We start from the raw sequence: 69853 nt of genomic DNA on the forward strand, positions 1-69853 counted from the left end.
CCTGCCCTTCCTCCTCCTCCTCCTCCTCCTCCTCCCCTGGGCGGGCCCGGGGGGGTCTCAGGGGTCTCCCCCCCCCAATTCCCCGTTGGAGGGGGCGGCTCTTCCTCCTTTGGTTCTTTATTTTGGGGGGGGGCTGGGCTGACCCATCTCTGTTTTTGGGGGGGGCTGGGCTGACCCATCTCTGTTTTTGGGGGGGGCTGGGCTGACCCATCTCTGTTTTGGGGGGGGGCTGGGCTGACCCATCTCTGGTTTTTTTTGGGGGGGGGGGGCTGGGCTGACCCATCTCTGTTTTTTTGGGGGGGGGGGCTGGGCTGACCCATCTCTGTTTTTGGGGGGGGGGGCTGGGCTGACCCATCTCTGTTTTTTTTGGGGGGGCTGGGCTGACCCATCTCTGTGTTTTTGGGGGGGGGGGCTGGGCTGATCCATCTCTGTTTTTGGGGGGGGGGGCTGGACTGATCCATCTCTGTTTTTTGGGGGGGGGCTGGGCTGACCCATCTCTGTTTTTGGGGGGGGGCTGGGCTGACCCATCTCTGGTTTTTTTTTTGGGGGGGGGGGCGGTCGCACCCACCTTGCTGATGGGAGGGGGGGGCACGGACGGAACCATCTCGGAGAGGGGGGGGTTGTGGGGGGGTGGGGGGCGGTTTTTGGGGGGGCCCCGCCCCCCGCGCCCGCCCAAGGACGTTTAAAGGACCGAACGGGGCCGCCGCTCGCAGCTCCCGGAGCCGCCGCGACCCCCGGAGCGACCCCCGGGACCCCCCCCGGGCCCCCCCCGAGCCCTCGGGGCCGTGCGGGGCCCCCCCCGCCGCCCCCCGCCCCAATTTCCCCCCCTCGGCGACGCGATGGTGACGGTAGGAACGGGGGGATGGCGATGGCGGGGACCCCCACCCAAATTTTCCATCCCTTCATCCCCAAACCCCCTCCCCAAATTCCCACCCCCCCCTCCCCTTTTTCTCCTCCTGTCCCCCCCCCCCCCCACCTTGGGGACAGCGCGTCACACGCGTGTGGCACCTGCGGGGACAGCGCGTGCGAGGGAGGGGCGGGGACCCCTCCCCAGTCCTGCATTTGGGGTGGGGGTCACACACGACACGTGTGGCGCTGTCCCCGCTGTCGCCTCCCCCCCCCCAGGACCGTGGCTGGTGGCCCCGGGTGTCCCCATCGCGCGGTGACAAAGGGCCATTGTCACCCACCCGCTGCTGGGGAGGGGGGGAGGGGCGGGGGCGCTGCCGCACAATGGGGGGATTGTCCCCAATTGTCACCCCCGCCCCGCCATGGCCCCACCCGGGCTGTCACTGTCCGTGTCGCTGTCCCTCCGTGCGGTGGCTCCGCCCCCCGCTGTCCCCGCGTCCCGGCGTGTCCCTGTCCCCTCCCCGTCCTCGCCAAGTCGCTGTCCCCGCTGTCCCCAAATGCTGCTGTCACTGTCCCCTCATTGTCCGTCCCCATGTCCCCGCTGTCCCTGTCCCCTCACTGTCCCCACGCCCCGACAGTGACGCCCTGTGACACCCCCTGTCCCCTCACTGTCACTGTCCCCTCCCCGTCCTCACCAAGTCGCTGTCCCCGCTGTCCCACTGCTGTCCCCATGATGCTGCTGTCATTGTCCCCTCTCTGTCTGTCCCCTCACTGTCCCCACAGTGACCCCCCTGTGACACCCTCGTCCCCTCACTGTCACCATGTCCCCTCACTGTCCCCGTCCCCTCACTGTCCCCCCTGTGAACCCCTGTCCCCATGTCCCCGCTGTCCCTGTCCCCTCACCATCCCCACAGTGACTCCCCTGTGACACACCCTGTCCCCTCACTGTCCCCATGTCCCCACAGTGACCCCCTGTGACACCCCTGTGACACCCCCTGTCCCCGTCCCTGTCCCTGTCCCCATGTCCCTCAATGTTCCCATGTCCCCGCTGTCTCTGTCCCCTCACTGTCCCCGCAGTGACCCCCCTGTCCCCTCACTGTTCCTGTCCTCTCACTGTCCCCTCCCTGTCCCCACGTCCCCACAGTGAGCCCCCTGTGACACCCTCTGTCCCCCCCCTGTTCCTGCTCCCTCTCTGTCTCTGTCCCCTCCCTGTCCCCACAGTCACCCCCCTGTCCCCTCACTGTCCCTGTCCCCATGTCCCCTCAGTGTCCCCTCTCTGTCTGTCCCCTCAGTGTCCCCACGTCCCCACTGTCTCTGTCCCCTCACCACCCCCATAATCCCGTTGTCCCTGTCCCCATGTCCTCACTGTCTCTGTCCCCTCACTGTCCCTGTCCCCATGTCTCTGCTGTCCCTGTCCCCTCACTGTCCCCACAGTGACCCCCTGTGACACCCCCTGTCCCCATCCCTGTCCTCATGTCCCTGCTGTCCCTGTCCCCTCACTATCCCTGCAGTGACACCCCCGTCCCCGTCCCTGTCCCCTCACTGTCCCCAAGTCCCTGTCCCCCCCGTCCTCTCCCTGTCCCCTCACTGTCCCCATGTCCCCCTGTGACACCCCTGTCCCCTCACTGTCCCCATGTCCCCACAGTGATCCCCTGTCCCCCCTGTGACCCCCCTGTCCCCTCCCTGTCCCGCCTGTGACCCCCCTGTCCCCTCCCTGTCCCCCCTGTGACCCCGCTGTCCCCTCACTGTCCCCTCACTGTCCCTGTCCCCATGTCCCCGCTGTCCCTGTCCCCTCCCTGTGACCCCGCTGTGACCCCGCTGTCCCTGTCCCCTCTGTGACCCCGCTGTGACCCCGCTGTCCCCTCAGCAGATCCTCAGCTCGGTGGAGTCGCAGGCTCCCAGCCCCGCGGGGCCCTCGGGCTGTGGCCCTGTCCCTGTCGCTGTCCCCTCACTGTCCCCATGTCCCCATGTCCCCATGTCCCCACAGTGACCCCCCTGTGACCCCGCTGTCCCTGTGACCCCGCTGTGACCCCCCTGTCCCCCCAGCAGATCCTCAGCTCGGTGGAGTCGCAGGCTCCCAGCCCCGCGGGGCCCTCGGGCTGTGGCCCTGTCCCTGTCCCCATGTCCCCATGTCCCCATGTCCCCACAGTGACCCCCCTGTGACCCCGCTGTGACCCCGCTGTCCCCATGACCCCGCTGTGACCCCGCTGTCCCCATGTCCCCCCTGTGACCCCGCTGTCCCCTCAGCAGATCCTCAGCTCGGTGGAGTCGCAGGCTCCCAGCCCCGCGGGGCCCTCGGCCTGTGGCCCTGTCCCCGTCGCTGTCCCCGTGGTGGCCGTGCCAGGCCCGGGGGTGGCGGCAGCGCTGCCCAACGGGGCCCCCCCGGGTCCCCCCCCGGTGACAGATGACAGCAAAACCAACCTGATCGTCAACTACCTGCCGCAGTCCATGAGCCAGGAGGAGCTGAGGAGCCTCTTCGGGAGCCTCGGCGACATCGAGTCCTGCAAGCTCGTCAGGGACAAGGTCACCGGTACACGGGACAAAGGGGACAGCAGGGACAGCGGGGACAGGGGGGACACGAGGGGACAGGGCACCGGTACACGGGGACAGCGGGGACAGGGGGGACACGAGAGGACAGCGGGGACAGCGGGGACAGGGCACGGGGACAGTGGGGACGGGGGGGACAGCGGGGACAGCGGGGACAGGGCACGGGGACACACAGGGACAGCGGGGACAGGGCACGGGGACAGCAGGGACAGCGGGGACAGGGCATGGGGACAGCAGGGACAGCGGGGACAGCGAGGACAGTGGGGACAGGGGGGACACGAGGGGACAGCGGGGACAGTGGGGACAGGTCACCGGTACATGGGGACAGTGGGGACAGTGGGGACAGTGGGGACAGTGGGGACAGGGCACCGGTACACGGGACAGCGGGGACACGGGGACAGCGGGGACACGAGGGGACAGCGGGGACAGGGGGGACACGAGGGGACAGCGGGGACAGGGCACGGGGACAGCGGGGACAGCGGGGACACGAGGGGACAGGGCACGGGGACACAGGGGACAGTGGGGACAGTGGGGACAGGGCACCGGTACACAGGGGACAGTGGGGACATGAGGGGACACGAGGGGACAGGGCACGGGGGATGTGAGGTGTGGGACACACAGGGGACAGGGACATGGAGGGTGGGACATGGGGAGAGGGGACATGAGGACACAGGGGACAGGGATGGCTGTGACCAGGGACAAGGACAATTGGTGTCCCCTCAGTGCCACCATGAGCAGTGTCCCTGTCCCCACACAAATCCACGGGGACACAGGGCACGAGGACAGGGCACGGGGACACAGGGGACAGAGGGGACAGGGCACGGGGACACACAGGTGGCACCTGTGGGGGATGTGAGGTGTGGGACACACAGGGGACACGGGGAGAGGGGACACGGGGAGCTGTGGGGACAGGGATGGGACAGTAGGGACAGGGATGGGCTGTGACCAGGGACAGGGACAGTTTGGTGTCCCCTCAGTGCCACCATGACCAAGGTGTCCCTGTCCCCACAAGTCCATGGGGACACAGGGGACAGGGATGGGACACAGGGGACATGAGGACACAGGGGACAGGGATGGCTGTGACCAGGGACAGGGACAGTTTGGTGTCCCCTCACTGCCACCATGAGCAGTGTCCCTGTCCCCACATTGTCCCCACATGTTCATGGGGACACAGGGGACAGGAATGGGACACAGGGGACAGGGATGGCTGTGACCAAGGACAGGGACAGTTTGGTGTCCCCTCAGTGCCACCATGAGCAGTGTGGCTGTCCCCACACAAATCCATGGGGACACAGGGGACAGGGACCTGCTGGAGGGATGGACGTGGATTTTGGGGACAGAATGGGGACAGGGATGTGACACAGGGGACAGGGATGGGACACAGGGGACAGGGATGGGCTGTGACCAGGGACAAGGACAACTGGTGTCCCCTCAGTGCCACCATGACCACGGTGTCCCTGTCCCTACACAAATCCATGGGGACAGAGGGGACACTGGTGGGATGGATGTGGATTTTGGGGACAGGGTGGGGACAGGGATGTGACCCAGGGGACAGGGCCACCCCCACCCTGGTGACAGTGCCATGCTGCCCCAGGACAGAGCCTGGGTTATGGATTTGTCAACTACGTGGAGGCCGGGGACGCCGACAGGGCCATCGGGGCCCTCAACGGCCTCAAGCTGCAGACCAAGACCATCAAGGTGCCCTGGGGACACGGGGGTGGCACCTGGGGACAAGGGGTGGCACCTGGGGACACAGGGGTGCCACCTGGGGGGGTTCTGGGGACATTGGGGTGGCACCTGAGAGCTTCTGGGGACAGGGGGGTGGCACCTGGGGGCTTCTGGGGACATGGAGGTGGCACCTGGGGACATGGGGGTGGCACCTGGGGGGCTTATGGGGACAGGGGGAGCTTGTGGATCATTTTGGGGACACTGTGTGAAATAATTTTGGGAGTTGTGGGATAACTTTGGGGACACTGGGTGGGATCACTTTGGGAGCTGTGGGATCATTTGAGGACACTGTGTGGTGGAGGGGACACTGTGTGGGATCACTTTGGGAGCCCTGTGTGAAATCATTTTGGGGACACTGTGTGGGATCATTTTGGGGGCCCTCTGTGGTGGAGAGGACACTGTGTGGGATCATTTTGGGGACACTGTGTGGGATCATTTTGGAGACATTGTGAAATCATTTTGGGAGTTTTGGGATCATTTTGGGGGCCTTGTGAGGGATAATTTTGGGACTTGTGGGGTCACTTTGGGAGCTGTGGGATCATTCTGGGAGTTGTGGGATCATTTTTGGGGGCACTCTGTGGGATCACTTTGGGGGCTCTGTGTGAAATCATTTTGGGGGCTCTGTATGGGATCACTTTGGGAGTTGTGGGATCACTTTGGAGACACTGTGTGGGATTACTTTGGGAGCTGTGGGATCATGTGGGGAATTGTGGGATCATTCTGTGGCTCTGTGTGGTGTAGGGGACACTGTGTGGGATCACTTTGGGGTCACTGTGTGGTGGAGGGGACACTGTCTGGGATCATTCTGGGGGCCCTGTGTGGGATCATTTTGGGAGTTGTGGGATCACTTTGGGAGTTGTGGCATCATTTTGGGGGCCCTGTGTGGTGGAGGGGACACTGTGAAATCATTTTGGGGACACTGTGTGGGATCATTTTGAGAACATTGTGAAATAATTTTGGGAGCAGTGGGATCATTCTCTGGCCCTGTGTGGAATCACTTTGGGAGTTGTGGGATTATTCTGGGGCACTGTGTGAAATGATTTTGGGGACACTGTGTGGGATCACTTTGGGAGTTGTGGGATCATTCTGGGGTCACTGTGTGGTGGAGGGGACACTGTGAAATCATTTTGGGGGCCCTGGGTGGGATCACTTTGGGAGTTGTGGGATCACTTGGGGACACTGTGTGGGATCATTTGGGGAGTTGTGGGATCACTTTGGGAGTTGTCGGATCATTTTGGGGACACTGTGTGGAATCACTTTGGGGACATTGTGAAATTCTTTTGGAAGTTGTTGGATCATTTTGGGGGCCCTGGGTGGGATCACTTTGGGAGTTGTGGGATCACTTTGTGGGGCTCTGTGTGGGATCACTTTGGGGACACCGGGTGGTGTAGGGGACACTGTGTGGGGTCACTTTGGGGAGTCATGGAATCATTTTGAGGGCACTGTGCGGTGTAGGGGACACTGTGTGGGATCACTTTGGGGACATTGTGTGAAATCATTTTGGGAGTTGTGGGATTATTTTGAGAGCTGTGGGATCATTTTGTGGACACTGTGTGGTGGAGGGGACACTGTGTGAGATAATTTTGGGAGTTGTGGGATTATTTTGGGGGCCCTGTGTGGGATCATTCTGGGGACATTGTGAAATTCTTTTGGGAGTTGTTGGATCATTCTGTGGCCCTCTGTGGTGGAGAGGACACTGTGTGGGATCATTTTGGGGACACTGTGTGAAATCATTTTGGGGACATTGTGAAATCATTTTGGGAGTTTTGGGATCATTTTGGGGGCCTTGTGAGGGATAATTTTGGGAGTTGTGGGATCACTTTGGGGGCCCTGTGTGGTGAAGGGGACACTGGGTGGGATCATTTTGGGAGTTGTGAAATCATTTTGGGGACACTGGGTGGGATCACTTTGGGAGTTGTGGGATCACTTGGGGACACTGTGTGGTGTAGGGGACACAGTGTGGGATCATTAGAGGACACTGTGGTGTAGGGGACACTCTGTGCTGTCTGGAACCCCCCTGGGCTGTCTGGAACCCCCTGGGCTGTCCCCCCCTGTCCCCCCCCGGCTCTCCCCAGCCCTCACCTGTCCCCAGGTGTCGTACGCCCGGCCCAGCTCGGCCTCCATCCGCGACGCCAACCTGTACGTGAGCGGGCTGCCGCGCGCCATGGGCCAGCAGGAGATGGAGCAGCTCTTCTCGCAGTACGGCCGAATCATCACCTCCCGCATCCTGGTGGACCAGGTCACAGGTGAGTCTGGGTGTGTGCTCAGGTGTGCCAGGTGTGTGCCCAGGTGTGTGCTCAGGTGTGCCCAGGTGTGTGCCCAGGTGTGCCCAGGTGTGCTCAGGTGTGTGAGGGTGTGTCTGTATGTGCCCAGGTGTGCCCAGGTGTGCCCAGGTGTGCCCAGGTGTGTTCAGGTGTGTGCTCAGGTGTGTGCTCAGGTGTGCCCAGGTGTGTGCCCAGGTGTGCCCAGCTGTGCTCAGGTGTGCCCAGGTGTGTGCTCAGGTGTGTGCCCAGGTGTGTGCTCAGGTGTGCCCAGGTGTGCTCAGGTGTGCCCAGGTGTGTGCTCAGGTGTGTGTTCAGGTGTGCCCAGGTGTGTGCTCAGGTGTGTGTCCAGGTGTGGCCAGGTGTGCTCAGGTGTGTCTGGGTGTGCCCAGGTGTGCTCAGGTGTGTTCAGGTGTGTTCAGGTGTGTCTGGGTGTGCCCAGGTGTGTTCAGGTGTGCCCAGGTGTGCCCAGCTGTGCTCACCTGGGAGGGCGGGGTGTTCACTGGGGTGGGAGGGCTGAGAGTCTTGGGGATTCTGGGGGTGATGGGAGAATGGTGGGGGGTGCTGGGGGGGTCCTGGGAATGAGGTCTAGGAGGGTCTGGGGGGTTCTGGGAATGAGTCTGGGGGTTTCTGGGGGGTCCTGGGAATGACATCTAAGGGATTCTGGGGGGCGGGACATTCCTGGGGATGGGAGCCATGGGGGGTTCTGGGGGTGAGATATCCTGGGAATGAGTCCTGAGGGGCTCTGGGAATGAGTCTGGGGGGTTCTGCGGGTTCCTGGGAATGAGGTCTAAGGGGTTCTGGGGGTGGGACATCCCTGGGAATGAGTCCTGGGGGGTTCTGGGAATGAGTCTGGGGCCTCTGGGGGGCTCTGGGGGGTTCTGGGAATGAGTCTGGGGGGCTCTCGGAGGGTGGGACATTCCTGGGAATGAGTCTGGGGGGCTCTTGGGGGGTGTGGGGGGTTCTGGGAATTAGTCTCAGGGTCTCTGGGGGGGTGGGACATCCCTGGGAATGAGTCCTGGGGTTTTCTGGGGGGTGGGACATCTCTAGGGATGGGAGCCATGGGGTTTTCTGGGGGGTGGGACACCTCTGGGAATGAGTCTGGGGGATGGGATATCCTGGGAATGAGTCCTGAGGGGCTCTGGGGGGTCCTGGGAATGAGTCCTGGGGGGCTCTGGGGGGTTTTTGGGGGTTTCTGGGTGTAGGACCCCCTTGTGGGGGTCACCCATCCCTCCCTTTAGGCTCTGTGGGTGCACAGGATCCCCCCCCGTGGGGTGGGCAGGGCCGTGTCCCTGATCCCCGCCCCCCCTGCCCAGGTGTGTCCCGGGGGGTGCACAGGGACCCCCTGAGGGGGTGAGGGGGACAGGGGGCATTCCCTGATCCCCGCCCCCCTGCCCAGGTGTGTCCCGGGGGGTGCACAGGGACCCCATGAGGGGGCTGCACGGGCAGGGGGCGTGTCCCTGATCCCGGCCCCCCCTGCCCAGGTGTGTCCCGGGGGTGCACAGGGATTTCCCCCGTGGGGTGGGCAGGGCCGTGTCCCTGATCCCCGCCCCCCCTGCCCAGGTGTGTCCCGGGGGTGCACAGGGATTTCCCCCGTGGGGTGGGCAGGGCCGTGTCCCTGATCCCCGCCCCCCCTGCCCAGGTGTGTCCCGGGGGTGCACAGGGATTTTCCCCGTGGGGTGGGCAGGGCCGTGTCCCTGATCCCCGCCCCACCTGCCCAGGTGTGTCCCGGGGGGTGCACAGGGACCCCCTGAGGGGGCTGCACGGGCAGGGGCCGTGTCCCTGATCCCCGCCCCCCCTGCCCAGGTGTGTCCCGGGGGGTGCACAGGGACCCCCTGAGGTGGACAGGGGCCGTGTCCCTGATCCCTGCCCCACCTGCCCAGGTGTGTCCCGGGGGGTGCACAGGGACCCCCTGAGGGGGTGAGGGGGACAGGGGCCGTGTCCCTGATCCCCGCCCCACCTGCCCAGGTGTGTCCCGTGGGGTGCACAGGGACCCCCTGAGTGGGTGAGGGGGGCACGGGCCGTGTCCCTGATCCCTGCCCCACCTGCCCAGGTGTGTCCCGGGGGGTCGGGTTTATCCGCTTCGACAAGCGCGTGGAGGCCGAGGAGGCCGTGCGGGGGCTGCACGGGCAGAAACCCCTCGGGGCAGCCGAGCCCATCACGGTGAAATTCGCCAACACCCCCGGGCAGAAATCGGGGGGGGCCCTGCTGAGCCTCTGCCCCGGAGCCCGGCGCTACGGGACCCTGCACCCGCCCCCGCAGCGATTCCGGTGAGGGACGGGGGTCCTGGGGGGTCCTGGGCTGGGGAGGGGTCCTGGGGGGTGGGGAGGGAATGGGAGTGGGGGTCTGGAGGGGTGGAAAAGCGCTGGGGACGGGGGGATGTCCTGGGGGGGGCTGGGAGGGGTGGGGAATTCATGGGAATGGGGGGTAGGGGTCTAGAGGGGGCTGGGGATGGGGTCCTGGGGGTGGGGAGGGGGATGAGGAATCCCTGGGAATGGGAGGCAAGGAGGTCCCTAGGAATGGGGGGGCAGGGGTCTTGAGGGGGCTGGGAATGGGGGTCAGGGGTCTTGAAGGGGCTGGGAATGGAGGGCAGGGGTCTTGAGGGGGCTGGGAATGGAGGGCAGGGGTCTTGAGGGGGCTGGGGGGCTGAGAATGGGGTCCTGGGGGGCTTGGGGGTGATGAGGAATTCCTGGGAATGGGGGCAAGGAGGTCCCTGGGAATGGGGGGTAAGGGTCTTGAGGGGGCTGGGGGTCCTGGGGGGTCCATGGGAATGGGGGCAGGGGTCTTGAGGGAGCTGGAGACTGAGAATGGGGGTCCTGGGGGACTGGGGGTCTGGGAGGTCCAGGGGAATGGGGGTCAGGGGTCTTGAGGGAGCTGGGGGGCTGGGAATGGGGTCCTGGGGGGGCTGAAGGGGGATGAGGAATCCCTGGGAATGGGGGCCAGGGGTCTGGAGGGAGCTGGGGATGGGGTCCTGGGGGGTCTGGGAGGTCCCTGGGAATGGGGGTCAGGGGTCTTGAGGAGGCTGGGCATGGGGGTCCTGGGGGCTCTGGGGGGCTAGGAGCTCCCTGGGAATGAGGGTGAGGGGTCTTGAGGGGTCTGGGGGGCTGAGAATGGGGGTGCTGGGGGGTATGGGAGGTCCCTAGGAATGGGGGCCAGGGGTCTTGAGGGGGCCGGGAATGGGGGTCCTGGGGAGTGATGAGGAATTCCTGGGAATGGGGGCCAGGGGTCTTGAGGGGTCTGGGGGGCTGGGCCTGGGAGTCCTGGGGGGTTGGAGGGGTGGGAAGTCCCTAGGAATGGGGGGCAGGGGTCTTGAGGGGGCTGAGAATGGGGGTCCTGGGGGGTCTGAGGGGCTGGGGATGGGGGTCCTGGAGGGGCTGGGACCCCTGGGAACAGAGGCACTGGGGGTCCCAGCACGCTCCGAGGAAGGGACCAGAAACCCCCAAGGCTCCCGGGGGTCCTCAGAGGGGTCCTCAGAGGGCGGATTTGGGGCTGTGGGCACAGGTGTAGGACCCCCCTGGGAGCAGGGACACCCCCATGCCAACACCCCCTTGTCCCCTCCAGCCTCGACAACCTGCTGAACGTGGCGTACGGCGTGAAAAGGTAACACCCCCCAAACCCCCTCCCCAAATGCCACCCCCAGCCCAGGGGAGGGGACCCCCAGGAGCTCCCCAGTGACCCCAGGCCAGCCCCTTGTCGCTGCTGCCCAGGTTCTCCCCGCTGGCCATCGAGGCGGTGCCGGCGCTGGCCGGGGTGGGCTTGGGGACGCCTGGCGCGGGTTGGTGCATCTTCGTCTACAACCTGGCCCCGGAGGCGGACGAGAGCGTCCTGTGGCAGCTCTTCGGGCCCTTCGGCGCCGTCACCAACGTCAAGGTGATCCGGGACTTCGCCACCAACAAGTGCAAAGGGTTTGGTTTTGTCACCATGACCAACTACGAGGAGGCGGCCGTGGCCATCGCCAGCCTCAACGGGTATCGCCTGGGAGAGCGCGTGCTCCAGGTGTCCTTCAAGACCACCAAGCAGCACAAGGCGTGAGGGTCTGGAGATGGTTGGGGAGGGGGTGGCTGATGGGGGGTGGTGGGGGGTGTGAGGTGAGTGTGGAGGGGGGTGGGGAGGCTCAGGGAGCCCCCAGTGAGCGCCTCGAGGATTTTCCCCAAACCAAGGGCATCAAACACGTCCTGGAGATCTCAAGGAGCGCTGTGGAGAACCCAAATTTAGGCAGCAAGGACATCCTGGGTGTCCAGGATGGAGGGAATCACACCTGGAGACCACCCAAGGGGACACCCCCCAACTCCTGAGCCCCCCATGAGCACCATGGAGACCTCAAGGATTCCCCCATGAGCACCTTGAGGATTCTTCCCCACCCCAAGAGCATCAAACACGTCCTGGAGATCTCAAGGAGCGCCATGGAGAGCAAGGAGAACCCAAATTTAGGCACCAAGGACATCCTGAGTGTCCAGAGAGCCCCCAAGGGGACACTCCCCAACTTCTGAGCCCCCCACGATCACCACGGAGACCTCAAGGATTTCCCCTGCCAAGAGCATCAAACACGTCCTGGAGATCTCAAGGAGCGCCGTGGAGAACCCAGATTTAGGCACCAAGGACATCCTGGGTGTCCAGGATGGAAGGAATCACACCTGGAGACCCCTCCCCAAGGGGACACACCCCAACTTCTGAGCCCTCCGTGAGCGCCTCAAGGATTCTTCCCCACCCCAAGAGCATCAAACACGTCCTGGAGATCTCAAGGTGCCCCAGATGAGCGCCGTGGAGAGCAAGGAGAACCCAAATTTAGGCACCAAGGACATCCTGAGTGTCCAGAGACCCCCCCAAGGGTTCATCTCCCACCCCCTGAGCACCATGGAGACCTCAAGGATTCCCCCGTGAGCATCTTGAGGATTTTCCCCACCCCAAGAGCATCAAACACGTCCTGGAGACATCAAGGTTCCCCAGATGAGCTCCATGGAGAGCAAGGAGAACCCAAATTTAGGTACCAAGGACATCCTGGGTGTCCAGGATGGAGAGAAACGCACCTGGAGACCCCTCCCCAAGGGGACACCCCCACCTCCTGAGCCCCCCGTGATCACCCCTCAAGGATTCCCCCCTCCATGAGCACCTTGAGGATTTTCCCCACCCCAAGAGCATCAAACACGTCCTGGAGATCTCAAGGTTCCCCAGATGAGCGCCATGGAGAACCCAAATTTAGGCATCAAGGACATCCTGGGTGTTCAGGATGGAGGGAATCACACCTGGAGACCCCTCCCCAAGGGGACACCCCCACCTCCTGAGCCCCCCGTGAGCACCATGGAGACCTCAAGGATTCCCCCGTGAGCATCTTGAGGATTTTCCCCACCCCAAGAGCATCAAACACGTCCTGGAGATCTCAAGGTTCCCCAGATGAGCGCCATGGAGAGCAAGGAGAACCCAAATTTAGGCAGCAAGGACATCCTGAGTGTCCAGGGACCCCCCCACAAGGGGACACTCCCCAACTTCTGAGCACTATGGAGACCTCGAGGATTTCCTCCCACCATGAGCACCTCAAGGATTTTCCCCACCCCAAGAGCATCAAACACGTCCTGGAGATCTCAAGGAGTGCCGTGGAGAACCCAAATTTAGGCACCAAGGACATCCTGAGTGTCCAGAGACCCCTCCAAGGGTTCACTCCCCACCCCCTGAGCACCACAGAGACCTCGAGGATTTCCCCCCACCATGAGCACCTTGAGGATTTTCCCCACCCCAAGAGCATCAAACACGCCCTGGAGATCTCAAGGTGCCCCAGATGAGCGCCATGGAGAGCAAGGAGAACCCAAATTTAGGCACCAAGGACATCCTGGGTGTCCAGGATGGAAGGAATCACACCTGGAGGCCACCCAAGGGGACACACCCCACCCCCTGAGCCCACCATGAGCGCCTCGAGGATTCCCCCCACACACCAAGAGCATCAAACACATCCTGGAGATCTCAAGGTGCCCCAGATGAGCACCATGGAGAACCCAAATTTAGGCACCAAGGACATCCTGGGATGGAGGGAATCACATCTGGAGACCCCTCCCCAAGGGGACACCCCCCACCCCCTGAGCACCACGGAGACCTCGAGGATTTCCCCCCACCCCAAGAGCATCAAACACGTCCTGGAGATCTCAAGGTGCCCCAGATGAGCGCCATGGAGAGCAAGGAGAACCCAAATTTAGGCAGCAAGGACATCCTGGGTGTCCAGAGACCCCCCCAGGGGACACCCCCATCCCCTGAGCACCTGGAGACCTCGAGGATTTCCCCCCACCATGAGCACCTCAAGGATTTCCCCACCCCAAGAGCATCAAACACGTCCTGGAGACATCAAGGAGCGCCGTGGAGAACCCAAATTTAGGCATCAAGGACATCCTGGGTGTTCAGGATAGAGGGAAACACACCTGGAGACCCCTCCAAGGGACACTCCCCAACTCCTGAGCCCCCCACGATCACCACGGAGACCTCGAGGATTCCCCCATGAGCACTTCGAGGATTCCCCCCACACCAAGAGCATCAAACACGCCCTGGAGATCTCAAGGTGCCCCAGATGAGCGCCATGGAGAGCAAGGAGAACCCAAATTTAGGCACCAAGGACATCCTGGGTGTTCAGGATGGAGAGAAACACACCTGGAGACCCCTCCCCAAGGGGACACCCCTCACCCCATGAGCCCTCCGTGAGCACCTCGAGGATTCTTCCCCACCCCAAGAGCATCAAAAACGTCCTGGAGACATCAAGGAGCGCCGTGGAGAACCCAAATTTAGGCACCAAGGACATCCTGGGTGTCCAGAGAGCCCCCAAGGGGACACTCCCCAACTTCTGAGCCCCTCACGATCACCACGGAGACCTCAAGGATTTCCCCCGCCAAGAGCATCAAACACGTCCTGGAGATCTCAAGGAGCGCCATGGAGAGCAAGGAGAACCCAAATTTAGGCACCAAGGACATCCTGGGATGGAGAGAGCCACACCTGGAGACCCCTCCCCAAGGGGACACCCCTCACCCCCATGAGCACCTCAAGGATTTTCCCCACCCCAAGAGCATCAAACACGTCCTGGAGATCTCAAGGAGCGCCATGGAGAACCCAAATTTAGGCACCAAGGAGATCCTGGGTGTCCAGAGACCCCCCAAGGGGACACCCCCCACCCCATGAGCACCATGGAAACCTTGAGGATTCCTCCCTCACCCCAAGAGCATCAAACACGTCCTGGAGATCTCAAGGTGCCCCAGATGAGCGCCATGGAGAGCAAGGAGAACCCAAATTTAGGCACCAAGGACATCCTGGGTGTCCAGAGACCCCCCCACAAGGGGACACCCCCCAACTCCTGAGCCCCATCGAGGATTTCCCCCCACCATGAGCGCCTCGAGGATTTTCCCCACCCCAAGAACATCAAACACGTCCTGGAGACATCAAGGTTCCCCAGATGAGCGCCATGGAGAACCCAAATTTAGGCACCAAGGACATCCTGGGTGTCCAGAGACCCTTCAAAGGGACACACCCCACCCCATGAGCACCATGGAAACCTCGAGGATTTCCCCCTGCCATGAGCACCTTGAGGATTTTCCCCACACCAAGAGCATCAAACACGTCCTGGAGATCTCAAGGAGCGCCGTGGAGAACCCAAATTTCGGCACCAAGGACATCCTGGGTGTCCAGAGACCCCCCTGAGGGGACACTCCCCAACTTCTGAGCCCCATGGAGACCTCGAGGATTTCCCCCTGCCATGAGCACCTCGAGGATTTTCCCCCACCCCAAGAGCATCAAACACACCTTGGAGATCTCAAGGTTCCCCAGATGAGCACCATGGAGAACCCAAATTTAGGCACCAAGGACATCCTGGGTGTTCAGGATGGAGGGAATCACACCTGGAGACCCCTCCCCAAGGGGACACCCCCCACACCTGGAGACCCCTCCCCAAGGGGACACCCCCACCCCATGAGCACCGTGGAGACCCCAGACCCCCCCTCCACGGCCACTGAGGACACACCCCGGACACTTGGACACCTGGACACCCTCACCTGGGCATGCTGAGGACTCCTCCAGGTGCTCCAGGGCACTGGAGAGCCTGGAGACCCCTCCCCAGCACACTGTGGACACACCTGGGACCCCCCCAGGGACCCCAGACCCCACCACTCCGGCGGTGGCCGGACCACCTGGAGCGGTGCCCCCCCCTCACCTGATCCAGGTGTGTCCAGGTGGGGACTGTGCCCCTCCCTCACCTGATCCAGATGTGTCCAGGTGGGGGCTGTGCCCCTCCCTCACCTGATCCAGGTGTGTCCAGGTGGGGGCTGTGCCCCCCCCTCACCTGATCCAGGTGTGTCCAGGTGGGAGCTGTGCCCTTCCCTCATCTGATCCAGATGTGTGCAGGTGGGAGCTGTGCCCCTCCCTCACCTGATCCAGGTGTGTCCAGGTGGGGGCTGTGCCCTTCCCTCACCTGATCCAGATGTGTCCAGCTGGGAGCTGTGCCCTTCCCTCATCTGATCCAGATGTGTGCAGGTGGGAGCTGTGCCCTTCCCTCACCTGATCCAGGTGTGTCCAGGTGGGGGCTGTGCCCCTCCCTCAGCTGATCCAGGTGTGTCCAGGTGGGGGCTGTGCCCCCCAATTCCCTCCATCCAGGACTCAGGGGAGGGGGCAGGGGGCGTCTTCTCGCTCTCTCCTTCTTTCCATGTTTTTTTTTTTCCTTAATTTTCTGGGGGAGGAATTTTTTGGGGGAAGAAAGAACAAAAATAAGGATTAATTAATCATGTGTTTAATTAGATGTGTTGCCCGTTGTCAGGTAAGGAGGGGCGTGGTGGCGCCTCAGGAGCCACGGACCCAAATCCATCTATTTTTATAGCAGAATATTAAAAATATCCCCCCCAAAACCCCCCAAAATCGCCTTTGCAGAGGGGGTGAGAGCCTCTTTTGTGCTCCCCAAGTTCCTCAGAAGCAGCTTGTGAACCCCAAGAGTGATCAAGGCAAGTTTTGGGGGGTTTAAAATTCCAGGGATTCCTCTGGTACCCCCAAAACTGGGAGGGAGGGGAGGTGTCTTGCCACACTTCCCCCCCCTCCCTTCCCAAATTCTCCAAAATGGGCATTTTTTGCCCCAAATTGCTCCACTTGCTGGAGCTTTGGCCACTTGGAGCCTCCTGTCCAAATAAAAAAAAAAAAAAAAGGGCGGAACCCCACCTCAAAAACCCTGAGTTCCCCCGTACTCCTCATCATTGTTCTTCTTCTTAATTATTCTTAATTATTCTTAATTATTATTGATGTTGCTATTATTATTATTGTTATTATTATTATTATTGTTATTATTATTATTATTGCAATTCTTATTTATTTTCCCTTCGCCGTCGGGATAATTTCTCACTTTTCAGTGATTTATTTCCAATTTATTTCCTATTCTTCCCTGCTTTTCCCTAATCCTGGTACTCCCTCTTTTTCCCCTTCCCCAAATCCACCCCAGCTCCTGGTTTTTTTGTGTCGTGCCTGTGTGAAGCTTCTTGTAGTTTTAATTATTATTAATATAAATATTTAGGAGCGACCCCGTGTCCAGATCCGCCATCACCCTCCCCCAAACTCTGACCCCCACCCCCTCTTCCAGCAATGGAATTTTGGGGAGGGGGGCCAGGGGACCCCCAATTCTGTAGCAATAAGGGGTCCCCACCTCAGCCCCGGCCCGTTTTTGGGGGGCCCAAATTAGGGGACAAAAAAAGGTGCCCGGGGACCCCCCCTGCGGCACCGCGGGACCCCTCGGAGGGCACCGGGACTGCCCCGGCCCTCAGCCCTGGACTCGACTCTTTGTATTTTTCATGGAAAAATTAAAAAAAAAAAAAACAATTAAAAAAAAAATTTAAAAGGCAGAATTGTGTCTGTGGTTTTGGTGCGTCCAGCAGGGCCTGGATGGCTGAGGGACTCTCGGCCTTTTCTCCTCATGTTTTCTCAATCCTTTTCCACTCACCTTTTCTCAATCCTTTTCCCCTCACGTTTTCCTGCTCTTTTTTCCCTCATGTTTCCCACTCTTTTTCCTTTTTCCCTTCACATTTCCCACTCTTTTTCCCCTCACGTTTTCCTGCTTTTCCCCCTCACATTTCCTTCCATTTTTCCCCTCACGTTTTCCCGCTCTTTTTCCCCTCAGGTTTTCCCGCTCTTTTTCCCCCTCACATTTCCCTGCCCCTTTTCCCTCTCACATTTTCCAGATCTTTTCCCCTTATTTTCCTGCCTTTTCCCTCTCACATTTCCCACCCTTTTCCCCCTCACCTTTTCCCACTCTTTTCCCCTCATTTTCCTGCCTTTTTCCCCTCACGTTTTCCTGCTTTTCTCCCCTCATCTTTCCCGCTCTTTTTCCCCCTCACGTTTTCCCGCTCTTTTCCCCTCAGGTTTCCCCATTTTCCCCTCACATTTTCCCGATCTTTTCCCCTCATTTTACACCCTTTTCCCCCCTCACGTTTTCCCACTCTTTTCCCTCATTTTCCTGCCTTTTCCTCCTCACGTTTTCCTGCTTTTCCCCCTCACATTTCCTACCATTTTTCCCCTCACGTTTCCCTGCTCTTTTTGCCCCCCTCACATTTCCCTGCCCTTTTCCCCCTCACATTTTCCTGCTCTTTTCCACTCATTTTCCTGCCTTTTCCCCCTCACGTTTTCCCGCTCTTTTCCCCTCATGTTTCCCCATTTTCCCCTCACATTTTCCCGATCTTTTCCCCTTATTTTCCTGCCTTTTCCCCCTCACATTTCCCACCCTTTTCCCCCTCACGTTTTCCCACTCTTTTCCCTCATTTTCCTGCCTTTTCCTCCTCACATTTGCCCGTCTTTTCCTCTCACATTTTCCCTGCTCTTTTTTCCCCTCACATTTTCCTGCCCCTTTTCCCCCTCACGTTTTCCCACTCTTTTCCCCTCAGGTTTCCCCATTTTCCCCTCACATTTTCCCGATCTTTTCCCCTCATTTTCCTGCCTTTTCCCCCTCACATTTCCCACCCTTTTCCCCTCAAGTTTTCCCACTCTTTTCCCCTCAGCTTTCCCCATTTTCCCCTCACATTTTCCCGATCTTTTCCCCTCATTTTCCTGCCTTTTCCCCCTCACATTTCCCACCCTTTTCCCCTCATGTTTTCCCACTCTTTTCCCCTCAGGTTTCCCCATTTTCCCCTCACATTTTCTGGCTCTTTCCCCCTCACGTTTTCCCGCCCTTTTCCGCCTCACGTTTCCTGCCATTTTCCCTCATAATTAAGGGAAGCCCTCTAATTAACCCTTTAAAGTGATGGGAAAAAAATTTAACCCTTAAACATTGAAAAAGTGGTTCCCTTTCTATGGATAAAAAGGGTTTTCCCTCAAAAGAAAACAATAGTGAAAAACATGGAAGTTCCCTCAATTTAAACCCTTCAAACGGAGGATCTTGCCTCAATTTAAATTTTTAAAATGTAATTTCCCCTCAGTTTAACCCCCCAAAAGGCTTCCTGTTCCCGTCACTGGTTTTCCGTGAAGAAATAATATTTTTGGGACTTTTCGACACTGTTTTCCTCATGAGGGCCCCTGTTGATGGAACTCTTCAAAGAGGCTCCTTTCAATTTAAACCCCTAAAAATGATAGAAAACAGATTTCTTCTCAATTTAACCATTTAAACAGTGAAAAACCTAGATTTGCCCACAACTGAATCCCTAAAACAACAACCAAATGCAGTTTCCCAGTGAATTAAACCTCTCCAAATCACGGAAGAGGCAGGCTTTTCCTTCAATTCAAACCCTTAAAACAGTTCGAATTACTCTTTTCCTTGAATTTATAAAACGCCGCGTATGTACCCTCAGCTTATGACGCACGTCACTTTAAATCCGCCGCCATATTTGAAAAGGGCAAAGCTCCGGGCGGGCACCGCGCATGCGCAGAAAGGGCGGAATACCGGAAGTGCGTCAGGCGCGGGCGGAAGTAGCCGGGCGGGGCGGGGCACCGGAAGTGCGTCAGGCGCGGGCGGAAGTAGCCATGCCGGGCGGGGCACCGGAAGTGCGTCAGGCGCGGGCGGAAGTAGCCAGGCCGGGCGGGGCACCGGAAGTGCGTCAGGCGCGGGCGGAAGTAGCCGGGCCGGGCGGGTGCCGGAGGGTCGCGGCGGCCTCGCCATGGTGGATTACAGCGTGTGGGACCACATCGAGGTCTCGGACGACGAAGACGAGACTCACCCCAACATCGACACCGCCAGTCTTTTCCGATGGCGGCACCAGGTGAGGCGAGGCCGCTCCGCGTCACTCCCCGCCTCACCCCCCCCCTTCTCCACCCACACGCCGGGCCTGGCATTCCGCGGGAGGCCCGTTCCCATGGCGACCGCGCCTGGGATTTCCCTGAGGGAATTAAGGATGGGAATGAAGGGGTGATGTGAATTTGGGGTTTTTTCCGAGTGCTGCTCGTATTCCCGCAGGATTCCAGGGATTCGCGCAGGGATGGGGAAGAAGCGGGTTTTTTTTTTAATTTTTCTATTTTCAGGGATCCGCATGAGGAGGGGGCTTCGCTTTTCCCACAGGAATCCACACTGGGGGACTCCCCTCATTTCCCCTTCCTCCATAATTCCTGCTCCATTCCCCCAATCCCCGAATTGGGAACTTTTAATTCCCTTAAAAAACCTTTTTGAAGAGGCACAGACCCCCCAGAAATTTTCCCTGAGGGAAGATTTGACCTTCATAATTCCAAAACCTGAGAATGACAAACTAAAAACCTTTTCTGGTGTTGATTTTTCCCCCCTCCAGGCCCGAGTGGAGAGGATGGAGCAGTTCCAGAAGGAGAAGGAGGAGCTGGATAAAGGCTGCAGGGAATGCAAGAGGAAACTCGCCGAGTGCCAGAAGAAAATGAAGGAGTTGGAAGTGGCTGATCCAGAGAGTGGCAAAGGGGAGCTGGAAAAGCTCCAGGCCGAGGCCCAGCAGCTGAAAAACGAGGAGAAAAGTTGGGAGAACAAGCTGGAGGAGCTGAGGAAGAAGGAGAAGAACATGCCCTGGAATGTGGACACGCTCAGCAAGGACGGCTTCAGCAAGGTGGGTTTTTATTTTATTTTTTAAATTTTTATTTTTATTATTTTTTGGGTGAAAATCCCGATTTCCTTATCCTTGATTTTGTGAGGTTTCACCCCAGAATCATTTCCATTTATTTTTAATTTTTTAAATTTTTTTTTAATGAAAATCCCAATTTCCCATCCCTGGTTTTGTGAGGTTTTTCCCCAGAATCATTCCTAGTTTTTAAAAAATTTTTAAAAAATATTTTTGGGTGAAAATCCCAATTTCCCCATCCCTGTTTTTGTCAGGTTTCACCCCAAAATCGTTCCCAATTTTTTTTTTAAATTTCCCAGAGTGTTTTCAACGTGAAACCCGAGGAGAAGGAGGAGACAGAGGAGCAGAAGGAAAAAAAACACAAAACGTTCGTGGAGAGATACGAGAAGCAGATTAAACACTTTGGTGAGGGACTGGGAGGGACTGGGATATACTGGGAGGGACTGGGATATACTGGGATGGACTGGGATATACTGGGATGGACTGGGAGGGACTGGGATATACTGGGAGGGACTGGGATCAGACTGGGATGTACTGGGAGTGATTGGGATGTACTGAGATGAATTGGGAGCAACTGGGAGGGACTGGGATCAAGCTGGGAGTGACTGGGATCATACTGGGATGTACTGGGAGTGACTGGGATATACTGGGAGGGACAGGGATATACTGGGAGGGACTGGAATCACATTGGGAGGCACTGGGATCAGACTGGGATGTACTGGGAGGGACTGAGATGTACTGGGATCACACTGGGATATGCTGGGAGTGACTGGGAGCGACTGGGATCACACTGGGATTTACTGGGAGGGACTGGAATCAGACTGGAATCAAACTGGGATGTACTAGGATCACACTGGGATATACTGGGATGGACTGGGAGCGATTGGGATGGACTGGGATCACACTGGGATGTACTGGGAGTGACTGAGATCACACTGGGAGTGTCTGGGATGTACTGGGATCAGACTGGGAAGGACTGGGAGTGACTGGGATCAGTCTGGGATGTACTGGGAGCAACTGGGGTCAAGCTGGGAGTGACTGGGATATACTGGGATGTACTGGGAGTGACTGGGATATACTGGGAGGGACTGGGATCACACTGGGATGTACTGGGAGTGACTGGGATATACTGGGATGTACTGGGAGTGACTGGGATCATACTGGGATCAAACTGGGGGGAACTGGGATCACACTGGGATGTACTGGGAGTGACTGGGATATACTGGGATGAACTGGGATCACACTGGGAGGGACTAGGATATACTGGGATCACACTGGGATATACTGGGAGGGACTGGGATCACACTGGGATATACTGGGATGTACTGAGAGTGACTGGGATATACTGGGAATAACTGGGATATACTGGGAGGGACTGGGATCACACTGGGAATAACTGGGATGTACTGGGAGGAACTGGAATCAGACTGGGAGCCACAGATCCCACAAGAAAACTCCCAAAAAAACCCAAAATTCCATTTTTTTTCCCCAAAAAAGCCCCAAAATTTCAGAATTTCACCCCAAAATTCCAGGATTTCACCCCAAAACCCCACCTCATTTTATTCTCAATTAATTTCCTTAATTAACAAATTAAAAATTTAAATTTTATTTTATTTTTTAGGGATGCAAAAAACCCCAAAATTTCAGGATTTCACCCCAAAATTTCAGGATTTCCCCCCAAAATTTCATTTTTCCCCCCCAAAAATCCCCAAAATTTCGGGATTTCACCCCAAAACTTCATAATTTCACCCCAAAACCCCACCTCATTTTTTTCTCAATTAATTTCCTTAATTAACTAATTAAAAATTTAAATTTTATTTTATTTTTTAGGGATGCAAAAAACCCCAAAATTTCAGGATTTCACCCCAAAATTTCATTTTTTTCCCCCCAAAAATCCCCAAAAATTTCACAATTTCACCCCAAAACCCCACCTCATTTTTTTCTCAATTAATTTCCTTAATTAAATAATTAAAATTTTAATTTTTATTTTATTTTTTAGGGATGCAAAAAACCCCAAAATTTCAGGATTTCACCCCAAAATTTCATTTTTTCCCCCCAAAAAACCCCAAAACTTCAGGATTTCACCCCAAAACCCCACCTCATTTTATTCTCAATTAATTATCCTAATTAACCAATTAAAAATTTAATTTAATTTTATTTTTTTAGGGATGCTGAGGCGTTGGGATGACTCCCAGAAATACCTGTCAGACAATCCTCACCTGGTGTGTGAGGAGACAGCGAATTATTTGGTGATCTGGTGCATCGACCTGGAGGTGGAGGAGGTGAGATTTGGGTTGAAAAAATGAAAAATAAAAATTTTTAACATTTTAAAATTTTTTTTTAATTTTTAAAAATTTTTTTTCCTAATTTTTTAAAATTTTTTTCCCATTTTTCGGGTCAAAAAATGAGGATTTAAAGTGGTAAAAAGTCCTTGAAACAGTGTTAAAAATAATAAAAAATTAGAGTTTAAAAATTAAATTTATTTTTGAGAAAGATTATTTTTAAAATTAAAAAAAATTAAAATTTAAAAACTAAATTTTGGGGTTAATTTGGGATTAATTTGGGGTTAATTTGGGATTAATTAGGAATTAATTTGGGATTAATATGAAATAAAATTATTTGGTGATCTGGTGCATCGACCTGGAGGTGGAGGAGGTGAGATTTGGGTTGAAAAAATGAAAAATAAAAATTTTTAGCACTTTAAAAATTTTTTAAAATTTTAAAAAATTTTTTTTCCTAATTTTTTTAAATTTTTTTCCCATTTTTCGGGTCAAAAAATGAGGATTTAAAGTGGGAAAAGACCCTTAAATGTGTTTTAAAATGAAAAAAAATTATGTTTAAAAATTAAATTTATTTTTGAGAAAGGTTGTTTTTAAAATTTAAAAAAAATTAAAGTTTAAAAATTAAATTTTGGAGTAAATTTGGGATTAATTAGGGATTAATTAGGAATTAATTTGGGATCAATTTGGGATTAATTTAAAATTTTTTCCTGGTATGAGAAGCCATGAAATTAGGGATTAATTAGTGATTAATTAAGGATTAATTAAGGATTAATTAGGGATTAATTTGGGATCAATAAGGAATAAATTTGGGATTAATTTGGGATTAATTTGAGATCAATAAGGGTTAAATTTGGGATTAATTTGGGATTAATTAGGATTAATTAGGAATTAATTTGGGATCAATTTAGGATTAATTTAAAATTTTTTCCTGGTATGGGGAGCCATGAAATTAGGGATTAATTAGTGATTAATTAAGGATTAATTAGTGATTAATTTGTGATTAATTTGGGATCAATTTGGGACCATTTTTTCCCATTTTTGGGGATTTTTTTGGGATTTTTTTGGGATTTTTTTGGGATTTTTTTTCGAATTTTTTTGGATTTTTTTTCCCCGTTTTTTGATTTTTTTTTACAATTTTTTACAGTTTTTTTTTTCTTATTTTCCCCATTTTTGTATTTTTAAATTTCTTTTTCCCATTTTTTGTGTTTTTTCCCCAGAAACACGCCCTGATGGAGCAGGTTGGATTTTTTTGGGATTAATTTGGGATTTTTTCCCCATTTTTTGAGGTTTTTTTCCCATTTTTTGGGTTTTTTTCCCATTTTTTTGGATTTTTTTTCCATTTTTTAAATTTTTTTCCCATTTTTTTTGATTTTTTTCCCCAATTTTTGGGATTTTTTCCTATTTTTTCCCAAATTTTGTGTTTTTTTCCCCAGAAACACGCCCTGATGGAGCAGGTGGGATCCATTTGGGATTAATTTGGGATTTTTTCCCCATTTTTTTGACGTTTTTTTCCCATTTTTTTTTATTTTTTTCCCATTTTTTTGGATTTTTTTCCCATTTTTTTAGATTTTTTTTTCCATTTTTTTTTTATTTTTACCCATTTTTTATGTTTTTCCCCCAGAAACAAACCCTGATGGAGCAGCTTGGATCCTTTTGGGATTAATTTAGAATTTTTTTCCCATTTTTTTGACGTTTTTTTTCCCTTTTTTTTTGATTTTTTCCCCATTTTTTTTGATTTTTTTCCCATTTTTTTTTATTTTTTTCCCCAATTTTCAGGATTTTTTCACATTTTTGTTCCTTTTTCCCAATTTTTATGTTTTTTCCCCCAGAAACAAACCCTGATGGAGCAGGTGGGATTAATTTGGGATTAATTTAGGATTTTTTTCCCATTTTTTTGACGGTTTTTTCCCCATTTTTTTTTATTTTTTTCCCATTTTTTTTAATTTTTTTCCCATTTTTTTAGATTTTTTCCCCATTTTTTTTTATTTTTACCCAATTTTGATATTTTTCCCCCAGAAACAAACCCTGATGGAGCAGGTTGGATCCATTTGGGATTAATTTGGGATTAATTTGGGATTTTTTCCCCATTTTTTTGACGTTTTTTTTCCCCATTTTTTGGTTTTTTTTTCCCCTTTTTTAGGGATTTTTGGGGTTTTTTTCCCCTCTTATTTATTTTTTTAATTTCTTTTTCTCATTTTTGATATTTTTTCCCCCAGAAACAAACCCTGATGGAGCAGCTTGGATCCATTTGGGATTAATTTAGGATTTTTTTCCCTTTTTTTTGACTTTTTTTTCCCATTTTTTGAGATTTTTTTTTCCCATTTTTTGAGATTTTTTTCCCCAATTTTCAGGATTTTTTCCCATTTTTTTTTATTTTTACCCAATTTTTATGTTTTTTCCCCCAGAAACAAACCCTGATGGAGCAGGTTGGATTTTTTTGGGATTAATTTGGGATTAATTTAGGATTTTTTTCCCATTTTTTTGACGTTTTTTTCCCATTTTTTGGGATTTTTTTCCCATTTTTTTTTATTTTTTTCCCCAATTTTCAGTATTTTTTCCCATTTTTTTCCATTTTTTACCGAATTTTATGTTTTTTTCCCCAGAAACAAACCCTGATGGAGCAGCTTGGATCCATTTGGGATTAATTTAGGATTTTTTTCCCATTTTTTTTTTGATTTTTTTCCCTTTTTTTAAATTTTTTTCCCATTTTTTTGGATTTTTTTCCCCAATTTTCAGGATTTTTTCCCATTTTTAAATTTTTTTCCCATTTTTTGTGTTTTTTCCCCAGAAACAAACCCTGATGGAGCAGATTGGATCAATTTGGGATTAATTTAGGATTTTTTTCCCATTTTTTTGACGTTTTTTTCCCATTTTTTGGGTTTTTTTTCCCCTTTTTTTGGGATTTTTGGGTTTTTTTCCCCTCTTATTTATTTTTTTAATTTCTTTTTCTCATTTTTGATTTTTTTTCCCCCAGAAACAAACCCTGATGGAGCAGGTTGGATCCATTTTGGATTAATTTGGGATTTTTTTCCCAATTTTTTGACCTTTTTTTCCCATTTTTTTTAGATTTTTTTCCCATTTTTTTTTATTTTTACCCAATTTTTGTGTTTTTTTCCCCAGAAACAAACCCTGATGGAGCAGCTTGGATCCATTTGGGATTAATTTAGGATTTTTTTTCCCATTTTTTTGAGGTTTTTTCCCTTTTTTTTTTTTTTTTTTTCCCCAATTTTCGGGATTTTTTCCCATTTTTGTTCTTTTTTCCCAATTTTTATGTTTTTTCCCCAGAAACACGCCCTGATGGAGCAGGTTGGATTTTTTTGGGATTAATTTGGGATTAATTTAGGATTTTTTTCCCATTTTTTTGACGTTTTTTTCCCATTTTTTGGATTTTTTTCCCATTTTATTTATTTTTTTCCCCAATTTTTGGGATTTTTTCCCATTTTTTAATTTTTACCCAATTTTTCTGTTTTTTCCCCCAGAAACAAACCCTGATGGAGCAGGTTGGATCCATTTGGGATTAATTTGGGATTAATTTAGGATTTTTTCCCATTTTTTTGGATTTTTTTCCCATTTTTTTTTTATTTTTTTCCCCAATTTTCAGTATTTTTTCCCATTTTTAAAATTTTTTCCCAATTTTTCTGTTTTTCCCCCAGAAACACGCCCTGATGGAGCAGGTTGGATTTTTTTGGGATTAATTTGGGATTAATTTGGGATTTTTTGGGATTTTTTTCCCCATTTTTTTGCATTTTTTCCCCATTTTTTGGGTTTTTTTTCCCCTTTTTTTTTGATTTTTTTATTTTTTTACAAATTTTGTGTTTTTTCCCCAGAAACACGCCCTGATGGAGCAGGTTGGATCCATTTGGAATTAATTTAGAATTTTTTTTCCCATTTTTTTGACGTTTTTTTCCCTTTTTTTTAAATTTTTTTCCCATTTTTTTTTTATTTTTTTCCCATTTTTTTAGATTTTTTTCCCATTTTTTTTATTTTTTCCCATTTTTTATGTTTTTTTCCCCAGAAACAAACCCTGATGGAGCAGGTTGGATCCATTTGGAATTAATTTAGAATTTTTTTCCCATTTTTTTGACGTTTTTTTCCCATTTTTTGAGGTTTTTTTTCCCATTTTTTTGGAATTTTTTTCCCATTTTTTTAGATTTTTTTCCTATTTTTTTATATTTTTACCCATTTTTGATATTTTTTCCCTAGAAACACGCCCTGATGGAGCAGGTTGGATCTTTTGGGATTAATTTAGGATTAATTTGGGATTAATTTACGATTTTTTTCCCATTTTTTTGACGTTTTTTTCCCATTTTTTTTGATTTTTTCCCCCAATTTTCAGTATTTTTTCCCATTTTTAATTTATTTTTATCCATTTTTGATATTTTTTCCCCAGAAACACGCCCTGATGGAGCAGGTTGCCCACCAGACCATCGTCATGCAGTTCACCCTGGAGCTGGCCAAGAGTCTCAAGGTTGATCCCAGGGCCTGTTTCAGGCAGTTCTTCACCAAGATCAAGGTAAAAAAACACCTGGAAACCAAAAAAATCCAAATTACAACTCAAAAAATCCAAATTGTAACTCTAAATAAACAAATTCCAACCCAAAAAACTCACTTGGAACCCAAAATATTCAAATTCCAACCCAAAAAACTGACCTGGAAACCCAAAAAATCCAAATTACAACCCAAAATAAAAAAATTCTAACCCAAAAAATCCAAATTCTGATCTAAAAAACTCACCTGGGAAGCCAAAAAATCCAAATTACAGTCCAAAAAACTCACCTGGAAACCAAAAAGATCCAAATTCTGACCAAAAAACTCACCTGGAACCCAAAATATTCAAATTACAACCCAAAAAACTCACCTGAGACCCAAAATATCTAAATTCTGACTTAAAATATCCAAATTTCAGCCCAAAAAATTGAAATTCCAACCCAAAAAATTCACCTGGAACCCAAAATATTTAAATTCCAACCCAAAACCCCAAAATTCCAACCCAAAACTCAAAATTCCAACCCAAAAAACTCACCTGGGACCCAAAAAATCCAAATTACAACCAAAAAAACTCACCTGGCAACCCAAAATATTCAAATTTCAGTCCAAAATAAAAAAATTCTAACCCAAAATAAACAAATTCCAACCCAAAAAATTCACCTGGAAACCAAAATATTCAAATTACAACCCAAAATAAACAAATTCTAACCCAAAAAATCCAAATTCTGACCCAAAATAAAAAAATTCTAACCCAAAAAATCTAAATTCTGATCTAAAAAACTCAGCTGGCAACCCAAAATATCCAAATTACAGCCCAAAAAATCCAAATTCCAACCCAAAAAAATCCAAATTCCAACCCAAAAAACTCACCTGGAACCCAAAAAAATCCAAATTCTGACCTAAAATACTCAAATTCCAACCCAAAAAACTCACCTGGGAACCCAAAATATCCAAATTCCAACCCAAAATATCCAAATTTCACCTTAAATATCCAAATTCCAATCCAAAAAACTCACCTGGAACCCAAAAAATCCAAATTCTGACCTAAACTATCCAAATTTCAACCCAAAAAATCCAAATTTGACCCCAAAATCCCAAATCCTTGAGCTCCAAGGGTTGGAATTTGGGATTTTGGGTTGAAATTTGTTTATTTAGGATTGAAATTTGGATATTTGGGGTGAAATTTGAATATTTAGGGTTGAAATTTGGATTTTTTGGTTGAAATTTGTTTATTTAGAATTGAAATTTGGATATTTTGGGTTTGAATTTGAATATTTAGGGTTGGAATTTGGATATTTTGGGTGAAATTTCGATATTTTGTGTTGAAATTTGAATATTTTGGTTGAAATTTTGATATTTAGGGTTGAAATTTGGATTTTTTGGGGTGAAATTTGAATATTTTGGGGTGAAATTTGAATATTTTGGGTTGGAAATTTGGGTTTTGGGGTTGAAATTTGGATATTTTGGGGTGAAATTTGGATATTTAGGATTGAAATTTGGATATTTTAGGTGAAATTTGGATATTTTGGTTGGAATTTGGATATTTAGGGTTGAAATTTGTTTATTTAGGATTGAAATTTGGATATTTGGGGTGAAATTTGGATATTTAGGATTGAAATTTGGATATTTGGGGTGAAATTTGGATATTTAGGATTGAAATTTGGATTTTTTGGGTTGAAATTTGGATATTTTGGGCTGAAATTTGAATATTTAGGGTCAAAATTCGGATATTTAGGGTTGAAATTTGGATATTTTGAGTTGGAATTTTGGGTTTTGGGGTCGAAATTAGAATATTTAGGGTTGAAATTTGGATATTTAAGATGAAATTTGGATATTTTGGAGTGAAATTTGGATATTTAGGGTTGAAATTTGTTTATTTAGGGTTGAAATTTGGGATTTTCGGGTGGAAATTTGGATATTTAGGATGGGAATTTGGGGTTTTGGGTTGAAATTTTGATATTTTAGGGTTGAAATTAGAATATTTTGGGCTGAAATTTGAATATTTTGGGTTGAAATTTGGATATTTAAGGTTAAAATTTGGATATTTAGGGTTGAAATTTTGATATTTAGGATTGAAATTTGAATATTTTGGTTGGAATTTGAATATTTTGGTTGAAATTTGGATATTTTGGGTTGGAATTTGGATATTTGGGTTGAAATTTGTTTATTTAGGGTTGAAATTTGTTTATTTTGGGTTGAAATTTGAATATTTAGGGTTGAAATTTGGATTTTTTGGGGTTGAAATTTGATAATTTAGTGTTGAAATTTGTGGTTCAGATGACAGAAACGACAATTTGGGATTTCCTTAGGAATTTTTCCCCCCTGAAATTCCAATTTTTAATCCCAGACTGGAACCCAGCAGTGCCTGGATGAGATTTTGGGTTCAATTTTGGGCTGAATTTGGCCAATTTTGGTGTTTTCATCCCATTTTTTTGGGTTAAATTTGTCTGATTTTGGTTTTTTATCCCAGACTGCAGATCAACAATACCTGGAGGGTTTCACAGAGGAGCTCAGGGATGGATTTAGGATTGAATTTTAGGATTTTAATCCCATTTATAATTCCAGACTGGAACCCAGCAGTACCTGGAGAGATTTTTGTGCTGATTTTGGTGTTTTTATCCCGTTTTTTTTGGGCTGAATTTGGCCGATTTTGGGTTTTTTATCCCAATTTTTTGGGTTAAATTTGGCTGATTTTGGGTTTTTTATCCCAGACTGCAGATCAACAATACCTGGAGGGTTTCACAGAGGAGCTCAGGGATGGATTTTGGGTTGGATTTTAGGATTTTAATCCCATTTATTATTTCACACTGGAACCCAGCAGTACCTGGAGCAGATTTTGAGCTGAATTTGGCCAATTTTGACATTTTCATCCCGTTTTTTTGGGTTAAATTTGGCTGATTTTAGGTTTTTTATCCCAGATTTTTGGGTTAAATTTGGCTGATTTTGGTTTTTTTACCCCAGACTGCAGATCAACAATACCTGGAGGGTTTCACAGAGGAGCTCAGGGATGGATTTTGTCTCTCAGGGTTGGATTTTGTCTCTCAGGGTTGGATTTTGAGCTGAATTTGGCCAATTTTGGCATTTTCATCCCGTTTTTTTGGGTTAAATTTGGCTGATTTTGGGTTTTTTATCCCGATTTTTTGGGTTAAATTTGTCTGATTTTGTTTTTTTACCCCAGACTGCAGATCAACAATATCTGGAAGGTTTCACAGAGGAGCTCAGGGATGGATTTTGGTGTTTTTATCCCATTTTAATCTCAGACCATCCATACCTGGATGAAATTTTGGGTTAAATTTGGCTGATTTTGACATTTTCATCCCGTTTTTTTGGGCTGAATTTGGCCGATTTTGGGTTTTTTATCCCAATTTTTTGGGCTGAATTTGGCTAATTTGGGGTTTTTTTATCCCAGACTGCAGATCAACAATACCTGGAGGGTTTCACAGAGGAGCTCAGGGATGGATTTTGGGTTGAATTTTAGGATTTTAACCCCATTTATAATTTCAGATTGAGAACCCAGCAGTGCCTGGATGAAATTTTGGGTTCAATTTTGGGCTGAATTTGGCCGATTTTGGCGTTTTCATCCCGTTTTTTTGGGTTAAATTTGTCTGATTTTGGTTTTTTTATCCCAGACTGCAGATCAACAATACCTGGAGGGTTTCTCAGAGGAGCTCAGGGATGGATTTTGGTTTCTCAAGGATGGATTTTGTTGACTCAGGGATGGATTTTGGGTTAAATTTGGCCGATTTTGGGTTTTTTATCCCAATTTTTTGGGTTAAATTTGGCTGATTTTGGGTTTTTTATCCCAGACTGCAGATCAACAATACCTGGAGGGTTTCACAGAGGAGCTCAGGGATGGATTTTGGTGTTTTTATCCCATTTTAATCTCAGACCATCCATACCTGGATGAAAATTTGGGCTGAATTTGGCCAATTTTGACATTTTCCTCCCGTTTTTTTGGGTTAAATTTGGCCGATTTTGACATTTTCATCCCCTTTTTTTGTGTTAAATTTGGCTGATTTTGGTTTTTTATCCCAGACTGCAGATCAACAATACCTGGAAGGTTTCACAGAGGAGCTCAGGGATGGATTTTGTCTCTCAGGGATGATTTTTGGGCCGAATTTGGTGTTTTCATCCGGATTTTTGGGTTAAATTTGGCCGATTTTGACATTTTCATCCCCTTTTTTTGGGTTAAATTTGGCTGATTTTGGGTTTTTTATCCTGTTTTTTTGAGCTGAATTTGGCCGATTTTGACGTTTTCATCCCCTTTTTTTGAGCTGAATTTGGCTGATTTTGGTGTTTTCATCCCGTTTTTTTGGGTTAAATTTGGCTGATTTTGGGTTTTTTATCCCAGACTGCAGATCAACAATACCTGGAGGGTTTCACAGAGGAGCTCAGGGTTGGATTTTGATTTCTCAAGGATGGATTTTGGTGTCTCAGGGATGGATTTTTGGGCTGAATTTGGCCAATTTTGACGTTTTCATCCCATTTTTTTGGGTTGAATTTGGCCAATTTTGACATTTTCATCCCGTTTTTTTGGGCTGAATTTGGCTGATTTTGGTTTTTTTCTCCCAGACTGCAGATCAACAATACCTGGAGGGTTTCACAGAGGAGCTCAGGGATGGATTTAGGATTGAATTTTAGGATTTTAAACCCATTTATAATTCCAGACTGAGAACCCAACACTACCTGGAGGAGATTTTGTGTTGGATTTTGGGCTGAATTTGGTTGATTTTGACATTTTCATCCCGTTTTTTTGGGTTAAATTTGGCCGATTTTGGGTTTTTCATCCCGTTTTTTTGGGTTAAATTTGTCTGATTTTGTTTTTTTATCCCAGACTGCAGATCAACAATACCTGGGAGGTTTCACAGAGGAGCTCAGGGATGGATTTTGGTTTTTTAGGGATGGTTTTTGGTGTCTCAGGGATGAATTTTGGGTTAAATTTGGCCGATTTTGACATTTTCATCCCGTTTTTTTGGGTTAAATTTGGCTGATTTTGTTTTTTTACCCCAGACTGCAGATCAACAATACCTGGAGGGTTTCACAGAGGAGCTCAGGGATGGATTTTGGTTTCTCAGGGATGGTTTTTGGTGTCTCAGGGACGATTTTTGGGCCGATTTTGGCGTTTTTATCCCGGATTTTTGGGTTAAATTTGGCCAATTTTGACATTTTCATCCCGGTTTTTTGGGTTAAATTTGGCTGATTTTGGTTTTTTATCCCAGACTGCAGATCAACAATACCTGGAGGGTTTCACAGAGGAGCTCAGGGATGGATTTTGTTGACTCAAGGATTGATTTTGTTGTTTTTATCCCGGATTTTGGGTTAAATTTGGCCGATTTTAACATTTTCATCCCCTTTTTTTGGGTTAAATTTGTCTGATTTTGGGTTTTTTTATCCCAGACTGCAGATCAACAATACCTGGAGGGTTTCACAGAGGAGCTCAGGGATGGATTTTGGTTTCTCAAGGATGGATTTTGGTGTCTCAGGGATGAATTTTGGGTTGAATTTGGCCAATTTTGGGGTTTTTATCCCGATTTTTTGGGTTAAATTTGTCTGATTTTGTTTTTTTCTCCCAGACTGCAGATCAACAATACCTGGAGGGTTTCACAGAGGAGCTGGAGGCGTTCAAGGAGCGCGTGCGGGGCCGGGCGCGGGCGCGGCTGGAGCGCGCGCTGCGCGAGTACGAGCAGGAGGAGCGGCAGAAGCGCCTCGGGCCCGGCGGCCTCGACCCCGTGGAGGTGTTTGAGTCCCTGCCTGCCGTGAGTGCTGGAATGTTCTGGAATTTGGGGGGTAATGTGGGATTTTAGGGGGCATAATGGGATTTTGGGGGGAAATAATGGGATTTTGGGGTTTTTTTGGGGTGGAATTATGAAATTTTGGGGTGAAATTATGAAATTTTGGGAGAAAATTCTGGGATTTTGGGGCTGGTTTTGGGGGGAAATCCTGAATTTTTTTGGGGGAAATAATGGGATTTTGGGGTGGAATCCTGGGATTTTGGGGCCGGGTTTGGGGAGAAATCCTGAAATTTTGGGATTTTTTAGGGTGAAATCCTGAAATTTTGGAGGGAAATCCTGGAATTTTGGTGTGAAATTCTGAAATTATTGTTTATTTTGGGGTGAAATCCTGAAAATTTGGGGTGAAATCCTGAAGTTTTTTAAGGTGAAAATATGAAATTTTGGGGGGAAATCCTGAAATTTGGGATTTTTTGGGTGGAATTATGAAATTTTTGGGTTTTTTTAAGGTGAAATTATGAATTTTTGGGGTTAAATCCTGAAATTTTGGGGTGTTTTTAAGGTGAAATAATGAAATTTTGGGGGGAAATAATGGGATTTTGGGATTTTTTTGGGGTAGAATTATGAAATTTTGGGGGGAAATCCTGAAATTTTGGGGGTTAAATCCTGAAATTTGGGATTTTTTAAGGTGAAATAATGAAATTTTGGATGGAAATCCTGGGATTTTGGGGCTGGTTTTGGGGGGGAAATAGGAAATTTTGGCGGGAAATCCTGAAATTTTGGGATTTTTTAGGGTGAAATACTGAAATTTTGGAGGGAAATCGTGGGATTTTTGGGTGGTTTTGGAGGGTGAAATCTTGACATTTGTGGGTTAAATTCTGAATTTGGGGGGAAATATTGAAATTTTGGGGTTTTTTTAAGGTGAAATTGTGAAATTTTGGGGGGAAAATAATGGGATTTGGTTTTTTTGGGGGGTGAAATCCTGACATTTGGGATTTTGGGGTGAAATCCTGAAATTTTGGGGTTTTTTGGGAGTGGAATTATGAAATTTTGGGGTGAAATCCTGGGATTTTGGGGTTTTTTAAAGTGAAATTATGAAATTTTTGGGGGAAATCCTGGAGTTTTGGGGTTTTTTAAGGTGAAATCCTGAAATTTTGGGGGGAAGTCCTGAAATTTGAGGTTTTTGGGTGGAATCATGGAATTTTTGGGATTTTTTGGGGTGGAATTATGAAATTTTGGGGGGAAATAATGGAATTTTGGGGTGAAATCCTGGGATTTTGGGGCTGGTTTTGGGGGGAAATAGTGAAATTTTGGGGGGAAATCCTGAAATTTTGGGTTTTTTTAAGGTGAAATACTGAAATTGTGGGGGGAAATCTTGGGATTTTTGGGGTTTTTTTGGGGTGAAATCCTGAAATTTTGGGGTTTAAATTCTGAATTTTGGGGGTTTGGGGGAAATATTGAAATTTTGGGGTTTTTTTAAAGTGAAATTGTGAAATTTTGGGGGGAAAATCGTGGGAATTGGGTTTTTTTGGGAGGTGAAATCCTGACATTTGGGGGTTAAATCCTGAAATTTAGGATTTTGGGGTGAAATCCTGAAATTTTGGGGTTTTTTTAGGGTGGAATTATGAAATTTTTGGGGTTTTTTAGGGTGAAATCCTGAAATTTTGGGGTTTTTTTAAGGTGAAATTGTGAAATTTTAGGGGGAAAATCGTGGGATTTGGTTTTTTTGGGAGATGAAATCCTGACATTTGGGGATAAAATCCTGGATTTTGGGTTTTTTAGGGTGAAATCCTGAAATTTTGGGGTTTTTTTAAGGTGAAATCATGAAATTTTGGGGTGAAATCCTGAAATTTTGGGTTCTTTTGGGTTAAATCCTGAATTTTTTGGGGTTTTTTAGGTGAAATTATGAAATATTGGGGGGAAATCCTGGGATTTTGGAGTTTTTTTGGGGTGAAATAATGAAATTTTGGAGGAAAATAATGGGATTTTGGGGTTTTTTTTAGGGTGAAATGATGAAATTTTGGGGGGAAATACTGAAATTTTGGGGGTTTTAGGGTGAAATCCTGAAATTTTGGGGGGAAATAATGGGATTTTGGCAGGAAATCCTGAAATTTTGGGGTTTTTTTGGGTGGAATCACAAAATTTTGGGGTGAAATCCTGGGATTTTGGGGTTTTTTGGGTTTAATTAGTGAAATTTTGGGGGGAAATACTGAAATTTTGGAGGGAAATCCTGAAATTTTGGGGGTTAAATTGTGAAATTTTGGGATTTTTTTGGGTGAAATCCTGAAATTTTGGGGTGGAATTATGAAATTTTGGGGGGAAATCCTGAAATTTTGGGGTTTTTTTGGGAGTTTTCTTGTGGGAATCTGTGGGTCTCAGTCCCTCCCAGTTTATCCCAGTCCATCCCAGTTTATCCCAGTCCCTCCCAGTCCCTCCCAGTCCATCCCAGTCCCTCCCAGTTTGATCCCAGTCCATCCCAGTCCCTCCCAGTCCATCCCAGTCCCTCCCAGTCCATCCCAGTCCATCCCAGTCCCTCCCAGTCCATCCCAGTCCATCCCAGTCCCTCCCAGTCCCTCCCAGTCCATCCCAGTCCATCCCAGTCCCTCCCAGTCCATCCCAGTCCATCCCAGTCCCTCCCAGTCCATCCCAGTTTGTGTCCCCAGGAGCTGCAGAAATGTTTCGATGTCAAGGACGTGCAGCTGCTGCAGGAAACCATCGGCAAGATGGACCCCACGGTGAGGGGATGGGGGTTATATTTATTTCATTTTAATTTTAATTTTAATTTTTATTATTTTTATTTTATTTTTATTTTAATTTTTATTGTCTGTTTTTAGTTTTATTTTTATTTTCATTTTATTTTAATTTTTATTGTTCATTTTAATTTTAATTTTTATTTTATTTTTGTTTTTTATTTTATTTTTATTTTCATTTTTATTGTTTATTTTTATTTTATTTTTATTTTCATTTTATTTTGATTTTTATTTTAATTTTTATTGTTTATTTTTATTTTAATTTTAATTTTTATGTTTATTTTTATTTTCATTTTATTTTAATTTTTATTGTTTATTTTAATTTTTATTTTTATTTTATTTTTGTTTTTTATTTTATTTTTATTTTCATTTTTATTGTTTATTTTTATTTTCATTTTATTTTCATTTTATTTTAGTTTTTATTGTTTATTTTAATTTTAATTTTTTTTTTTTACTTTTATTGTTTATTTTTATTTTATTTTTATTTTCATTTTATTTTAATTTTAATTTTAATTTTTATTGTTTATTTTTATTTTAATTTTAATTTTTATTTTTATCTTTATTTTTATTTTAGTTTTATTTTTATTGTTTATTTTTGTTTTAATTTTAGTTATTTTATTTATTTTATTTTTATTTTATTTTTATTTTCATTTTTATTTTCATTTTTATTTTATTTTTATTTTCATTTTATTTTCATTTTTATTTTATTTTTATTGTTCGTTTTAATTTATTTTATTTTTATTTTTCTGGGTTTTTTTGCTGTTTTAATTTTAATTTTTTATTTTTATTTTTCATGTTTATTTTTATTTCTATGTTTAATTTAACTGTTTATATTTATTTTTATATTTATTTTTATATTTATATTTATTTCCAGGAGGCCAAGTACCACATGTTTATTTTTATTTTAATGTTTATTTTAATTTTTTATTTTAATTTTTATTTTATTTTTATTTGTATTTTTGTTTTTTATGTTTACTTATATTTTAATGTTAATAATTTATTTTTGTTTTTAGGAGGCCAAGTACCACATGTTTATTTTTTATTTTTATGTTTATTTTAATTGTTTATATTTATTTTTATATCTATTTTTATTTTCAGGAGGCCAAGTACCACATGTTTATTTTTATTTCTATGTTTAATTTAACTGTTTATATTTATTTTTATTTTTATATTTATTTTTTAGGAGGCCAAGTACCACATGTTTATTTTAATTTTAATTGTTTATTTTTATTTTAATGTTTATTTTAATTATTTTAATGTTTATTTTCATTTTTAGGAGGCCAAGTACCACATGTTTATTTTTATTTCTATGTTTAATTTAACTGTTTATATTTATTTTTATTTTTATATTTATTTTTCAGGAGGCCAAGTACCACATGTTTATTTTTATTTCTATGTTTAATTTAACTGTTTATATTTATTTTTATTTTTATATTTATTTTTTAGGAGGCCAAGTACCACATGTTTATTTTAATTTTAATTTTAATTGTTTATTTTTATTTTAATGTTTATTTTAATTATTTTTATATTTATTTTCATTTTTAGGAGGCCAAGTACCACATGTTTATTTTTATTTCTATGTTTAATTTAACTCTTTATATTTATTTTTATATTTATATTTATTTTTAGGAGGCCAAGTACCACATGTTTATTTTTATTTTAATGTTTATTTTAATGTTTATTTTTATTTTATTGTTTGTTTTTATTTTTATTGTTAATCATTTATATTTGTATTTATTTTTAGGAGGCCAAGTACCACATGTTTATTTTAATTTTAATTGTTTATTTTAATGTTTATTTTATTACTTTAATTACTTTAATTGTTATTTTTTATTTTCAGGAGGCCAAGTACCACATGTTTATTTTTATTTAATGTTTATTTTAATTGTTTATATTTATTTTTATATTTATATTTATTTTTAGGAGGCCAAGTACCACATTTTTATTTTTATTTTTATTTTTATTTTTATTTTTATTTTTATTTTTATTTTTGATTATTTATTTTTAGGAGACCAAGTACCACGTGTTTATTTTTATTTTAATGTTTATTTTTATTTTTAATTTCAATTTTAACTGTTTATTTTTATTTTAATGTTTAATTTTTTTAAATTTTAATTTTAATTTTAACTGTTTATTTTTAATTTAATGTTGATTTCTATGTTTAATTTTTAAATTTTATTTTTAGGAGGCCAAGTACCACATGTTTATTTTAATTTTAATTTTAATTGTTTATTTTTATTTTAATGTTTATTTTATTGTTTATTTTAATTATTTTTATATTTATATTTAATTTTTAGGAGGCCAAGTACCACATTTTTATTTTTATTTTTATTTTTATTTTTATTTTTATTTTTATTTTTATTTTTGATTATTTATTTTTAGGAGACCAAGTACCACGTGTTTATTTTTATTTTAATGTTTATTTTTATTTTTAATTTCAATTTTAACTGTTTATTTTTATTTTAATGTTTAATTTTTTTAAATTTTAATTTTAATTTTAACTGTTTATTTTTAATTTAATGTTGATTTCTATGTTTAATTTTTAAATTTTATTTTTAGGAGGCCAAGTACCACATGTTTATTTTAATTTTAATTTTAATTGTTTATTTTTATTTTAATGTTTATTTTATTGTTTATTTTAATTATTTTTATATTTATATTTAATTTTTAGGAGGCCAAGTACCACATGTTTATTTTTATTTTAATGTTTGTTTTTATTTTTATTGTTAATTATTTATATTTATATTTAATTTTTAGGAGGCCAAGTACCACATGTTTATTATTATTTCTATGTTTATTTTTATGTTTAATTTAATTTTTAATTGTTTATGTTTATTTTTATATTTATTTTTAATTGTTTATATTTATTTTTTAGGAGGCCAAGTACCACATGCAGCGCTGCATCGACTCGGGGCTCTGGGTCCCCAACGCCAAAGGCGGCGACGGCGCCGACAAAGGGGCGGGGGAGGCGCCCCAGGAGGAGTCCCCCAAGGAATCACCCTGAGAAAATGGGGGGAAAACAGCAGAAAAAGGGCAAAAATGGAAAAAAAAATACAAAAAAATGTCAAAAAAAAGTCAAAAAAATAAAGAAAAAATTCAAAAAAATGGCAGAAAAATAAAATATTTCAGTTATTGGTGCCCCAGGTGGAGACCCCCAAGGACACACCATGAGAATGGGGGGAAAACAGCAGAAAAAGGGCAAAAATGGGAAAAAAAATATAAAAAAATGTCAAAAAAATGTCAAAAAAATAAAGAAAAAAATAAAAAAAATGTCAGAAAAATAAAATATTTCAGTTATCGGCGCCCCAGGTGGAGACCCCCAAGGACACACCCTGAGAAAATGGGGGGAAAACAGCAGAAAAAGGGAAAAAATGGAAAAAAAATACAAAAAAATAAAGAAAAAATAAAGAAAAAATAAAAAATTCAAAAAAATTTCAGAGAAATTTCAGAGAAATTTATCGATGCCCCAGGAGGAGCCCCCCAAGGACACACCCTGAGGAAATGGGGGGAAAACAGCAGAAAAAGGGCAAAAATGGAAAAAAAAATTATAAAAAATGTCAAAAAAATAAAGAAAAAATAAAGAAAAAATTCAAAAAAATGGCAGAGAAATTTCAATGAAATTTCAAAGCAATTTAATGGCATCCTACAAGGAGATCCCCAAGGACACACCCTGAGGAAATGGGGGGAAAACAGCAGAAAAAGGGCAAAAAATGGAAAAAAAATACAAAAAAATGTCAAAAAAATGTCAAAAAAATGTCAAAAAAATAAAGAAAAAATTCAAAAAAATGTCAGAGAAATTTCAATGAAATTTCAATGCAATTTAATGGCATCCTACGAGGAGATCCCCAAGGACACACCCTGAGGAAATGGGGGGAAAACAGCAGAAAAAGGGCAAAAAATGGAAAAAAAAATTATAAAAAAATGTCAAAAAAATAAAATAAAAATTTTTAAAAAAGTCAGAAAAAATAAAGGAAATATTTCAATTAAAAGGAAATTTATCAGCACCCTATGAGGAGATTCCTAAAGAGAAACCCTGAGAGAATGGGGGAAAAAGAGGAGAAAAATGTAAAACAAAAAAAAAAGTAAAAAAATAAAAATTCGAAAAAATTTCAAAGAAATTTAATGGTGCCCATTTGGCCACGCCCCCTTCTCACCTCGTGAGGCTCCGCCCTCTTCCTCTCCCTCACAAACCCCGCCCCTTTCCTCTCATCCAATCAGCGCCTTTCCCGGGTGTGTTCCGACCAATAGGGTAAAGGCGGGTGGGCGTGGCCAACGCAGCGCGCGTTTTTCTGGACCAATGGGAAGCGGCGTGGGCGTGACCTGACATCCGCGCTGACCAATGGCAGCGCGCGTCTCTCTCAGCCAATGGGAGGCCGCGGCTCTGCGGGCCGGAAGGAACCGGAGCGGCGGCCGGGCCGGGCCGGGTCGGTACCAACGTGAGGGACCGGAGAGGGGGGGAGCGCCGGTACCGACACCGGGACCGGTGATAACGGGCGGGATAACGGGGGGTGATACCAACAGGGAGCGGGGAGAGGGGAGAGGGCTCGGTTCTAACCGGGAGGGGCGGTACCAAGCTGGGAGGGGGGAGCCGGAAGCGGCGCTGTGAGGGGAGAGGGGCGGTACCATTCGGGGCGGGGGGGGAGAGGGGATAGCGGCCGGTACTATTCGGGGCGGGGGGGGGAAAACTTCTTCAGAGAGTCTGAAATGGGTTAAAATCCACCGAAAATGGGTCAAAATCCACCCCAAAATTGATTAAAATTTCATATTGAAGTGGATCAGAATTTATCCTGAAGTGGGTCAAAAATCCAACAGAAATGGGTCAAAAATCCAACTAAAAATGGGTCCAAAATTCACCCCCAAATGGGTCAAATATTTTGATTTTATCCCATTTTTAACCAAAATCCCGTTTTTTCTGCAGCCCCACCGTGTTCCTGTGATGAAGGAGGATGATGAAGGAGGATGATGAAGGCTCCAAAACCCAGTCTGAGGCAATGAGGATGATGAAGGAGGATGATGAAGGCTCCAAAGGCCAAGATGGGCTGGTGAAGATGATGAAGGAGGATGATGAAGGCTCCAAAACCCAGTCTGGTACATTGAGGATGATGAAGGAGGATGATGAAGGCTCCAAAACCCAATCTGGGACACTGAGGATGATGATGAGGAGGATGATGAGGATGAGGATGACGAAGGAAGATGATGAAGGCTCCAAAGGCCAAGATGGGCTGGTGAAGATGATGATGAAGGAAGATGAAGGCCCCAAAGACCAATCTGAGACACTGAGGATGATGATGAAGGGTGATGAAGGCTCCAAAACCCAGTCTGGGACACTGAGGATGATGATGAGGAGGATGAGGAGGATGAGGATGATGAAGGAAGATGATGAAGGCTCCAAAACCCAGTCTGGGACACTGAGGATGATGAAGGAGGATGATGAAGGCTCCAAAACTCAGTCTGGGTTGATGAAGATGATGAAGGATGATGAAGGCTCCAAAGACCAGTCTGAGTTGGTGAAGATGATGAAGGAGGGTGATGAAGGCTCCAGAACCCAGGCTGAGGCAATGAGGATGATGAAGGAAGGGGATGAAGGCTCCAAAGGCCAAGATGGGCTGATGAAGATGATGATGAAAGATGATGAAGGCTCCAAAGGCCAAGCTGGAACACTGAAGATGATGAAGATGATGAAGGAGGATGATGAAGGCTCCAAAACCCAATCTGAGGCACTGAAGATGATGAAGGAGGGGGATGAAGGCTCCAGAACTCAGTCTGAGGCACTGAGGATGATGAAGGATGATGATGAAGGCTCCAAAACTCAGTCTGGGCTGATGAAGATGATGAAGATGAAGAGGATGATGAAGGAGGATGATGAAGGCCCCAGAACCCAGACAGGGACACTGATGAAGATGATGAGGATGAAGAGGATGATGAAGGAGGATGATGATGAAGGCTCCCCTGCAGGCCTCAGGGTGTTCCTGCACTGGGGGGGGGAGCAGAGCTCGGAGCGGTTCCGGATTTTTCCCGGGGAATCCTTCAGCGCCGAGGAGATCTGCACCCGGCTGGCTCGGAGCCTGGGTGAGGGATTCCCAAAATTTGGGGTGGGATTTTGGGATTTTGGGGTTTTGGGATTTTTTGGGGATTTTTTGGGAAAAAAAACCAGAGAAATTTTCCACAAAAACAGCAGAAAACACCAGGCAAATCCCAGAAATTCCCAAGGAAAATCCCAGAAATTCCCAAGAAAAATCTCAGAAATTTCCAGAGAAAACCCCAGAAATTCCCAGGGAAAAAATCCCAGAAATCCCAAGGAAAAATCCCAGAAATTCCCAAGGAAAAAATCCCAGAAATTTCCAGGGAAAATCCCAGAAATTCCCAGGGAAAAGAATAGAAATTCCCAGGGAAAATGCCAGGAATTCCCCAGGAAAAAACCCCAGAAATTTCCAGGCAAAATCCCAGAAATTCGCAGGGAAAATCCCAGAAATTTCCAGGGAAAAATCCACAAATTCCCAGGGAAAATCTCAGAAATTCCAAGGAAAAAACCCCAGAAATTCCCAGGGAAAAAAATAGAAATTCAAGGAAAAATCCCAGAAATTCCCAGGGAAAAAAACAGGGAAAACATGAGAAATTCCCAAGGAAAAAATCCCAGAAATCCCAAGGAAAAATCCCAGAAATTCCCAGGGAAAAAAATAGAAATTCCCAGGGAAAATACCAGGAATTCCAAGGGATAAAAACAGGGAAAACACGAGAAATTCCCAAGGAAAAAACCCTGAAATTCCCAAGGAAAATTCCAGAAATTCCAAGGAAAAAAAGCCCAGAAATTCCCTGGGAAAATCAGAATAATTCCAAGGGAAAAAATCCCAAAAATTCCAAGGGAAAAAACCAGAAATTTCCATTAAAAACTCCAGATCCCAACTGGATCCATCCGACTTTATCTGGATTTTTCCAGAATTTTCCCAGATTTTTCTTGGATTTTCTCAGGATTATTCCTGGATTTTTCCAGAATTTTTCCTGAATTATAACTGGATTTTCTCAGATTTTATTTGGGATTTATTCCAGAATTTTCCCTGGATTTTTCCTGAATTTCCTCTGGATTTTTCCAGAATTTTCTCTGGATTATCCCTGGATTTTCTCGGAATTTTTCCTGGGTTTTCTCAGGATTATTCCTGCATTTTTTCTGAATTTTTTTGGGAATTATTCCTGGATTTTCCCAGAATTTTCCCAGATTTTTATTGGATTTTCTCAGGATTATTCCTGGATTTTTTCAGAATTTTCTCTGGATTTTTCCTGGATTTATTTTGGATTTTTTCAGAATTTTCTCTGGATTTTTAATGAATTTCCTCTGGATTTTTCCAGAATTTTCCCTGGATTTTTCTGGATTTATTTTGGATTTTTTAAAAATTTTCCCTAGATTTTTCCCAAATTTCCTCTGGATTTTTCCAGAATTTTCTCAGGATTATTCCTGGATTTTCTCAGGATTTTTTTTCATTTTTTTTGGAACTAAAACCCCAGAAATTTCTTTTTTTTGGGAATAAATCCCCCATAAATTCCATTTTTTTGCGAATAAAACCCCCCAAAAATTCAGATTTTTTGGTAATAAACCCCCAGAAAATTCAGATTTTTTGGGTATAAACTCCAGAATTTCATTTTTTTGGGGAATAAATCCATCAGAAATTCAGATTTTTTTGGAATAAAACCCAAAAAAATTCAGTTTTTTTGGGAATAAAACCCAAAAAAATTCAGATTTTTTGGTTACAAACCCCCAGAAATTTCAGGATTTTTTTTGGAATTTGATTTTTTTTTGGTAAAACCTCTGGAATTTTGTTTTTTTCCAGGAATTTCCCCCCTGTGCTCTATGAGCCCCAGACCCAGCTCTGACTCCCCCCCAGAAATTTCATTTTTTTGGGAATAAAACCCCAGAAAATTCAGATTTTTTGGGTATACTCTCCAGAATTTCATTTTTTTGGGGAATAAATCCATCAGAAATTCAGATTTTTTGGGTATAAAACCCAAAAAAATTCAGATTTTTTTGGAATAAAACACAAAAAAATTCAGATTTTATTTGAATAAAACCCCAAAAAATTCAGATTTTTTGCTTACAAACCCCCAGAAATTTCAGGATTTTTTTGGGAATTTGATTTTTTTTGGTAAAACCTCTGGAATTTTGTTTTTTTCCAGGAATTTCCCCGCTGTGCTGCAGCCTCTTTGCCCTCTATGACCCCCAGACCCAGCTCTGGCTCCCCCCCAGCCACCGAATCCACATCAGGACAGAGCCGAGCCTGGAGTTCAGGATGAGGTGAGAAATTCAGATTTTAGTGAGAAATTCAGATTTTACTGAGAAATTCAGATTTTAATGTGAAAATTTCACTTTTGGGGAAAATTTCTGGGGTTTGGGGAAAATTCCTGAATTTTAGGGAGAAATTCCTGAATTTTAGTGAGAAAATTCAGATTTTTGTGAGAAAATTCCTGAATTTTAATGAGAAATTCCTGGATTTTGGTGAGGAATTCCTGAATTTTAGTGAGAAAATTCAGATTTTAGTGAGAAATTCAGATTTTAATGTGAAAATTCCACTTCTGGGGAAAATTCCTGAATTTTTAAAGGAAAATTCGTGGATTTTTGGGGGGGAAATTCCTGAATTTTAGGGAGAAATTCCAGAATTTTAGTGAGAAAATTCAAATTTTTGTGAGAAAATTCAGATTTTAATGAGAAAATTCAGATTTTAATGTGAAAATTCCACTTTTGGGGGAAATTTCTGGGGTCTGGGGAAAATTCCTGAATTTTTGGAGAAATTCCTGAATTTTTGTGAGAAAATTCAGATTTTAGTGAGAAAATTCAGATTTTAATGTGAAAATTCCACTTTTGGGGAAAATTCCTGAATTTTTAAAGGAAAATTTGTGGATTTTTTGGGGGAAAATTCTTTGATTTTTGTGAGAAATTCCAGAATTTTAGTGAGAAAATTCAGATTTTAATGTGAAAATTCAGATTTTAATGTGAAAATTTCACTTGTGGGGGAAATTTCTGGGGTTTGGGGAAAATTCCTGAATTTTTGGGAGAAATTCCTGAATTTTAGTGAGAAAATTCAGATTTTAGTGAGAAAATTCCTGGATGTTAATGAGAAATTCCTGGATTTTAGGGGAAAATTCCAGAATTTTAGTGAGAAAATTCAGATTTTAATGAGAAAATTTCACTTCTGGGGAAAATTTGTGGGGTTTGGGGAAAATTCCTGAATTTTTTTTGGGGAATTCCTGAATTTTTAAAGGAAAATTTGTGGATTTTTGGGGGGGAAATTCCTGAATTTTAGGGAGAAATTCCCAAATTTTAGTGAGAAATTCCAAAATTTTACTGAGAAAATTCAGATTTTAATGTGAAAATTCAGATTTTATTGTGAAAATTCCACTTCTGGGGAAAATTTCTGGGGTTTGGGGAAAATTCCTGAATTTTTGGGGGAAATTCCTGAATTTTTAAAGGAAAATTCCTGAATTTTTGGGGGAGAAATTCCCAAATTTTAGTGAGAAATTCAGATTTTTGTGAGAAAATTCCTGAATTTTAATGAGAAATTCCTGGATTTTGGTGAGAAATTCCTGAATTTTAGTGAGAAAATTCAGATTTTAATGTGAAAATTCAGATTTTAATGTGAAAATTTCACTTCTGGGGGAAATTTCTGGGGTTTGGGGAAAATTCCTGAATTTTTAAAGGAAAATTCGTGGATTTTTGGGGGGGAAATTCCTGAATTTTTGGGGGGGAAAATCCTGAATTTTAGTGAGAAAATTCAGATTTTTGTGAGAAAATTCCTGAATTTTAATGAGAAATTCCCGAATTTTAGTGAGAAAATTCAGATTTTAATGTGAAAATTCAGATTTTAATGTGAAAATTTCACTTCTGGGGGAAATTTCTGGGGTTTGGGGAAAATTCCTGAATTTTTGGGGGAAATTCCTGAGTTTTTAAAGGAAAATTCCTGAATTTTTGAGGGAGAAATTCCCAAATTTTAGTGAGAAAATTCAGATTTTTGTGAGAAAATTCCAGAATTTTAATGAGAAATTCAGATTTTAATGGGAAAATTTCACTTCTGGGGAAAATTTCTGGGGTTTGGGGAAATTCCTGAATTTTTGGGGGGGAAAATCCTGAATTTTAGTGAGAAATTCCTGAATTTTAGTGAGAAATTCCTGAATTTTAGTGAGAAAATTCAGATTTTAGTGAGAAAATTCCAGAATTTTTGTGAGAAAATTCGTGGATTTTTGGGGGGAAAATTCCTGAATTTTAGGGAGAAATTCCCAAATTTTAGTGAGAAAATTCAGATTTTAGTGAGAAATTCCTGGGGCATTGAACCCCAAAATGCATTTTTTAAACCCCAAATTTGATCCCATTTTTTTCCTCTCATGTTGTATTATTTAGAATTAATTAATTTGTGATTAATTAATGATATTTTTATTTTATTTCAGGTTTTATTTCAGGAACTGGCACGGCCTGAACCCCAAAATCCAATTTTTTAACCCAAATTTGATCCCATTTTTTCCCTCTCATGTTGTATTATTTAGAATTAATTAATTTATGAATAATTAATGATATTTTTTATTTTATTTCAGGTTTTATTTCAGGAACTGGCACGGCCTGAACCCCAAAATTCAATTTTTAAACCCTAAATTTGATCCCATTTTTTCCCTTTCAGCTTTTATTATTTGATAATTATTTATTTATAATAAATTTATTTTATTTTTATTTTATTTCAGGTTTTATTTCAGGAACTGGCACGGCCTGAACCCCAAAATTCAATTTTTAAACCCTAAATTTGATCCCATTTTTTTCCTCTCAGCTTTTATTATTTATAAATTATTTTAAATTAATTTATTCATAATTAAATAATTATTTTTAATTTATTTCAGGTTTTATTATTTAACAATTAATTTATTTATAATTAATTTATTTTATTTTTATTTTATTTCAGGTTTTATTTCAGGAACTGGCACGACCTGAACCCCAAAAATCCAATTTTTTAACCCCAAATTTGATCCCATTTTTTCCCTCTCAAGTTTTATTATTTAATAATTAATTATTTATGATTAATTTATTTTATTTTAATTTTATTTCAGGTTTTATTTCAGGAACTGGCACGGCCTGAACCCCAAAAATCCAATTTTTTAACCCCAAATTTGATCCCATTTTTTCCCTGTCAAGTTTTATTATTTATAAATTATTTTAAATTAATTTATTCATAATTAAATAATTATTTTTTTATTTATTTCAGGTTTTATTATTTAACAATTAATTTATTTATAATTAATTTATTTTATTTTTATTTTATTGCAGGTTTTATTTCAGGAACTGGCACGGCCTGAACTCCAAAAATCCAATTTTTTACCCCAAATTTGATCCCATTTTTTCCCTCTCAGCTTTTATTATTTTATAATTAATTATTTATAATAAATTTATTTTATTTTTATTTTATTTCAGGTTTTATTTCAGGAACTGGCACGGCCTGAACCCCAAAATTCAATTTTTTAACCCAAATTTGATCCCATTTTTTCCCTCTCATGTTGTATTATTTAGAATTAATTAATTTATAATTAATTAATGATATTTTTATTTTATTTCAGGTTTTATTTCAGGAACTGGCACGGCCTGAACCCCAAAATCCAATTTTTTAACCCCAAATTTGATCCCATTTTTTTCCCTCTCAAGTTTTATTATTTATAAATTATTTAAAATAAATCTATTTATAATTTATTTATTTTATTTTAATTTTATTTCAGGTTTTATTTCAGGAACTGGCACGGCCTGAACCCCTAAAATCCAATTTTTTAACCCCAAATTTGATCCCATTTTTTCCCTCTCAAGTTTTATTATTTAATAATTAATTATTTATGATTAATTAATTATATTTATGATTTTATTGCAGGTTTTATTTCAGGAACTGGCACGGCCTGAACCCCAAAAATCCAATTTTTTAACCCCAAATTTGATCCCATTTTTTCCCTCTCAAGTTTTATTATTTAATAATTAATTATTTATGATTAATTAATGATATTTTTTATTTTATTCCAGGTTTTATTTCAGGAATTGGCACGACCTGAACCCCAAAATTCAATTTTTTAACCCCAAATTTGATCCCATTTTTTCCTCCAAGGTTGTATTATTTATTATTAATTTAAAATGAATTTATTTATAATAAATTTATTTTATTTTTATTTTATTTCAGGTTTTATTTCAGGAACTGGCACGGCCTGAACCCCAAAATCCAATTTTTTAACCCAAATTTGATCCCATTTTTTTCCTCTCAGCTTTTATTATTTATAAATTATTTAAAATCAATTTATTCATAATTAAATAATTATTTTTTATTTATTTCAGGTTTTATTATTTAACAATTAATTTATTTATAATTAATTTATTTTATTTTTATTTTTATTTTTATTTTTATTTTATTTCAGGTTTTATTTCAGGAACTGGCAAGGCCTGAACCCCAAAATCCAATTTTTTAACCCCAAATTTGATCCCATTTTTTTCCTTTCAAATTTTATTATTTAATAATTAATTATTTATGATTAATTAATTATATTTATGATTTTATTTCAGGTTTTATTTCAGGAACTGGCACGGCCTGAACCCCAAAATCCAATTTTTTAACCCCAAATTTGATCCCATTTTTTTCCCTCTCAAGTTTTATTATTTATAAATTATTTTAAATCAATTTATTCATAATTAAATAATATTTTTTAATTTATTTCAGGTTTTATTATTTAACAATTAATTTATGTATAATTAATTTATTTTATTTTTATTTTTATTTTTATTTTTATTTTATTTCAGGTTTTATTTCAGGAACTGGCACAGCCTGAACCCCAAAATTCAATTTTTTAACCCCAAATTTGATCCCATTTTTTCCCTTTCAGCTTTTATTATTTGATAATTATTTATTTATAATTAATTTCTTTTATTTTTATTTTATTTCAGGTTTTATTTCAGGAACTGGCACGGCCTGCACCACTCAGAGCCCTCGGTTTTCAGGAATTCTCCAGAAAAATCCCCCGGGGGGGCCCTGCTGGACAGAGCCTCCTTCCAGTACCTCTTCGAGCAGGTAAAGGGGGAAAAAATCAAATTTTTGGTATTAATTTGGGTTAAAATTGGTGAAAAATTGAATTATTTGCATTAATTTGGGTCAAAAAATGGATTATTCTCCTTTTTTAGGGCAAAAAAATCAGATTATTTTCAATTTTTTGGGTTAAAAATAAGCAAAAAATGGGATTATTCTTCTTATTTAGGGCAAAAAAATCAGATTGTTTTCATTAGTGTGGGTTAAAATGGGCAGAAAATGGGATTATTCCTTTTAATTTGGGTTAAAAGGGGTGAAAATGGGATTATTCCTCTTAATTTGGGTTAAAAAGGGTCAAAAATGAGATTATTTGCATTAATTTGGGGAAAAAATCAGATTTTTGACATTAATTTGGGGTAAAATGGGTGAAAAATGGGATTATTGGCATTAATTTGGGTCAAAAAATGGATTATTCTCCTTTTTTAGGGCAAAAAAATCAGATTATTTTCAATTTTTTGGGTTAAAAATGAGCAAAAAATGGGATTATTCTTCTTAATTTGGGTTAAAATTGGTCAAAAATGAGATTATTTGCATTAATTTGGGGAAAAAATCAAATTTTTTGGTATTAATTTGGGGTAAAACAGGTCAAAAATGGGATTATTGGCATTAATTTGGGTCAAAAATGGATTATTCTCCTTTTTTAGGGCAAAAAAATCAGATTATTTTCGATTTTTTGGGTTAAAAATGAGCAAAAAATGGGATTATTCCTTTTAATTTGGGTTAAAATTGAGAAAAAATGGGATTTTTGCATTAATTTTGGGCAAAAAATGGGATTTTTGTGCTGAATTTGGGTTAAAATGGGGGGAAAATGGGATTATTTGCATTAATTTGGGGAAAAAATCACATTTTTGGTATTAATTTGGGGTAAAATGGGGGAAAAATGGGATTTTTGGTATTAATTTGGGGTAAAATGGGTCAAAAATGAGATTATTTGCATTAATTTGGGGAAAAAATCAAATTTTTGGTATTAATTTGGGGTAAAATGGGTCCAAAATGGGATTATTGGCATTAATTTGGGGCAAAAAATGGATTATTCTCTTTTTTTAGGGCAAAAAAATCAGATTATTTTCAATTTTTTGGGTTAAAAATGAGCAAAAAATGGGATTATTCTTCTTTTTTGGGGCAAAAAAATCAGATTATTTTCAATTTTTTGGGTTAAAATAGGCAGAAAATGGGATTATTCTTCTTATTTAGGGCAAAAAAATCAGATTATTGTCGATTTTTTGGGTTAAAATAGGCAAAAAAATGGGATTTTTATTTTAATAGAATTAATTGAAATAATTTTATTTAATTCCAGGGCTAATTTGAGTTTCTATACGATGTGTGCTCCCTCATTTATTTGAAATAATTTGATTTTTTTCCCATTTATTTGCATTTATTTTAATTTCTTTTAATCTATTTTATTTTAATTAATATTAATTAACTAACTAATTAATTTTATTTTAATTCCAGGCTAAATTTTAATTCCTGCACAAGATTTGCTCTGCCATTTATTGGAAATAATTTGATTTTTTCCCCCGTTTATTTGCATTTTTTTGCATTTTTTTTTGCATTTTTTGAATTTAATTATTAATTAATTATGAAATTAATTAATTATCTTTCATTTCAGGCTAAATTTGACTTTCTCCATGACATTTGCTCTGCCATTTATTGGAAATAATTTGATTTTTTTTCCCGTTTATTTGCATTTTTTTGATTTTTTTAAAAATTTTTTTGAATTAAATTAATATTAATTAATTAAGTAATTTATTTTATTTTATTTTCAGGCTAAATTTGACTTTCTCCATGACATTTGCTCTGCCATTTATGTGAAATAATTTGATTTTTTTTCCCGTTTATTTGCATTTTTTTGCATTGTTTTGCATTTTTTTTGCATTTTTTGAATTTAATTATTAATTAATTATGAAATTAATTAATTCTCTTTCATTCCAGGCTAAATTTGACTTCCTCCACGACATCTGCTCCCCCATTTATTTGAAATAATTTGATTTTTTCCCCCGTTTATTTGCATTTTTTTGAATTTTTTTTTATTTTTAAAAATTTTTTAAAAATTTAATTAATATTAATTAACTAGCTAATTAATTTTATTTTAATTCCAGGCTAAATTTGACTTCCTGCACAAAAGTGTTCCCCCATTTATTTGAAATAATTTGATTTTTCCCCCGTTTATTTGCTTTTTTTTTGCATTTTTTTTGCATTTTTTTGCATTTTTTTGAATTAAATTAATATTAATTTACTAATTAATTAATTCTATTTTAATTCCAGGCTAAATTTGACTTTGTCCACGACATCTGCTCCCTGCAGGAGCTGCAGTCAGAGGCAGAAATTCAGAATTTCCAGAACGAGAGCCTGGGCATGGCCGTGCTGCACCTGGCCCAGCTGGCCCTGAGCAGGGGCTGCTCCCTGCACCAGGTGGCCAAAAAACACAGGTAAAAAAGCAGATTTTTAATGGGTTTTTATTGGTTTTATACTGGTTTTATACTGGGTTTATTCTGGTTTTTTACTGGTTTTTTTACTGGTTTTTAAAGTGATTTTTTCTGATTTTTTTCTGATTTTTTTCTGATTTTTTACTGATTTTTTACAGATTTTTTTCTTATTTTTACTCATTTTTTTACTGATTTATTACTGGTTTTTTACTGTTTATTGCTGGTTTTTTACTGGTTTTACACTGGTTTTTAAAGTGATTTTTTCTGATTTTTTTCTGATTTTTTACTGATTTTTTTCTGATTTTTTTCAGATTTTTTACAGATTTTTTACTGGTTTTTTACTGGTTTTATAGTGGTTTTGTACTGCTTTTGTATTGGTTTTTTACTGTTTTTTTACTGGTATTATACTGGTTTTATACTGGTTTTTTATTGGTTTTTTACTGGTTTTTTACTGGTTTTTTATTGATTTTTAAAGTGATTTTTTCTGATTTTTTTCTGATTTTTTACTGATTTTTTACAGATTTTTTTACAGATTTTTTACTGGTTTTTTACTGTTTTTTTACTGGTTTTATACTGGTTTTTTACTGTTTTTTTACTGGTTTTTTACTGGTTTTATACTTGTTTTATACTGGCTTTGTACTGGTATTATACTGGTTTTTTACTGGTTTTTAAAGTGATTTTTTACTGATTTTTTACTGATTTTTTAACTGATTTTTTCTTATTTTTGCTGATTTTTTTCTGATTCTTTTATTTATGTTACTTATTTTATTTATTTAATTTTATTTATATTTATATTCATTTATTCCCACTTTCAGACACTGCCTGCCTCTCTCCCTGCAGCAGCACCTGCAGCTCCAGCCCCTCCTGTGCCCCTGACACTCCCCATTCATTTTAATTTATTTAATTTATTTAATTAATTTTATTTTATTTATTTATTTAATTTAATTTATTTAATTAATTTTATTATTTAATTTAATTTATATTTAATTTATCCCCAGTTTCAGACACTGCCTCCCCCTCTCTCTCCAGCAGCACCTGCAGCTCCAGCCCCTCTGTCCTCCTGACACTCTTCGTTAATTTAATTTAATTTAATTTAATTTATTTATTTAATTTATTTAATTAATTAATTTAATTTAATTTGATTTATCCCCAGTTTCAGACAGTGCCTGCCCCTCTCCCTGCAGCAGCACCTGCAGCTCCAGCCCCTCCTGTCCCGCTGACACTCCCCATTCATTTAAATAATTTATATTAATTTATTAATGTTATTTCCAGTTTCAGACACTGCCTCCCCCTCTTTTATTCATGTTATTTATTTAATTAATTTAATTTATTTTAATTTATTTATTTTATTTTATTTTATTTCACCCCAGTTTCAGGCAGTGCCTCCCCCTGAGACTCCCCATTAATTTATTTTAATATTATTAATTTTATTAAATTTTTCCCCAGTTTCAGACACTGCCTGCCCTTCTTTTATTCATGTTCTTTATTTAATTAATTTAATTTAATTAGTTAATTTAATTTATTTTATCCCCAGTTTCAGGCAGTGCCTCCCCCTCTCCACCTGACCCTCCGCATTAATTTTATTTATTTTATTTATTTTATTTATTTTATTTAATTAATTTAATTAATTTAATTTAATTAATTTAATTTATATTTTATTTATTTTATCCCCAGTTTCAGGCAGTGCCTGCCCCTCTCCCTCCAGCACCACCTCCATCTCCAGCCGCTCCTGTCCCCGTGACCCTCCCCATTCATTTTATTTACTAAATTAAATTAATTTAATTAATTTAATTTAATTTATTTACTTTATTTAGTTTATCTCCAGTTTCAGGCAGTGCCTACCCCTCTTTTATTCATGTTATGTATTTATTTTATTTATTTAATTTATTTTATTTATTTAATTTTATTTAGTTTCTCCCCAGTTTTAGGCAGTGCCTGCCCCTCTCCCCCTGACCCTCCGCATTAATTTTATTAATTTAATTTAATTTTTTATTTAATTAAATTAATTTAATTAATTAAATTAAATTAAATTAAATTAATATTTTTTCTCCAGTTTCAGGCAGTGCCTGCCCCTCTCCCTCCAGCACCACCTGCAGCTCCAGCCCCTCCTGTCCCGCTGATACTCCTCATTAATTTAATTTAATTTTATTTTATTGATTTAATTAATTACTTTAATTAAATTATTTAATTTATTTTATTAATTTAATTTAATTTATATTTTATTTATTTTATCCCCAGTTTCAGGCAGTGCCTGCCCCTCTCCCTGCAGCAGCACCTGCAGCTCCAGCCCCTCCTGTCCCACTGACACTCCCCATTCATTTTATTTATTAAATTTATATTAATTAATTTATTTTATTTCCAGTTTCAGACACTGCCTCCCCCTCTTTTATTCATGTTATTAATTAAATTAAATTAAATTAATTTAGTTTATTTGTTTTATTACCAGTTTCAGGCAGTGCCTCCCCTTCTCTCTCCAGCACCACCTGCAGCTCCAGCCCCTCCTGTCCCGTGACACTTCTCATTAATTTATTGAATTTATTTGTTTAATTAATTTAATTAATTTAATTTATTTCATTTATTTCATTTAATTTAATTTATATTTAATTTATCTCCAGTTTCAGGCAGTGCCTGCCCCTCTCCCTGCAGCAGCACCTCCATCTCCAGCCCCTCCTGTCCCGCTGACACTTTTCGTTAATTTAATTTAATTTTATTTTATTATATTAATTTAATTTAAATAATTTATTTATTTAATTTATTTAATTTATATTAATTTAATTTATATTTTATTATATTTTTCTCTAGTTTCAGACACTGCCTGCCCCTCTCTCTCCAGCACCACCTGCAGCTCCAGCCCCTCCTGTCCCCCTGACCCTCCCCATTCATTTTATTTATTAAATTAAATTAAATTAAATTAATTAATTAAATTAATTTAATTTATTAAATTTAATTAATTAATATTAATTTATATTTATTTCCAGATTCAGACACTGACTCCCCCTCTCCCTCCAGCAGCACCTGCAGCTCCAGCCCCTCCTGTCCCGCTGACACTTCTCATTAATTAATTTAATTTAATTTATTAATTTAATTTAATTTATTTTATTTAATTAATTTAATTTATATTAATTTATTTTATATTTATTTCCATTTTTCCCCAGTTTCAGGCAGTGCCTGCCCCTCTCCCTCCAGCACCACCTCCATCTCCAGCCCCTCCTGTGCCCGTGACCCTCCCCATTCATTTTATTTATTAAATTAAATTAATTAAATTAATTAAATTAATTTATTTGATTTATTTAATTTAATTAATTTAATTTATATTTTATTTAATTTATCCCCAGTTTCAGACACTGCCTGCCCCTCTCCCTCCAACACCACCTCCAGCTCCAGCCCCTCCTGTCCCCCTGACACTCTTCGTTAATTTAATTTAATTTAATTTACTAATTTAATTTAATTTATTTAATTATTTTTTAAAAATTAAATTAAATTAAATTTATATTTTATCCCCAGTTTCAGGCAGTGCCTGCCCCTCTCCCTGCAGCAGCACCTCCATCTCCAGCCCCTCCTGTCCTCCTGACACTCCCCATTCATTTTATTTAATTTATAATAATTAATTTATTTTATTACCCAGTTTCAGGCAGTACCTTCCCCTATTTTATTCATGTTATTTTATAAATTAATTTAATTAATTTAATTAATTTTATTTATATTTATCCTCAGTTTCAGGCTATCCCTGCCCCTCTCCCTCCAGCTCCAGCCCCTCCTGTCCCGTGACACTTCCCATTCATTTTATTTAATTTATATTAATTTATATTAATTTAATTTATTTAATTTATTTAATTTATTAATTAATTTAGTTTAATTTATATTAATTTTTCCCCAGTTTCAGACACTGCCTCCCCCTCTCTCTCCAGCACCACCTCCATCTCCAGCCCCTCCTGTCCCGCTGACCCTCCCCATTCGTTATATTAATTTATATTAATTTAATTTAATTAATTTATTTAATTTATTTATTTAATTTATTTATTTAATTTATTTATTTAATTTATGTTAATTTATATTTTATTTATTCCCAGTTTCAGACACTGCCTGCCCCTCTTTCTCCAGCAGCACCTCCAGCTCCAGCCGCTCCTGTCCCCGTGACCCTCCCCATTCATTTTATTTACTAAATTAAATTAATTTAATTAATTTAATTTAATTTATTTACTTTATTTATTTTATCTCCAGTTTCAGGCAGTGCCTACCCCTCTTTTATTCATGTTATATATTTATTTTATTTATTTAATTTATTTTATTTATTTAATTTTATTTAGTTTCTCCCCAGTTTTAGGCAGTGCCTGCCCCTCTCCCCCTGACCCTCCGCATTAATTTTATTTATTTTATTTAATTTATTTATTTAATTTAATAAATTAAATTAAATTAATTAAATTAAATTAAATTAAATTAAATTAAATTAAATTAAATTAATATTTTTTCTCCAGTTTCAGGCAGTGCCTCCCCCTCTCTCTCCAGCAGCACCTGCAACTCCAGCCCCTCCTGTCCCCTGACACTCCCCATTCATTTATATTAATTTATATTAATTTATATTAATTCATAATAATTTATATTAATGTATATTAATGTATATTAATTATATTTAATTTTATTTTTTTATTTTATCCCCAGTTTCAGACACTGCCTGCCCCTCTCCCTGCAGCACCACCTCCAGCTCCAGCCCCTCCTGTCCTGCTGACACTCCCCATTCATTTTATTTACTAAATTAAATTAATTTAATTAATTTAATTTAATTTATTTACTTTATTTATTTTATCTCCAGTTTCAGGCAGTGCCTACCCCTCTTTTATTCATGTTATATATTTATTTTATTTATTTAATTTATTTTATTTATTTAATTTTATTTAGTTTCTCCCCAGTTTTAGGCAGTGCCTGCCCCTCTCCCCCTGACCCTCCGCATTAATTTTATTAATTTAATTTAATTTTTTATTTAATTAAATTAATTTAATTAATTAAATTAAATTAAATTAAATTAATATTTTTTCTCCAGTTTCAGGCAGTGCCTCCCCCTCTCCCTCCAGCACCACCTGCAGCTCCAGCCCCTCCTGTCACCGTGATACTTCTCATAAATTTAATTTAATTTAATTTTATTGATTTAATTAATTACTTTAATTAAATTATTTAATTTATTTAATTAATTTAATTTATATTTTATTTAATTTATCCCCAGTTTCAGACACTGCCTGCCCCTCTCCCTGCAGCACCACCTCCATCTCCAGCCCCTCCTGTCCCGCCTCCGCCTCTCCTCCCTTTTCCGTCGCTTCCTTCGCCGTTTCCAGCTCCGAACCCTGAGCAGGACCCAACTCACAGAAGAAGATTTAATTTACAAATACCTGAGCACCCTGGAGCTGCTGGCCCCCAGATTTGGGGCTGAGATTTTCCAGGTTGTGCATCTGGAATTTGGGGCAGAATTTGGGATGGAGGAAACGGCGAGCGGAGAGTTCGCGGTCAATCATCAAGTGCTGGTGACGGGGAATGAGGGGATCAGCTGGAGGGCACAGGTGGGTCTGGGGGAAAAAAAAATAAATTTTGGGGTTGGGGAAAAAATTTTGAACCAAATTTTGGGTTTTATCTGGGTTTAGGGGAGAAATTCCAACAAAATTTTGGATTTTTTCTGGGTTTGAGAGAGAAATTCCCACCAAAATCCCATTTTTTTCCTTGGTTTCGGATGAGAAATTCCCTCCTCGAATTTGGATTTTTCTTGGTTTGGGATGAGAAATTCCCACCCCAAAATCTGAATTTTATTTTGGTTTGGGTTGGATTTGGGATGAGAAATTCCCATCCCAAAATCTTTTATTTTTCCTTGATTTTGGATGAAAAATTTCCATTTCAAATCCCATTTTTTCCTTGATTTCTGTGGATTTGGGATGAGAAATTCCCACCCCAAAATCTTTTTTTTTTTCCTTGATTTATGTCAGTTTGGGATGGTTTATTCCTGCCCCAAATATTTTATTTTTCCTTGATTTATGATGGGTTTGGGATGAGAAATTCCCAGCCCAAATCTCTCATTTCCCTTTTTTTGGGGTGAGTTCGCGGTCAATCATCAAGTGCTGGTGACGGGGAATGAGGGGATCAGCTGGAGGGCACAGGTGGGTCTGGGGGAAAAAAAAATAAATTTTGATATTTTGAAATTTTTCCCAACCCAAATTCCAATTTTTTCCCTGATTTCTGTGGGTTTGAGAGAGAAATTCCCACCCTAAATTCCATTTTTTCCTTGATTTCTCTTGGTTTCGGATGAGAAATTCCCTCCTTGAATTTGGTTTTTTCTTGGTTTGGGATGAGAAATTGTCACCCAAAATCCCATTTTTTACCTGGATTTCTGTGAATTTGGGATGAGAAATTCCCTCCTCAAATTCTGAATTTTATCTTGATTTTGGATGAGAAATTCCCTCCCCAAATTCCATTTTTTCATTGAATTCTCTTGGTTTGAGATGAGAAATTCCCACCCCAAAATCTTTTATTTTTCCTTCATTTATGTCAGTTTGAGATGCCCCAAATCCTAAATTTTTCCTTGTTTTTGGATGAGAAATTCCCATTTCAAATCCCATTTTTTCATTGATTTCTGTGGATTTGGGGTGAGAAATTCCCTCCCAAAAATCTGAATTTTATTTTGGTTTGGGATGAGAAATTCCCATTTCAAATCCCATTTTTTCATTGATTTCTGTGGATTTGGGATGAGAAATTCCCTCCCCAAATTCTGAATTTTATCTTGATTTTGGATGAGAAATTGCCACCCCAAATTCTGAATTTTATTTTAATTTTGGATGAGAAATTCCCTCCCCAAAATCTGAATTTTATCTTGATTTGGGATGAAAAATTCCCATTTCAAATCCCATTTTTTCATTGATTTCTGTGGGTTTGGGATGAGAAATTCCCTCCCCAAATTCCAAATTTTTCCTTGATTTTGGATGAGAAATTCCCATTTCAAATCCCATTTTTTCATTGATTTCTGTGGATTTGGGATGAGAAATTCCCTCCCCAAATTCTGAATTTTATCTTGGTTTGGGATGAGAAATTCCCACCCAAATCCCATTTTTTTCCTTGGTTTTGGATGAGAAATTCCCTCCCCAAAATCTGAATTTTATTTTGGTTTGGGATGAGAAATTCCCATCTCAAATCCCATTTTTTTCCTTGGTTTGGGATGAGAAATTCCAACAAAATTCTGATTTTAGGAGAAAAATTTCAACCCAAATTCTGAATTTTATTTTGGTTTGGGTTTGGGTTTGAGATGAGAAATTCTCTCCCCAAAATTCTGGATTTTATCTTGGTTTGGGATGAGAAATTCCCATTTCAAATCCCATTTTTTCATTGAATTCTCTTGGTTTGAGATGAGAAATTCCCTCCCCAAAATCTGTTTTTTTCCCTTGATTTATGTCAGTTTGGGATGGTTTATTCCTGCCCTAAATCCCATTTTTTTCCTTGATTTTGGATGAAAAATTCCCATTTCAAATCCCATTTTTTACCTGAATTTCTGTGGATTTAGGATGAGAAATTCCCTCCCCAAAATCTGAATTTTATTTTGGTTTGGGATGAAAAATTCCCATTTCAAATCCCATTTTTTCATTGATTTGGGATGAGAAATTCCAACAAAATTCTGATTTTGGGAGAAAAATTTCAACCCAAAATCTGAATTTTATCTTGGTTTGGGATGAGAAATTCCCACCCCAAATCCCATTTTTTCCTTGATTTCTGTGGATTTTGGATGAGAAATTCCCTCCCCAAAATCTTTTATTTTTTCTTGATTTATATAAAAAAACCAAAAAAATCTGAAATTTCTCCTTTTTTTTCACCCCAAATCTGAATTTCTTTTTTTTTTTACCCAACCCTTCCCTATAAAAAAAAAAATCTGATTTTTTTTTCCTTTTTTTCACTCCAACTTTTACCAAAAAAATCTGAATTTTTTTCTTTTTTTTCACCCCAACCTCTTAAAAAAAAATCTGATTTTTTTCCTTTTTTCCCCCCAAAAATCCGATTTTTTTCCCTTTTTTTCACCCTAATCTCTTAAAAAAAATCTGAATTTTTTCCTTTTTTCCCCCCAAAAAATCTGATTTTTTTTTCCTTTTTTCCCCAAAAAATCCGATTTTTTCCCTTTTTTTCACCCCAAATCTACTTTTTTTTCCCTTTTTTCACCCCAACCTTTCCCAAAAAAAAATCTGAATTTTTTTTTTTTTTTGCTTTCAGAGCCTTTCCCAGGCAGAAAATTCCAGAAGAAATTCCCAAACTCAGCCCTGGAGGAGTTTCTGTCATTTCCAGGAAATCTCTCACGTGCTGCTCCAGGGCTGCAGGGTCAGCATCCACAGGCAGGACAACCAGACAATGGTGGGTTTGGGGTTTTTTTGGGGTTTTTGGGATTTTGGGATTTTTTTGGGATTTTTTTGGGATTTTTTGGGATTTTTTTGGGGTTTTTTTCTGGGTTTATTTGGATTTTTTGGGGTTTTTTTTGGGTATTTTTGGGGTTTTTTTTGGATTTTTTTCTGTATTTATTTGGGTTTTTTTCTGGGTTTATTGGGGTTTTTTCAGGGTTTTTTTGAATTTTTTTTCTGTTTATTTAGGATTTTTTTCTAAATTTTTTTGGATTTTTTCTGAATTTTTTGGATTTTTTTCGGGGTTTTTTTGCGTCTTTTTTCTGTGTTTTTCCGGGTTTTTTTCTAGGTTGTTTTGGGATTTTTTCTGAATTTTTTGGGTTGTTTTTCTGAATTTATTTAGGATTTTTTTCTGGTATTTTTGGGGTTTTTTCCTGGTATTTTTGGGATTTTTTTGGGATTTTTTGGGGTTTTTTTCTGGGTTTATTTGGATTTTTTTGGGGTTTTTTGAGGGTTTTTTTGGATTTTTTGCTGTGTTTATTTGGGTTTTTTTCTGAGTTTATTTGGGATTTTTTTCTGTTTTATTTGGGTTTTTTTTCTGTTTATTTAGGATTTTTTTTCTGTTTATTTAGTATTTTTTTTGTAATTTTTTTGGATTTTTTCTGAGTTTTTTTGGGTTTTTTTCTTGTTTTTTGCATCATTTTTCTCTGCTTTTCTGGGATTTTTTCTAAATTTTGGGGTTTTTTTTCTGGATTTATTTGAGGTTATTTTCTGGGTTTATTTGGGATTTTTTTCTGGTTTTGGGGGATTTTTTTTTCTGTTTATTTAGGATTTTTTTAATATTTTTTTCGGAATTTTTTTTATTTTTTTCTGGATTTTTGCGTCTTTTTCCCTGTATTTTTCTGGGGTTTTTTTTTCTAAATTTTTTGGTTTTTTTCTGAATTTATTGGGTTTTTTTCTGGGATTTTTGGGATTTTTTTCTCTTTTTCTGGGATTTTTTTCTGAATTTTTTTGGGATTTTTTCTGAATTTTTTTGATTTTTTTCTGGTTTTTTTTGCGTCTTTTTTCTGTGTTTTTCTGGGTTTTTTTCTGGGTTTTTTTTGGGATTTATTCTGAATTTTTTGGGTTGTTTTTCTGAATTTATTTAGGATTTTTTTCTGGTATTTTTGGGGTTTTTTCCTGGTATTTTTGGGATGATTTTTTGGGGTTTTTTTGAGGTTTTTTTTGGATTTTTTGCTGTGTTTATTTGGGTTTTTTCTGGGTTTATTTGTGGTTTTTTTTCTGGGGTTATTTGGGATTTTTTTCTGTTTATTTAGGATTTTTTTCTGAATTTTTTGGGATTTTTTCTGAATTTTTTTGGATTTTTCCTGAGTTTTTTTGGATTTTTTTTCTGGTTTTTTGTGTCTTTTTTCTGTGTTTTTCTGAATTTTTTTCTAAATTTTTGGGGTTTTTTTTCTGAATTTATTGAGGTTTTTTCTGGGATTTTTGGGATTTTTTTCTCTTTTTCTGTTTTTTTTTTCTCAATTTTTGTAGGATTTTTTCTGAATTTTTTGGGATTTTTTCGGGGTTTTTTTGCGTCTTTTTTCTGTGTTTTTCTGAATTTTTTCTAATTTTTTTAGGATATTTTCTGGATTTATTGGGATTTCTTTTCTGTATTTTTTGGGATTTTTTTTCTGTTTATTTAGGATTTTTTTCTGAATTTTTAAAAAAATTTTTTCTCTATTTTTTTTATTTTTTCTGGGTTTTTTGCGTCTTTTTTTCTGGGATTTTCTGGGATTTTTTCTAAATTTTGTGTGTTTTTTTCTGGATTTATTTGAGGTTATTTTCTGGGTTTATTTGGGATTTTTTTTCTGTTTATTTAGGATTTTTCTGATTTTTTTCTGATTTTTTTTTGGATTTTTTCTGAATTTTTTTGATTTTTTTCTGGGTTTTTTGCGTCTTTTTTTCTGTGTTTTTCTGAATTTTTTTCTAAATTTTTGGGTGTTTTTTTCTGGGTTTATTTAGGATTTTTTTCTGTTTATTTAGGATTTTTTTCTGTTTATTTAGGAATTTTTTGGATTTTTTTCTGAATTTTTTGGGATTTTTTCTGAATTTTTTTGATTTTTTTCTGGGTTTTTTTGCGTCTTTTTTTCTGGGTTTTTCTGAATTTTTTCTAAATCTGTTGGGGATTTTTTTCTGGATTTTTGGGTTTTTTTTCTGGGTTTATTTGGGATTTTTTTCTGTTTTTCTGGGGTTTTTTTCTGAATTTTTTTGGATTTTTTCTGAGTTTTTTGGGATTTTTTCTGCTTTTTTTTGCGTCTTTTTTCTGTGTTTTTCCGGTTTTTTTTCTGGGTTTTTTGGGGATTTATTCTGAATTTTTTGGGTTGTTTTTCTGAATTTATTTAGGATTTTTTTCTGGTATTTTTGGGATTTTTTTCTGGTATTTTTGGGGTTTTTCCCTTGGGTTTCTGTCATTTCCAGGAAATCTCTCACGTGCTGCTCCAGGGCTGCAGGGTCAGCATCCACAGGCAGGACAACCAGACAATGGTGGGTTTGGGGTTTTTTTGGGATTTTGGGGTTTTTGGGATTTTTGGGATTTTTGGGGATTTTTTTGGGATTTTTTTGGGATTTTTTTGGGGTTTTTTTCTGGGTTTATTTGGATTTTTTGGGGTTTTTTTGGGTATTTTTGGGGATTTTTTTTTATTTTTTTCTGTATTTATTTGGGTTTTTTTCTGGGTTTATTTGGGATTTTTTTCTGTTTTATTTGGGGATTTTTTTTTCTGTTTATTTAGGATTTTTTTTAAAAAAATTTCAGATTTTTTTTGAATTTTTTTTAATTTTTTTCTGGGTTTTTTGCGTCTTTTTTCTGTATTTTTCTGGGATTTTTTCAAAATTTTTTGGGTTTTTTTCTGAATTTATTGGGTTTTTTTCTGGGGTTTATTTAGGATTTTTTTCTGTTTATTTAGGATTTTTTTCTGAATTTTTTTGGATTTTTTCTGAATTTTTTTGATTTTTTTCTGCTTTTTTTTTGCGTCTTTTTTTCTGTATTTTTCTGGGATTTTTTCTAAATTTTTGGGTTTTTTCTGGGTTTATTTGGGTTTTTTATCTGGGGTTACTTGGGATTTTTTTCTGTTTATTTAGGATTTTTTTCTGAATTTTTTGGGATTTTTTTCTGATTTTTTTTTTATTTTTTCTGGGATTTTTTGCGTCTTTTTTTCTGTATTTTTCTGAATTTTTTCTAAATCTGTTGGGGATTTTTTTCTGGATTTTTGGGATTTTTTTAAAATTTTTTTGGGATTTTTTGGGATTTTTTTGGGATTTTTTTTCTGTTTATTTAGGATTTTTTTCTGAATTTTTAAAAAAATTTTTTCTCTATTTTTTTTATTTTTTCTGGGTTTTTTGCGTCTTTTTTCTGTGTTTTTCTGAATTTTTTCTAAATTTTTTTGGGTTTTTTTTCTGAATTTATTGGGTTTTTTTCTGGGTTTTTTTCTGGGTTTTTTTCTGTTTATTTAGGAATTTTTTGGATTTTTTTCTGAATTTTTTTTTATTTTTTCTGAATTTTTTTGATTTTTGTCTGGGATATTTTGCGTCTTTTTTCTGTGTTTTTCTGGGATTTTTTCTAAATTTTTGAGGTTTTTTTCTGGATTTATTTGAGGTTTTTTTCTGGGTTTATTTGGGATTTTTTCTGTTTAGTTAGGATTTTTTTCTGAATTTTTTGGGATTTTTTCTGAATTTTTTTTATTTTTTTCTGGGTTTTTTTGCGTCTTTTTTCTGTGTTTTTCTGAATTTTTTCTAAATTTTTTGGGGTTTTTTTTCTGAATTTATTGAGGTTTTTTCTGGGATTTTTGGGATTTTTTTTCTCTTTTTCTGGGTTTTTTTCTCAATTTTTTTGGATTTTTTCTGAATTTTTTGGGATTTTTTGGGGTTTTTTTGCGTCTTTTTTCTGTGTTTTTCCAGGTTTTTTTCTGGGTTTTTTGGGATTTATTCTGAATTTTTGGGTTGTTTTTCTGAATTTATTTAGGATTTTTTTCTGGTATTTTTGGGGTTTTTTCCTGGTATTTTTGGGATTTTTTGGGATTTTTTTGGGGTTTTTTTTCTGGGTTTATTTGGATTTTTTGGGGTTTTTTTGAGTTATTTTTAAATATTTTTTCTGTATTTATTTGGGTTTTTTTCTTGATTTATTTGGGTTTTTTTCTGGGGTTTATTTGGGATTTTTTTCTGTTTAATTAGGATTTTTTTCTGAATTTTTTGGGATTTTTTCTGAATTTTTTTGATTTTTTTCTGGGATTTTTTGCATCTTTTTTCTGTGTTTTTCTGAATTTTTTCTAAGTTTTTTAGGATATTTTCTGGATTTATTGGGATTTCTTTTCTGTATTTTTGGGGGATTTTTTTCTGTTTATTTAGGATTTTTTCTGAATTTTTGGGATTTTTTTCTGAATTTTTTTGGATTTTTTCTGAATTTTGGGGATTTTTTCGGGGTTTTTTTGCGTCTTTTTTTCTGTGTTTTTCTGGGTTTTTTTCTGGGTTTTTTTGGGATTTATTCTGAATTTTTGGGGTTGTTTTTCTGAATTTATTTAGGATTTTTTTCTGGTATTTTTGGGGTTTTTTCCTGGTATTTTTGGGATTTTTTGGGATTTTTTGGGGGGTTTTTTTCTGGGTTTGTTTGGATTTTTTGGGGTTTTTTTGGTTTTTTTTTTAATATTTTTTCTGTGTTTATTTGGGTTTTTTTCTGGGGTTTATTTGGGATTTTTTTCTGTTTATTTAGGAATTTTTTGGATTTTTTTTCTGAATTTTTTTGGATTTTTTCTGAATTTTTTTGATTTTTTTCTGGGTTTTTTTGCGTCTTTTTTCTGTGTTTTTCTGAATTTTTTCTAAATTTCTTGGGGTTTTTTTTCTGAATTTATTGGGATTTATTTTCTGTATTTTTTTGGATTTTTTTCTGTTTATTTAGGATTTTTTTCTGAAATTTTTTTATTTTTTGGGATTTTTTCTGGGTTTTTTTGCGTCTTTTTTTCTGTGTTTTTCTGAATTTTTTCTAAATTTTTGGGGATTTTTTCTGGATTTTTTGGGGTTTTTTTCTGGGTTTTTAGGGATTTTTTTTCTCTTTTTCTGCTTTTATTTTTCTGAATTTTTAAAAAAATTTTTCCTGATTTTTAAAATTTTTTCTGAGTTTTTTGGGATTTTTTTCCATTTTTTTTTGCGTCTTTTTTCTGTGTTTTTGGGCTTTTTTCCTGGGGTTTTTCTGAATTTTTTCAAAATTTTTTGGGATTTTTTTCTGGATTTTTTGGGTTTTTTTCTGGTTTTTTAGGGATTTTTTTTTTTCTGGTTTTCTGGGTTTTTTTCTGAATTTTTTTTTACTTTTTCTGGTATTTTTTGGGATTTTTGCTGACTTTATTTGGATTTTTTTCCTTTTTTTATGTCTTTTTTTCTGTGGTTTTCTGGGTTTTTTTCCTAAATTTTTTTGGTCTTTTTTCTCAATTTATTGAGGTTTTTTCCTGGTATTTTGGGATTTTTTTCCTGATATTTTTGGTGTTTTTTTCCCATTTTTTTGTGTTTTTTTCCCATTTTTTCGTGTTTTTTTCCCATTTTTTCGTGTTTTTTCACCATTTTTTTGGGTTTTTTTCCCATTTTTTTTTCTTTCAGGATATTTTACTGCCCAGCCCAGGCTCTGCCCTGTCCCTGGTGTCCCTCCTGGATGGATATTTAGATTTTTTTACCATTTTTTGGTGGATTTTTCCCAATTTTTTGGTGTTTTTTTACCATTTTTTTGTATTTTTTCACCATTCTTTTACGGATTTTTCCCATTTTTTTTTCCCCCAGGATATTTTGCTGCCCAGCCCTGGCTCTGCCCTGTCCCTGGTGTCCCTCCTGGATCAATATTTAGATTTTTTTACAATTTTTTGGTGCATTTTCCCCATTTTTCTGTATTTTTTTCCCATTTTTTTTGTGTTTTTTTACCATTTTTTCGTGTTTTTTCACCATTTCTTTATGGATTTTTCCCATTTTTTTTTCTCCCAGGATATTTTACTGCCCAGCCCAGGCTCTGCCCTGTCCCTGGTGTCCCTCCTGGATGAATATTTAAAATTTTTCCCATTTCTCCATGAGATTTTTCCCATTTTTTGGTGTTTTTTTCCCATTTTTTTGTATTTTTTCACCATTTCTTTATGGATTTTCCCCATTTTTTTTCCCCCAGGATATTTTACTGCCCAGCCCAGGCTCTGCCCTGTCCCTGGTGTCCCTCCTGGATGAATATTTAGATTTTTTAACCATTTTTTGGTGCATTTTCCCCATTTTTCTGTATTTTTTCCCCATTTTTTTGGTGTTTTTTCACCATTTCTTTACAGATTTTTCCCATTTTTTTTTCCCCCAGGATATTTTATTGCCCAGCCCAGGCTCTGCCCTGTCCCTGGTGTCCCTCCTGGATGAATATTTAGATTTTTTTACCATTTTTTGGTGCATTTTTCCCATTTTTTTGTGTTTTTTTACCATTTTTTTGTGTTTTTTCCCCATTTTTTTGTATTTTTTCACCATTTTTTTGTGTTTTTTTCCCATTTTTTTTCTTTCAGGATATTTTACTGCCCAGCCCTGGCTCTGCCCTGTCCCTGGTGTCCCTCCTGGATGAATATTTAGAATTTTTTATCATTTCTCTGTGTTTTTTTCCCATTTTTTTGTGTTTTTTCCCATTTTTTTTTGTTTTTTCACCATTTCTTTATGGATTTTTCCCATTTTTTTTCCCCCAGGATATTTTATTGCCCAGCCCAGGCTCTGCCCTGTCCCTGGTGTCCCTCCTGGATGAATATTTAGATTTTTTTACCATTTTTCTATGCCATTTTTCCCATTTTTTTGTGTTTTTTTCCCATTTTTTTGTGTTTTTTCACCATTTTTTTGTGTTTTTTTCCCATTTTTTTTTCCCCCAGGATATTTTACTGCCCAGCCCTGGCTCTGCCCTGTCCCTGGTGTCCCTCCTGGATCAATATTTAGATTTTTTTACCATTTTTCTATGCCATTTTCCCCATTTTTTGGTGTTTTTTTCCCATTTTTTGGTGTTTTTTCACCATTTTTTTGTATTTTTTTCCCATTTTTTTTTCTTTCAGGATATTTTACTGCCCAGCCCAGGCTCTGCCCTGTCCCTGGTGTCCCTCCTGGATCAATATTTAGAATTTTTCCCATTTTCCATATGATTTTTCCCATTTTTTTGTGTTTTTTTCCCATTTTTTGGTGTTTTTTTCCCATTTTTTTGCATTTTTTCACCATTCCTTTATGGATTTTTCCCATTTTTTTTCCCCCAGGATATTTTACTGCCCAGCCCTGGCTCTGCCCTGTCCCTGGTGTCCCTCCTGGATCAATATTTAGAATTTTTACCATTTTTCTATGCCATTTTTCCCATTTTTTGGTGTTTTTTCCCCATTTTTTCGCGTTTTTTCACCATTTTTTTGGGTTTTTTTCCCATTTTTTTTTCTTTCAGGATATTTTACTGCCCAGCCCTGGCTCTGCCCTGTCCCTGGTGTCCCTCCTGGATGGATATTTAGATTTTTTTACCATTTTTTGGTGCATTTTCCCCATTTTTTTGGTGTTTTTTTCCCATTTTTTTGTGTTTTTTCACCATTTTTTTGTGTTTTTTTACCATTTTTTTTTCTTTCAGGATATTTTGCTGCCCAGCCCTGGCTCTGCCCTGTCCCTGGTGTCCCTCCTGGATGGATATTTAGAATTTTTACCATTTTTCTATGCCATTTTTCCCATTTTTTTGTATTTTTTTCCCATTTTTTCGTGTTTTTTCACCATTCCTTTATGGATTTTTCCCATTTTTTTTTCTCCCAGGATATTTTACTGCCCAGCCCAGGCTCTGCCCTGTCCCTGGTGTCCCTCCTGGATGGATATTTTCGGCTCACTGTTGATTCCAGCCATTTCCTTTGCCATGATGTGGCTCCTCCCAGGCTCCTGCTCAGCCTCCAGCACGGGATCCACGGCCCCATGCAGTGAGTGGGGGCTGCAATCAATCCCAAATTATTTCCTGGTTTTGGGGTCAATCCCAAATCATTTCCTGGGGTCCTGGGGTCAATCCCAAATCATTTCCTGGGGTTTTGGGGTCAATCCCAAATCATTTCCTGGGGTTTTGGGGTCAATCCCAAATAATTTTCTGCTTTTGGGGTCAATCCCAAATCATTTCCTGGGGGTTTGGGGTCAATCCCAAATAATTTCCTGGTTTTAGGGTCAGTCCCAAATAATTTCCTGATCCTGGGAATCCCAAATTATTTCCTGCTCTTGGGGTCAATCCCAAATTATTTCCTGCTCTTGGGAATCCCAAATAATTTCCTGATCCTGGGGTCAATCCCAAATCATTTCCTCATCCTTGGGTCAATCCCAAATCATTTCTTGATCCTGGGGTCAATCCCAAATTATTTCCTGATCCCAAATCATTTCCTGGTTTTGGAATTAATCCCAAATAATTTCCTGCTTTTAGGGTCAATCCCAAATCATTTCCTCGTTTTGGGATCATCCCAAATAATTTCCTGTCCTTGGAATTAATCCCAAATAATTTCCTGGTCTTGGTGTCAATCCCAAATCATTTCCTGCTTTTGGGGTCAATCCCAAATAATTTCCTGTCCTGGGGTCAATCCCAAATTATTTCCTGATCCCAAATAATTTCCTGATCCTGGGGTCAATCCCAAATAATTTCCTGTCCTTGGAATTAATCCCAAATAATTTCCTCATCCCAAATCATTTCCTGGTCTTGGGGTCCATCCCAAATCATTTCCTCATCCTAATTAAATTTATTTTCCTCTAGGGCTCATCCCAATCCATTCCTTTCTTCATCCTAATTAATTTATTTTCCTCAGGGTCTCCTCCCAAACCATTCCCTGCTCTCAGGACTCATCCTAATAAATTTATTTTCCCCTGGAGCTCATCCCAATCCATTCCCTGTCCCCAGAGCTCATCCTAAATAATTCCCTGCCCCAAAGGCTCATCCCAAATCATTTCCTGCCCCAAAGACTCATCCCAATCCATTCCCTTTCCTCATCCTAATTAATTTATTTTCCTCTGGAGCTCATCTCAGCCCATTCCCTGCCCCAAAGGTTCATCCCAATCCATCCCCTTTCCTCATCCCAATTAAATTTATTTTCCTCAGGGTCTAGTTCCAATCCATTCCCTACCCTCTAAGTCTAATCCTAATTAATTTATTTTCCTCAGGTCTCATCCCAATCCATTCCCCTTTTTTTGGGACCCATCCCAACCCATTCCCTATTTCTAGGGCTCATCCTAATTAATTTATTTTCCTTAGGGCTCATCCCAACCCATTCCCTGCCCCAAAGGATCATCCCAATCCATTCCCTTTCCTCATCCTAATTAAATTTCTTTTTCTTTGAGTTCTTCCTAATTAATTTTTTTTCATCAGAGGTTCATCCCAAACTGTTCTCTCATCCCAATCCATTCCCTTTCCTCATCCTAAATAATTTATTTTCCTTAGGGTCTCATCCCAATCCATTTCCCTTTTTTTGTGACCCATCCCAACCCATTCCCTATTTCTAGGGCTCACCCTAATTAAATTTATTTTCCTCTAGGGCTTATCCCAATCCATTCCCTACCCTCTAGGGCTCATCCTAATTAATTTATTTTCCTCTGGAGCTCATCCCAAATAATTCCCTACCCCAAAGATTCATCCCAATCCATCCCCTTTCCTCATCCTAATTAAATTTATTTTTCTCAGGGCTCATCCCAATCCATTCCCCTTTTTTTGGGACCCATCCCAGTCCATTCCCTATTTCTAGGACTCACCCTAATTAAATTTATTTTCCTCAGGGCTCATCCCAATCCATTCCCTGCCCTCAGGACTCATCCCAAATAATTTATTTTCCTCTGGAGCTCATCCCAAATCATTCCCTGCCCCAAAAGTTCATCCCAATCCATTCCCTTTCCTCATCCTAATTAATTTATTTTCCTCAGGGCTCATCCCAATCCATTCCCCTTTTTTTGGGACCCATCCCAACCCATTCCCTATTTCCAGGGCTCATCCTAATTAAATTTATTTTCCTCAGGGCTCATCCCAATCCATTCCCTGCCCTCTAAGGCTCATCCTAATTAATTTATTTTCCTTAGGGTCTCATCCCAAATAATTCCCTGCCCCAAAGATTCATCCCAATCCATTCCCTTTCCTCATTTTAATTAATTTATTTTCCTCTGGGGCTCATCCCAACCCATTCCCTATTTCTAGGGCTCATCCTAATTAAATTTATTTTCCTCTGGGACTCATCCCAATCCATTCCCTTCCCTCTAAGTCTCATCCTAAATAATTTATTTTCCTTAAGGTCTCATCCCAACCCATTTCCCTTTTTTTGGGACCCATCCCAACCCATTCCCTATTTCTAGAACTCACCCTAATTAAATTTATTTTCT

At 40.5% G+C, this 69853-nt stretch overlaps 4 protein-coding genes and 1 long non-coding RNA gene across 5 annotated transcripts in view; 4 read left to right on the top strand and 1 right to left on the bottom strand.

Moving 5' to 3' along the window:
- Nucleotides 1-3054: 3054 nt before the first annotated feature.
- On the top strand, nt 3055-11444 carry ELAVL3 (ELAV like RNA binding protein 3; the record flags this gene model as incomplete). Its single annotated transcript, XM_033083684.2, has 6 exons — nt 3055-3376; nt 4988-5091; nt 7214-7367; nt 9436-9652; nt 10944-10982; nt 11090-11444. Coding segments are annotated over 6 exons (1161 nt in total), but the record flags the coding sequence as incomplete, so codon positions are not given.
- A 25-nt stretch (nt 11445-11469) lies between these two features.
- LOC117009512 lies at nt 11470-14573 on the bottom strand. Its single transcript, XR_004420488.2, has 4 exons — nt 14397-14573; nt 13468-13665; nt 12410-13093; nt 11470-11640 (listed from the first exon to the last, which is right to left on the bottom strand). It is a non-coding gene; the product is annotated as an uncharacterized LOC117009512 (long non-coding RNA).
- Nucleotides 12483-17224, top strand: LOC117009511. The gene is made up of 8 exons (XM_033083752.1): nt 12483-12545; nt 12765-13146; nt 13354-13379; nt 13568-13682; nt 14568-14696; nt 14968-14980; nt 15162-15280; nt 15314-17224. Exons 1-8 carry the CDS (start codon nt 12485-12487, stop codon nt 15411-15413), a joined length of 945 nt encoding a protein of 314 aa, XP_032939643.1. The 5' UTR covers nt 12483-12484; the 3' UTR covers nt 15414-17224.
- Nucleotides 17225-19393: 2169 nt separating this feature from the next.
- CDC37 (cell division cycle 37, HSP90 cochaperone) lies at nt 19394-38700 on the top strand. Its single transcript, XM_033083850.2, has 8 exons — nt 19394-19567; nt 20087-20368; nt 20680-20785; nt 22547-22662; nt 27053-27175; nt 32724-32906; nt 35543-35614; nt 38505-38700. The coding sequence occupies exons 1-8, from the start codon at nt 19466-19468 to the stop codon at nt 38631-38633; spliced, it is 1113 nt and encodes a 370-aa protein (XP_032939741.1). The 5' UTR covers nt 19394-19465; the 3' UTR covers nt 38634-38700.
- A 1817-nt stretch (nt 38701-40517) lies between these two features.
- The window catches only part of TYK2 (tyrosine kinase 2), a 68775-nt gene continuing 39439 nt past the window's right edge, over nt 40518-69853 (top strand). The window contains exons 1-8 of the mRNA XM_033083685.1: nt 40518-41698; nt 43796-43913; nt 48567-48690; nt 50971-51134; nt 56350-56680; nt 57209-57268; nt 59361-59498; nt 67280-67437. Coding sequence (XP_032939576.1) covers nt 40576-41698; nt 43796-43913; nt 48567-48690; nt 50971-51134; nt 56350-56680; nt 57209-57268; nt 59361-59498; nt 67280-67437 — 2216 coding nt within the window. The 5' untranslated portion in view covers nt 40518-40575. The remainder of the gene's footprint in view (nt 41699-43795; nt 43914-48566; nt 48691-50970; nt 51135-56349; nt 56681-57208; nt 57269-59360; nt 59499-67279; nt 67438-69853) is intronic.

This window comes from Catharus ustulatus, chromosome 33, assembly GCF_009819885.2.
Source record: "Catharus ustulatus isolate bCatUst1 chromosome 33, bCatUst1.pri.v2, whole genome shotgun sequence".
Classification (NCBI taxonomy): domain Eukaryota; kingdom Metazoa; phylum Chordata; class Aves; order Passeriformes; family Turdidae; genus Catharus; species Catharus ustulatus.

What these genes read in the sequence shown, in the direction of transcription:
- LOC117009511 (XM_033083752.1), top strand. Translation starts at nt 12,485, where the DNA reads ATGAGCACCTTGAGGATTTTCCCCACCCCAAGAGCATCAAACACGTCC. An exon ending in CACGCCCTGGAGATCTCAAG is followed by an intron (nt 13,147 to 13,353) that starts GTGCCCCAGATG and finishes GGTGCCCCAGAT; the next exon opens with GAGCACCATGGAGAACCCAA. An exon ending in CCCAAGGGGACACCCCCCAC is followed by an intron (nt 15,281 to 15,313) that starts ACCTGGAGACCC and finishes GGGACACCCCCA; the next exon opens with CCCCATGAGCACCGTGGAGA.
- CDC37 (XM_033083850.2), top strand. Translation starts at nt 19,466, where the DNA reads ATGGTGGATTACAGCGTGTGGGACCACATCGAGGTCTCGGACGACGAA. An exon ending in TCGACCTGGAGGTGGAGGAG is followed by an intron (nt 22,663 to 27,052) that starts GTGAGATTTGGG and finishes TTTTTTCCCCAG; the next exon opens with AAACACGCCCTGATGGAGCA. An exon ending in TCGGCAAGATGGACCCCACG is followed by an intron (nt 35,615 to 38,504) that starts GTGAGGGGATGG and finishes TTTATTTTTTAG; the next exon opens with GAGGCCAAGTACCACATGCA.